General features: G+C 35.2%; 4 protein-coding genes across 5 annotated transcripts in view; 2 read left to right on the top strand and 2 right to left on the bottom strand.

Moving 5' to 3' along the window:
* The first annotated feature begins 10,766 nt into the window (after positions 1-10,766).
* On the top strand, positions 10,767-14,649 carry LOC129256312 (COX assembly mitochondrial protein homolog). The gene is made up of 3 exons (XM_054894555.2): positions 10,767-10,895; positions 12,415-12,505; positions 12,883-14,649. The coding sequence occupies exons 1-3, from the start codon at positions 10,853-10,855 to the stop codon at positions 13,004-13,006; spliced, it is 258 nt and encodes an 85-aa protein (XP_054750530.2). The 5' UTR covers positions 10,767-10,852; the 3' UTR covers positions 13,007-14,649.
* Positions 14,650-20,908: 6,259 nt separating this feature from the next.
* Positions 20,909-51,693, bottom strand: LOC129277571 (signal transducing adapter molecule 1-like). The gene is made up of 9 exons (XM_064113606.1): positions 51,654-51,693; positions 39,820-39,904; positions 38,093-38,168; positions 36,350-36,445; positions 32,081-32,163; positions 30,839-30,908; positions 26,045-26,117; positions 23,156-23,240; positions 20,909-22,614 (listed from the first exon to the last, which is right to left on the bottom strand). Exons 1-9 carry the CDS (start codon positions 51,691-51,693, stop codon positions 22,356-22,358), a joined length of 867 nt encoding a protein of 288 aa, XP_063969676.1. The 3' UTR covers positions 20,909-22,355.
* A 317-nt stretch (positions 51,694-52,010) lies between these two features.
* On the top strand, positions 52,011-64,703 carry LOC129254413 (COX assembly mitochondrial protein homolog). The gene is made up of 4 exons (XM_064111347.1): positions 52,011-52,091; positions 60,847-60,951; positions 62,471-62,561; positions 62,942-64,703. The coding sequence occupies exons 1-4, from the start codon at positions 52,061-52,063 to the stop codon at positions 63,063-63,065; spliced, it is 351 nt and encodes a 116-aa protein (XP_063967417.1). The 5' UTR covers positions 52,011-52,060; the 3' UTR covers positions 63,066-64,703.
* Positions 64,704-69,187: 4,484 nt separating this feature from the next.
* Positions 69,188-72,089, bottom strand: part of LOC129256324 (zinc finger protein ZFP2-like) — a 26,320-nt gene continuing 23,418 nt past the window's right edge. For both annotated transcript variants that reach the window (XM_064111223.1, XM_064111270.1), the window contains exon 3: positions 69,188-72,089. This exon is cut by the window's right edge and continues 5,209 nt beyond it. The gene's annotated coding sequence lies outside the window, so the exon portion shown is untranslated.

Genomic DNA, 72,089 nt, shown 5'->3' with positions numbered 1-72,089 from the left:
GGGCTACTTAAACGAAGGCACTAGCCCCTTGTTTTTCTTTACAAATTGAAAGAAGGGAAACCCCCCTCTACACACCAAAAATATATTTCAGGAGCAATCTTCCAATTGTGTTGTATAGAGAGGACGTTTAGTTGAATTTTACTCCTCAATACACGAAAAAACCTAGAGTATATAGGGGTGTGGGCTACTAAAACTAAAGCACCAGCCCGTTGTTTTTCTTTATACAAATTGAAAGAAGGGAAACCCCCCTCCACACACCCAAAATATATTTCAGGAGCAATCTTCCAATTGTATTTTATAAAGAGGACTTTTAGTTCAAATTTACTCCTCAATATATATAAAAACGTGGAATATATAGGAATGTATATGAGTGTGGGCTACAAAAACTAAGGCACTAGCCCCTTGTTTTTCTTTACAAATTGAAAGAAGGGAAACCCCCCTCCACACACCCAAAATACATTTCAGGAGCAATTTTCCAATTGTATTTAATAAAGAGGACTTTTAGTTCAAATTTACTACTCAATATACGAAAAAACATAGAGTATATAGGGGTGTGGGCTACTAACACTAAAGCACTAGCCGGTTGTTTTTCTTTTCAAATTGAAAGAAGGGAAACCCCCCTACACACACCCAAAATATATTTCAGGAGCAATCTTCCAATTGTATTTTATAAAGAGGACTTTTTGTTGAAATTTACTCCTCAATATACGACAAAACATAGAGTATATAGGGGTGTGGGCTACTAAAATTAAAGCACTAGCCCGTTGTGTTTCTTTACAAATTGAAAGAAGGGAAACCCCCCTATACACACACCCAAAATAAATTTCAGGAGCAATCTTCCAATTGTATTTTATAAAGAGGACTTTTAGTTCAAATTTATTCCTCAATATATATAAAAGCGTGGAATATATAGGAATGTATATGAGTGTGGGCTACTTAAACGAAGGCACTAGCCCCTTGTTTTTCTTTACAAATTGAAAGAAGGGAAACCCCCCTACACACACCCAAAATATATTTCAGGAGCAATCTTCCAATTGTATTTTATAAAGAGGACTTTTAGTTGAAATTTACTCCTCAATATACGAAAAAACATAGAGTATATAGGGGTGTGGGCTACTAAAACTAAAGCACTAGCCCGTTGTTTTTCTTTACAAATTGAAAGAAGGGAAACCCCCCTACACACACCCAAAATAAATTTCAGGAGCAATCTTCCAATTGTATTTTATAAAGAGGTCTTTTAGTTCAAATTTACTCCTCGAATATATAAAAACGTGGAATATATAGGAATGTATATGAGTGTGGGCTACTAAAACGAAGGCACTAGCCCCTTGTTTTTCTTTACAAATTGAAAGAAGGGAAACCCCCCTCTACACACCCAAAATATATTTCAGGAGCAATCTTCCAATTGTATTTAATAAAGAGGACTTTTAGTTCAAATTTACTCCTCAATATACGAAAAAACATAGAGTATATAGGGGTGTGGGCTACTAACACTAAAGCACTAGCCCGTTGTTTTTCTTTACAAATTGAAAGAAGGGAAACCCCCCTACACACACCCAAAATATATTTGAGGAGCAATCTTCCAATTGTATTTTATAAAGAGGACTTTTTGTTGAAATTTACTCCTCAATATACGACAAAACATAGAGTATATAGGGGTGTGGGCTACTAAAATTAAAGCACTAGCCCGTTGTGTTTCTTTACAAATTGAAAGAAGGGAAACCCCCCTACACACACCCAAAATAAATTTCAGGAGCAATCTTCCAATTGTATTTTATAAAGAGGACTTTTAGTTCAAATTTATTCCTCAATATATATAAAAGCGTGGAATATATAGGAATGTATATGAGTGTGGGCTACTTAAACGAAGGCACTAGCCCCTTGTTTTTCTTTACAAATTGAAAGAAGGGAAACCCCCCTCCACACACCCAAAATATATTTCAGGAGCAATCTTCCAATTGTATTTTATAAAGAGGACTTTTAGTTCAAATTTACTCCTCAATATATATAAAAACGTGGAATATATAGGAATGTATATGAGTGTGGGCTACAAAAACTAAGGCACTAGCCCCTTGTTTTTCTTTACAAATTGAAAGAAGGGAAACCCCCCTCCACACACCCAAAATACATTTCAGGAGCAATTTTCCAATTGTATTTAATAAAGAGGACTTTTAGTTCAAATTTACTCCTCAATATACGAAAAAACATAGAGTATATAGGGGTGTGGGCTACTAACACTAAAGCACTAGCCCGTTGTTTTTCTTTTCAAATTGAAAGAAGGGAAACCCCCCTACACACACCCAAAATATATTTCAGGAGCAATCTTCCAATTGTATTTTATAAAGAGGACTTTTTGTTGAAATTTACTCCTCAATATACGACAAAACATAGAGTATATAGGGGTGTGGGCTACTAAAATTAAAGCACTAGCCCGTTGTGTTTCTTTACAAATTGAAAGAAGGGAAACCCCCCTATACACACACCCAAAATAAATTTCAGGAGCAATTCTTCCAATTGTATTTTATAAAGAGGACTTTTAGTTCAAATTTATTCCTCAATATATATAAAAGCGTGGAATATATAGGAATGTATATGAGTGTGGGCTACTTAAACGAAGGCACTAGCCCCTTGTTTTTCTTTACAAATTGAAAGAAGGGAAACCCCCCTCTACACACCAAAAATATATTTCAGGAGCAATCTTCCAATTGTGTTGTATAGAGAGGACGTTTAGTTGAAATTTACTCCTCAATACACGAAAAAACCTAGAGTATATAGGGGTGTGGGCTACTAAAACTAAAGCACCAGCCCGTTGTTTTTCTTTATACAAATTGAAAGAAGGGAAACCCCCCTCCACACACCCAAAATATATTTCAGGAGCAATCTTCCAATTGTATTTTATAAAGAGGACTTTTAGTTCAAATTTACTCCTCAATATATATAAAAACGTGGAATATATAGGAATGTATATGAGTGTGGGCTACAAAAACTAAGGCACTAGCCCCTTGTTTTTCTTTACAAATTGAAAGAAGGGAAACCCCCCTCCACACACCCAAAATACATTTCAGGAGCAATCTTCCAATTGTATTTTATAAAGAGGACTTTTAGTTCAAATTTACTCCTCAATATACGAAAAAACATAGAGTATATAGGGGTGTGGGCTACTAAAACTAAAGCACTAGCCCGTTGTTTTTCTTTACAAATTGAAAGAAGGGAAACCCCCCTACACACACCCAAAATAAATTTCAGGAGCAATCTTCCAATTGTATTTTATAAAGAGGTCTTTTAGTTCAAATTTACTCCTCGAATATATAAAAACGTGGAATATATAGGAATGTATATGAGTGTGGGCTACTAAAACGAAGGCACTAGCCCCTTGTTTTTCTTTACAAATTGAAAGAAGGGAAACCCCCCTCTACACACCCAAAATATATTTCAGGAGCAATCTTCCAATTGTATTTAATAAAGAGGACTTTTAGTTCAAATTTACTCCTCAATATACGAAAAAACATAGAGTATATAGGGGTGTGGGCTACTAACACTAAAGCACTAGCCCGTTGTTTTTCTTTACAAATTGAAAGAAGGGAAACCCCCCTACACACACCCAAAATATATTTGAGGAGCAATCTTCCAATTGTATTTTATAAAGAGGACTTTTTGTTGAAATTTACTCCTCAATATACGACAAAACATAGAGTATATAGGGGTGTGGGCTACTAAAATTAAAGCACTAGCCCGTTGTGTTTCTTTACAAATTGAAAGAAGGGAAACCCCCCTACACACACCCAAAATAAATTTCAGGAGCAATCTTCCAATTGTATTTTATAAAGAGGACTTTTAGTTCAAATTTATTCCTCAATATATATAAAAGCGTGGAATATATAGGAATGTATATGAGTGTGGGCTACTTAAACGAAGGCACTAGCCCCTTGTTTTTCTTTACAAATTGAAAGAAGGGAAACCCCCCTCCACACACCCAAAATATATTTCAGGAGCAATCTTCCAATTGTATTTTATAAAGAGGACTTTTAGTTCAAATTTACTCCTCAATATATATAAAAACGTGGAATATATAGGAATGTATATGAGTGTGGGCTACAAAAACTAAGGCACTAGCCCCTTGTTTTTCTTTACAAATTGAAAGAAGGGAAACCCCCCTCCACACACCCAAAATACATTTCAGGAGCAATTTTCCAATTGTATTTAATAAAGAGGACTTTTAGTTCAAATTTACTCCTCAATATACGAAAAAACATAGAGTATATAGGGGTGTGGGCTACTAACACTAAAGCACTAGCCCGTTGTTTTTCTTTTCAAATTGAAAGAAGGGAAACCCCCCTACACACACCCAAAATATATTTCAGGAGCAATCTTCCAATTGTATTTTATAAAGAGGACTTTTTGTTGAAATTTACTCCTCAATATACGACAAAACATAGAGTATATAGGGGTGTGGGCTACTAAAATTAAAGCACTAGCCCGTTGTGTTTCTTTACAAATTGAAAGAAGGGAAACCCCCCTATACACACACCCAAAATAAATTTCAGGAGCAATTCTTCCAATTGTATTTTATAAAGAGGACTTTTAGTTCAAATTTATTCCTCAATATATATAAAAGCGTGGAATATATAGGAATGTATATGAGTGTGGGCTACTTAAACGAAGGCACTAGCCCCTTGTTTTTCTTTACAAATTGAAAGAAGGGAAACCCCCCTCTACACACCAAAAATATATTTCAGGAGCAATCTTCCAATTGTGTTGTATAGAGAGGACGTTTAGTTGAAATTTACTCCTCAATACACGAAAAAACCTAGAGTATATAGGGGTGTGGGCTACTAAAACTAAAGCACCAGCCCGTTGTTTTTCTTTATACAAATTGAAAGAAGGGAAACCCCCCTCCACACACCCAAAATATATTTCAGGAGCAATCTTCCAATTGTATTTTATAAAGAGGACTTTTAGTTCAAATTTACTCCTCAATATATATAAAAACGTGGAATATATAGGAATGTATATGAGTGTGGGCTACAAAAACTAAGGCACTAGCCCCTTGTTTTTCTTTACAAATTGAAAGAAGGGAAACCCCCCTCCACACACCCAAAATACATTTCAGGAGCAATTTTCCAATTGTATTTAATAAAGAGGACTTTTAGTTCAAATTTACTCCTCAATATACGAAAAAACATAGAGTATATAGGGGTGTGGGCTACTAACACTAAAGCACTAGCCCGTTGTTTTTCTTTTCAAATTGAAAGAAGGGAAACCCCCCTACACACACCCAAAATATATTTCAGGAGCAATCTTCCAATTGTATTTTATAAAGAGGACTTTTTGTTGAAATTTACTCGTCAATATACGACAAAACATAGAGTATATAGGGGTGTGGGCTACTAAAATTAAAGCACTAGCCCGTTGTGTTTCTTTACAAATTGAAAGAAGGGAAACCCCCCTATACACACACCCAAAATAAATTTCAGGAGCAATCTTCCAATTGTATTTTATAAAGAGGACTTTTAGTTCAAATTTATTCCTCAATATATATAAAAGCGTGGAATATATAGGAATGTATATGAGTGTGGGCTACTTAAACGAAGGCACTAGCCCCTTGTTTTTCTTTACAAATTGAAAGAAGGGAAACCCCCCTACACACACCCAAAATATATTTCAGGAGCAATCTTCCAATTGTATTTTATAAAGAGGACTTTTAGTTGAAATTTACTCCTCAATATACGAAAAAACATAGAGTATATAGGGGTGTGGGCTACTAAAACTAAAGCACTAGCCCGTTGTTTTTCTTTACAAATTGAAAGAAGGGAAACCCCCCTACACACACCCAAAATAAATTTCAGGAGCAATCTTCCAATTGTATTTTATAAAGAGGTCTTTTAGTTCAAATTTACTCCTCGAATATATAAAAACGTGGAATATATAGGAATGTATATGAGTGTGGGCTACTAAAACGAAGGCACTAGCCCCTTGTTTTTCTTTACAAATTGAAAGAAGGGAAACCCCCCTCTACACACCCAAAATATATTTCAGGAGCAATCTTCCAATTGTATTTAATAAAGAGGACTTTTAGTTCAAATTTACTCCTCAATATACGAAAAAACATAGAGTATATAGGGGTGTGGGCTACTAACACTAAAGCACTAGCCCGTTGTTTTTCTTTACAAATTGAAAGAAGGGAAACCCCCCTACACACACCCAAAATATATTTGAGGAGCAATCTTCCAATTGTATTTTATAAAGAGGACTTTTTGTTGAAATTTACTCCTCAATATACGACAAAACATAGAGTATATAGGGGTGTGGGCTACTAAAATTAAAGCACTAGCCCGTTGTGTTTCTTTACAAATTGAAAGAAGGGAAACCCCCCTACACACACCCAAAATAAATTTCAGGAGCAATCTTCCAATTGTATTTTATAAAGAGGACTTTTAGTTCAAATTTATTCCTCAATATATATAAAAGCGTGGAATATATAGGAATGTATATGAGTGTGGGCTACTTAAACGAAGGCACTAGCCCCTTGTTTTTCTTTACAAATTGAAAGAAGGGAAACCCCCCTCCACACACCCAAAATATATTTCAGGAGCAATCTTCCAATTGTATTTTATAAAGAGGACTTTTAGTTCAAATTTACTCCTCAATATATATAAAAACGTGGAATATATAGGAATGTATATGAGTGTGGGCTACAAAAACTAAGGCACTAGCCCCTTGTTTTTCTTTACAAATTGAAAGAAGGGAAACCCCCCTCCACACACCCAAAATATATTTCAGGAGCAATCTTCCAATTGTATTTTATAAAGAGGACTTTTAGTTCAAATTTACTCCTCAATATATATAAAAACGTGGAATATATAGGAATGTATATGAGTGTGGGCTACAAAAACTAAGGCACTAGCCCCTTGTTTTTCTTTACAAATTGAAAGAAGGGAAACCCCCCTCCACACACCCAAAATACATTTCAGGAGCAATTTTCCAATTGTATTTAATAAAGAGGACTTTTAGTTCAAATTTACTCCTCGATATACGAAAAAACATAGAGTATATAGGGGTGTGGGCTACTAAAATTAAAGCACTAGCCCGTTGTGTTTCTTTACAAATTGAAAGAAGGGAAACCCCCCTATACACACACCCAAAATAAATTTCAGGAGCAATTCTTCCAATTGTATTTTATAAAGAGGACTTTTAGTTCAAATTTATTCCTCAATATATATAAAAGCGTGGAATATATAGGAATGTATATGAGTGTGGGCTACTTAAACGAAGGCACTAGCCCCTTGTTTTTCTTTACAAATTGAAAGAAGGGAAACCCCCCTCTACACACCAAAAATATATTTCAGGAGCAATCTTCCAATTGTGTTGTATAGAGAGGACGTTTAGTTGAAATTTACTCCTCAATACACGAAAAAACCTAGAGTATATAGGGGTGTGGGCTACTAAAACTAAAGCACCAGCCCGTTGTTTTTCTTTATACAAATTGAAAGAAGGGAAACCCCCCTCCACACACCCAAAATATATTTCAGGAGCAATCTTCCAATTGTATTTTATAAAGAGGACTTTTAGTTGAAATTTACTCCTCAATATACGAAAACACATAGAGTATATAGGGGTGTGGGCTACTAAAATTTAAGCACTAGCCCGTTGTTTTTCTTTACAAATTGAAAGAAGGGAAACCCCACCTGACCCCGTTTGTTTGATTTGTACAAGAATGCATGCACGCTTCTCTTCGTGCGCAAAATCCTGTATCTGATCTATCTTACATCGCGATATTGTTGGCTGGAACTGTTGGCTGGCTTGCTGTTGGCTAGCTTATTGTTGGCTGACTCTACTCCAGCTGCATTTAGACATAGACACGGGACAAGGGTAGATTGTGGTCTCAATCATGCATGTCAATAACTTGGAAAGAAAATTGTGAAAACAGAAATGATGCCCTTATCACGATTATATGGATGAAGGTCTATCGTGTGGCAGTATCCTGACATCGAGGCACAGACTGGAACCTCAAAAAAACGAAAAGTTCTGTCACGATACCTCTCCTACCGTAATTCTTTCAAAATTCATAACAAAATGGCCGATCGAGACTGGGGTAGGAGATAACTTTTTTCGTTTTTTTTGAGGTACCAGTCTGTGCCTTGATGTCGGGATACTGCCACACGATAGACCTTCATCCATATAATCGTAAGTGCATAATTTCTGTTTTCACAATTTTCTTTCCAAGTTATTGAGACCACAATCTACCCTAGTCCCTGGGTTAACTGGAGCCTAGATATACTTTAGACAAACATCATGAATTTCTAGATCTACTACCGTCTAGGACTAGGTAGGCTAGAAATAAGATCAATCAGTTCAACAAATGCTTTCTTTGCAGGAAATTAAAACTAGATCTAGAGTCTATATTTAAAGGTCAAGTCCACCTCAAAAAAATGTTGAATTGAATTAAGAAATAGAGAAAAATCAAACTAGCATAACACCGAAAAATTCATCAAAATCAGATGGAAAATAAGAAAGTTTTTTGATTAAAGTTTAGTCTTTTCCACAAACACTGTTTTAAATTTGATGATGTCCCTCACTCACTACTAGTATTTCTTTTGTTTTTTATTGTTTGAATTGTACATTATTTCATTTTTTACAGATTTGACAATAACAGCCAACTTGACTGAAGCATATAGTATTAAACAAGGCTAATTCCACATAAGGAGAAAATTAGAATATTTCATATAATAAAGTACAAAGGAAATAGTGAGTGGATGACATCATCAGTCTCCTCATTTGCATACCGACCAGAATGTACATATAATTATTTTGTGAAATTAAGCAAAACTTTAAAATGTCATAACTTTCTTATTTTACATTTTGGTGAAATTTTCAGTGTTATGTTTGTTAGATTTTTCTCTTGTCATTCAAATCAACTATGTGTTGGGGTGGACTCGTCCTACTTTAATCAATACAATAGTGTGTGAAAGTAAGGATTATTACTGCCCTTGTGGCTTATGTGTTGGGTTTGTGCAGTTAAACTTGTTTTATTTAACTAGAGTCTACATGTACATGTATTATCAAATGATTTAAATTATTTAATAAATTTCATTTCAAATTAGCATTTTACTAAATTTGGCTTATTTTATTTATATAATTATAAGGGTGGTTATCTCGACAAACTTTGATTATAAGTTTTTATGACCACCCAATTTCAATATCGTATTTTGTTATTGTCATTTGTATCTGTTTATTTACTTATTTTACATGTACCTTACTTTCTTGCCTTATTGATTGTTTAACCAGTTATTGTGTGTCCGGACGATCAATTTTAGAAAGTCATTTGGAAAAAATTACTAGCGAAGTTTCATCAAGGAAATATTATAGAGAACAAATAGAAGATGATTTATAAGTTCCATTGAATTCATATTTTTAGTGTAATCCAAAGACAAAAAAAGAAGGCTTCAAAAATATAAAGTATCCGGACACTTGACCCCCCCCCCCCCCATCCTACATTGTATTTGTTATAACTGTATTCTAATCTATACTCTGTATTGATTTTAATTGGAATTGAATAAACCATAGAATTGAATTGAATTGAGATTTATGCTGTAGACATGTGTCCAAAAAGTCAAATAGGTGAGTTGGCCTCAAAAGTTAAACTTAGCGACATCTTCACATTTTCTGGCAGCAAAGTTGATTATCTATTGATGTGACATGTTTCCACTGCTCCTCTCAGAGGCTCAAGCAGTCCTACTCCTAGGTCAGCATGAAGTAGGAAATGCCTATTTTTAGCCACTAGCCCACACAGTATAGCATATAGGGATGGACCAATATGCTTACATGATTTTATTGAGGAAATTTTGAGGTAAGTTTTTATCAATGTCTGTGATAATAATAATAATGCTAATAAAGAACATATTAAGGTAATGCTTTTTAGTAGAAATGCTGTTTCGTTGTCCTACCTTATTTAGTATCTCACACTAGTGCGAGGTTAGTATCAGTATACTAACCTCGCACAAGGAACCGCGTGTGGCAGTGGATTTTTAACTAAAAAGTTAGTGGGTTGCTCATGCTGCGACGCCACTTCTGGCGTCCACAACATAAACAACACACAACTTCTATGGCTTGATGTTTTTTTTATTTAGCAGACGAGAGTCACACAAGACTCAAAGTCTAAGTCTAACTTTCCAACTTACCATACTACAGTTTGCATGTTTTTTGACAATTCCTGAGAAGTGAACAGGTGAATATGGGAACCGCCACCCTATTTCGAACTAAGTGATAAAAAAAATAAAAGTTAGGAGAAGAGTCGGGTTGGGCTGGGCCTTTTTTATGGTGCTGTCGCAAAAAAAACTCTTTCTATGAATATTAGCTGAAAACGCATTTTGTATCGACTTTGTTATACCCAGTTGTTATTTGTCCGAACAATTGATTTTAAACTGCCATTTAATTCATATTTTTTGTGTAATCCAAAGACAAAAACTGCTTCAAAATTTTAAAGTGTCCAGGCACCCCCCCCCCTACATGAAATCATGTTTTTGAGCAATTTTCGGTCCGACGTGCACTTGCATATCTTGTTGCGTAATTTGTAACTGCGTACCTCGGCATCACAAATTTTATCACAAAAGTTGCACAAGATGTGACAATGAAAAGTTTGCGAGTGGCGCGGTCAAAATAATTTGCGCAGTGGTTAAGAAGCCTGACATTCATTATACGAAGTTAAAAAAACAAGCTGAAAATGCAGATGCATCGCCACATAAAACAGAGATAGTAATAATACAATTTTATTCTTTTTATTTTGTTTTTAGCTTGGCAAGAGGATGAGGAATTCCTTAGAAAAGTAGAAGTTGAGGTGCTTATCCCAAAAAAGATGAGGGAGAAAGCAAAACTACGATGTTCAGAGTATGTTGATGGTAAGAAATAACTATAATAGTTGAAATTTGATTTTTAGCAAATTACAAAAGCAACATATAAAAAGTGAACAGTTATCAATGATGATGGTTCTAACAGCTCCGAACAATTATGAATTTATAATTTGTGATAAGCTACACACAGTTTGCCATTTATCTCTATTTTGTTTGAGTGGTATATTGATCCTTTTCCATGTTTTCTTTAAGTACCCTCAGTCTTCATTATTTAGAGTGATAAACAAATACTCGAAGTAGAAGTTGCATTTTGAAAATAAATCACTTTAGGGAAAATATTGGGGTCTACCGTATAGCGAACAGAACAGTCCTGCAAATGTCCCATGTGTATTATTGATGATATTCATACAGCCTCTAAAATCCGAACTGAATGCATTTCTCCGGCCCAATTATCTGGGGACAAAAGCGGTTGTATTATGTTTATGCATGGGCCGGATACTTTCATTGTATGACATTGGTCTGCGTCCGCCACTGCTCTAAAGTATTATCTGGAATTTCAAAGACCAAAAATATGTAAGATCTTCTATGAGTTTTTTTTAACTGTGACTCGGCATGAGATCACAGACATTGTGTATAATTTACATGCATTTGGGATATATGCATGAGAAAGAGATTTGAGGGGATGAGCAATAGTCCCTTATGCAGGTGTCTCATGCATAAACACATAATGGGTTAGACTTGGCACACGTGGACTGCAAGTGCGCCTAGGCCCCTTGAAAACCAATGACAAGACAGTCGTAACATCGGACAACTACAGAGATTTATAAAATCTTCCTAAACCTTTTTCACAAAAGACAAAATCCTCCCTAGCTATTACATCTCTTCATTTCAGCATTACTAACAAGAGAAAAAGTGGACAATATTTTTTAAATGAAAGTAAGGGGAAGTAGACTAATAGAGGAATAGGGTTGATGATTTCCCTTTCATGAAAAAAATATGAAAGTAATGAAATTGGGTATGATAACAACCAAAGATATGCAATTGTCTTTTACCATTGTTATCAATGTTCAAATAATTGATATCATAGATTTTCAGCATCTATAACTTTGAAATGTTTTTATTTTTTATAATCAGCACATCTTTTTTGTTTACTTTCTGAAAGAAGTGATGATAAAGTAGTTATGTGATTTGTTTTATTGTTTGCTATGACTTTGTAATGATAATGGTAACTTATAAAGCAATCATACCCACCCTGCAGACTATTTATTATTTCCAGTATTATACTTGTCATAAAACAATTGAAAATGTACTGTGAGATGTGGGATAACATTATTATTGCTATTGGATCCTAACCAAGAAACCAGAAGATTTGTAAGTTTGCTTTCATGTGACAAAGAATGAAGTGGAATATATTTTTATGAGAATAATGGGCATTTGTATTAAGCGCTATAGATATAAAAGCGGATTATTATTAGTAGTAGTAGTAGTAACAGTCATATTTTGTCATAATCATGTAGTTCTACATAATGAATATTTCAAAATATATTATTTTATCTTATTTCACCAGAATTCACTAGATGCTGTAAGGAGAAAGGACTGACCATGGCATTTTCATGTCGAAAGGAAAATAGAGCACTAAAGGACTGTATTAGTGGATAGTATGTATTTTCATTATTTATCCAGGCTCTAAGTAGGGAAGGGTTAGGCAGCAACAACACTGTTGTGGGGGGGGGGTGAGAAAGGCTTTGCCTGAAACTCCGCCCCTCTTGATATGAAATCATAATGGTACATACATGTATCTGCTAGCTTGCCTGCTCTTTCAATTTTCTTGGGACACACTCAAGTAAAGTGCATGGTATGGTATCTGGAGAATAATGCAATATTTATGTTCTATAAACATGTTTCTCTACAGTTTTTGGTAATGTGTAATAATAGTCTTGTGTCTGGAGCATTTATAACTTGGTCCTCATCCTTGGATTTTCAAGTGATATGAACCTTGATGTGCTTTTATGTTATAATTGTTAATATCTTGCAGCTACCAGGATAAGGAGTTCTTTGAAATGTGCAAGAAAGAGTATTTAGCTGAAAGGAAGGAATTCAGGGAGACGGGAGTGAGACAGAAGGACAAACAAAAGGCAAAGACAGAAACATCGAGATGATGAGGACAAATCATCCTGCCTTTGTTCGCTTTCTCAAACATTCTTCATGAACTATTCTGTGAGATTTTGGTGGAGTGAATCTTTGCATAGCATTGATGCTTTTAGATGAGCTACAATTATCAAAGCAAAACTGCAATTTGCTTTATTATTCCCAATATGATGATAATGTGAAAAAGATTGAAAGCAGGAAGACTAAATTATATTGTAAGGAAAATAATGATTGCAGATTGCAGCACAAATTTTTCTCTTCTATTTGTATAAAAAAAAGTTTGTTTAAATTCTTTGGTAGTTTATATTTAGATGTCCAAAATACAAGAAAGTTATATATCAGTGTGAGAATAATAAGTACTGATAGTAATAACCAATTGAAGAAAAAAAAAGCAAAAGAAGAAAAGGCATTCCCTCTTCTTTTTTTTTTTTTTTTTTTGGGGGGGGGCATGTCGGTGATGGAAATGAACAAAGTGATCTCTCCCTAACAATTATCCCAAAACCAATTGCATAAAAAGGTTGCTGAAAAGGTTGTATATGAACAGTCTTATGAAGAAAAATAGAGAGCAATAGATTTAATGGAAATTTTGTTTTTCTTTAAATGAGAATGGAGACTTGTGTACTCTGTTAACTGGATTTTAGAATAAATTGTGTGAGGTGTTGGCTAAACTCCCTTATCAATTGCTCTACATGATATTTCTAAAGCGCCATCATGTGGTTAAGTGTAGATAACAACATTTAAGGGCTACAGGATCATCACCATAATGGAAGAAAAGGTTCCTTTAGGCGGGATAAAGTTGCGTTTATATTTTAACATTTTTCCTGACCGCTTTCCTTGCAAATCCAGGGTGTATCGTATGTACAGTATAGTTTTATAGGGTAATTTCAATCAACCGCGATTATTCTATTGAAATTAGATCAGGGAATCGTATCATAACCCTCATTGGAAAAAGGAATTCTATTATCCATCAAATCAGAATCTGAGCATTTATGTATTTTGCAATATTATCTGGAATCTTTTTTATAAAGTTTCCTTCAATTTATTTGTCTGTGGCATTTATTGTACTATGTGATAACTCTGTTTGCCATCACACATCCAATCATGTGATCACTTAAATGATCATTTATTATGAGCGGGCAATAAGGAGCATCCATGACAGTATTTCATCTTTTCTTACAAAGTCAGTCTGCAAAGCAGGCACATTATTGCCCGTTTCTGAAGTCGAGTTTAACTTAGACCACGATCTAAATCTGTGCTAAAATTATGGGGAGCCAAAAATTCAAAATTTCTGTTTTACTGTTTTGTTTCCTTTTGCTTTCACAAGGCGGAAAAATACTTCAAAATACTTCAGCTATCATTCTCAGACAATTATGAACGATTTGGGTGTCATATGAGTCAATAAATTGGATGTGTATTGTTAGGGATTTGTGCCCCAAATGGCTCTCCATACTTAAACCACAACTATTAACCAGGGTTTGATTTAATCCCGAGTTCAGAATACGGGCCTATGTATTTTTATGTATTCGTACTCTAATTTTTTACTAAAAAAAAGAAAATTGAATATGTTGAAAGTCTTTGATAAAAGAAGAATACATCTGTAAATAATTCTGTGAAAAAAACAATGAATTAAAATGCATAATGTAATGACTAATTATGATTGGATTACAAGAGTGACAATCCATTTGAATTCATTGATCAAGGTTCATGTGAGTTGAAGGGGGAAATTTACCATAGCATTTACTTGGTTTTAATGAAAGCAGAAAAAGAAAATGAAAATATTGATGCAGGTTTATAGAAAATCTGTCAAAGAGTTATGGATATTTTAAGTTTTAATTTTGTGATATCACATGAGTGAACCTGTCCCATATGAATTAAACAAACTTCAAGTTCGTTGAAAATTGCTAAATGATTTTATCAGTGCATTTAATATCAGACTTCTCATTTCATATATGCCTTTCTTCTATGGCAAAAGTACTTGCAGTCACCAGGAACTGTTCAAATATTAGAATTTTTTTTTAATTATTATATTACTCTTAATTAAAAAAATAGAAATTCATAATTATTGTATTCAGATTTTTGTTAAACCTTCATATTTTTTTCTTTCATTAAAACCAACTTATCAGGAGGATGAACTTCCCCTTCAAAATGGAGCATGGAAGGGAGAGAAAGAGAGAGGCACACACACAAATGTGACAGAATGAATAGATACTTGTAGAATTACAGTTTATCTGTGAACATCGTAACTTGGCTGCTTTTAGCACCATTGCAAATCTCTTGAGTGAGAGATTGCACAAGGATAGCTCTCACCATTTGGTGTGACAGCTATAATAATAGACCATCACCAGTTCGTGAAAGTTGTCAGCACTGAACAGTTGTCTCGGACAGTTACCATAGTAACAGTCAGTTGCCTATCAAACCAAGGATTTCCCTGAAAATATCAGCACTGACAACTTGTGTAATTGGTGGTTCAATGATTATTTTCCATAGTGATACACATGGCAGATATTTTAAGTTGAAAAATCACCAATACATGCAATTTTAAGAGGTGTAAGATTTTCTGTTAAATATCCCTACTGAAAGAGGAGAATCTCGGCTTTAAGATGTTACATGACATACTTGAATGTTCCAAACCCTCATCAAAATAACATTGACTACTGTAGAATGTCACTTGAGAGAAAATAAGATTTAAAGTCTATTGAAGCAAACTTACCCTTGTACTATTGTGCAAGGTGACAAAAAGTGGATTAGCACTCATTCCAATTTTTCTACAAGGGGTCATCAAATGGGCTCCAAATTTGCCACACTCATTAGGCACGTCCTGTTCTTGATTACAGAGAAGTTTCAACAATAGACATCATTTACTTTCAATTTATTGGAGTTCAAAATAAGGGGAATTATTTGGTTTGCAAGAAGTAGAATAAATTGCAACATTAAAAAGGCAAAATTATTAACTGTCAAAACAGTGATTAGGGTGTGTTAGGTACATTAATTATTATAGCCCATAGAAAAAAAGACAGTCTAACTAGTAAAATAGAAATAGAGAAACAAAATAGTAAAAATTGAAATTTGACCATTCTAACCAAAGTAACTTTTAAAGCCCCTCTACTGAAAATCACACAGTGCGGCATATTTGTCAGTTTTCACATGCCTGGTCACATTTGCCTCAATAAAATTAAAAAAAACATCAAATGAATAAAATATCTGAACTGCTTTTCTATCTGAAGCTCTCTACCAGTGGCATTTTTTTTGTAGGACATCTACTAATATGCTGTGTAATGTGATCCTGGGAATGTGATGTTTTGATTACACCACAGCCCAGAGAGAAAAGTGTTGAACTTGAGGAAATGGTAAATACATGACAGTTGCCCGTCCTGGTGACAGTCCTACGTCAAAATATACTAAAATTGGAAATTTGGAATTTAATCTTATATTAGTGATCCAAGAATGCCACTTCAGATTAAAGTCTGAATTCAGACTTTTTCAACATATTTTCAGCCATTGAAAACCTTTATTTCATGTAGGAAATGGTTCATTCTAGATGATTTCCATACATGTACTTCTCTACAGTGCGTATCAAAAAAAAGTTTACACTTTGAAAAAATCCTGTAAAATTATACATTTGTAATATCCTGAAGATTTTTCCACATTTTAACATTGGTACAGATCCATTTAAGCAAATGACGATATAACTGTCGAAAAACATTTCCACTTGAGTGAGCACCACTTGAAAAGTTAGTGAAAAATGATTTGCGCAGAACTTTGAAATAGTTATGCGAATAAAAGTAGACTTTAATCATGAAGAACACATGGAATTTAGCTAGTAAAATTGATTTGAAGATATATTTTACCTTTTTTGACTTGTTTACTGCCCAAAACACTTCGAATAGTGCATTTCGCCCCACCACACACTGAGGCCATCGTGACGATATTTGCTTTACACTGAGCTGTGATTTACATGAAATGGCTTAGGCTTGATTTTCATTTTGTTAATCATTGTCCAGCTTGAGAAGTGTGGAGAAACAAGTATTAAATGAAAAATTGAAATGTAAACCCACTTTAAATGATAACTTAGTGAAAAAATGCTGGAGATGTCTGATATAAACTTTTGTTCAGATTCAGTTATGTCCTCAGATCCAGCTGGCACAAAAAGGGTAAAGGTTGTGCTTACTAAGTGTTGAAACTTCAATTTGGGTGGCAAAATTGTTACAAAATGCTTGAACGTATCCGTTTTACTTCAATTGACTAAAGTGCAAGGGAAATTTATGAGAAATGTTTCGCAGGGTAAGTTTGATTTCGCCCTTTCCCCTTGACACGGCGTGAAAACAAGCATTTCTGCGCAAACAGATTTTTGCGAGCTTTACAAAAATGGACAGTGCTCACTCAAGTGTAACATTCTGTCAAAACTTTTACTTTCATTGGATTATAGATGAGACCCAAACCCAAGATTATATGTGACAAAATTACCCACATGTTATATATTTTTTAATTGCCAGTGCTTTTTCAAAGTGTAAACTTTTTTTTATACGCACTGTAGTACAGTCAGTGGCACACCTGATAATTTCAATTTTTCTTCTCCAATATCTTTCGAACTTTAACGATCCCTGTGTTCTCATTTTCTGCTCTAAAACAAATCATTTTCTAATCAAAGGGTGGATCTGCTTATCTCTTCAGCTTAAAGTTAAAGGGAAAGTTCACCCTGACAAAAAGTACATTGTAAAAATAGCAGAAAAAAATAATTAAAAATATTGGTTAGGTCTGAGGGGAAATCCCCAATTTAAGGGGAAAATATGTCATCAACACTCCCAAATAATTTATGTAGTGTGTGTTTACACTTGGATAATCAGGAGGTATTCTTTACTGTGATGTAAAATTTTATTCGCGCGAAAGGGGCCATTGCAATGAATGAATCCAGACGGTCCCTTACTTTCGCGCCAATAAAGTTTAAAATCATCCTACACGACTTGCAGTAAGCATTGCAAACCCATTTTCAATGAAATTAACTTTTTTTTTTTTATGCTAAAAAGTGTTTATTAAACAATTCTAATGTGAATTATTGAAAGAGGGTTTTTGTAATGGATGTCACTGCAACCCTTGTAGGATTATGACTTCATTGACATCTTGATTCATTAAATGCAGTCATGACTTACGTTGGCGCAAATCAAAATTTACATTAAAGCAAAGAATACCTTCTGTTTATCCAAATTTAAAGCTATACTGAGTTTAAAGCTATACTACATAAATATGGTATCAAATTATTTAGGAGAAAATACTATATCAGGTCACACATATTGTGTTCATGGTACATTTTTTTCCTCAAATTGGAGATTTATGAGGTGTCAAAGTTTTTTTCTTTTAATCACACAGTATTTTGCACCTTTCAACACTGCCTGTAACAATTCAATAGCAATTTAACCTGCAGTTGAATTGTATAAAACAAAGAATTAAATCAATGAAGTTTGAAAAAGAACATTTTGAATCACAGATCAATATTTAAGCCTATGGATCAATATCATAGCCTCATAGGCAATGTGACCAAGACATGGGATGTCACATGTAAACAACTGTCCCATTAAGTGTATGTTTGATTTAGTTTTTTTATCAATTTACGAAAATCAGGCATTTTTTATGAGAGGATAATTCATATATTAATATATTATTTTTATTATTTTTTTATATTTATATTTCCAGCTAGCAGGGTTTCACGCAGCTACATTTTATTATATATTAGGGCTTAATAAATGAAAGTGATTGCAGTTAACACTGACTTTACGAGAAAGTCTGCATACCAAACTTAATTGTCACTATAACATTGTGGATCTAGGTCTGGTACAGTTACATAAACTAAAGTTTGTGACATCCTGAATCTAAGCTGAAAAATGAAAAATCACACTCAAGATCAGCAACTCAGATAAGCACATGTGGGAAAGTATATTATTATTGTTTTGAAAAATGCCCAACATTTGACCCAAATCCCGTTCTCATTTTGCTAATTTCTTTGCAATTACACAATTTCTTCCAGAATCCTTCGGCACATATTTTTATGCCCCCGCAGACGAAGTCCGCAGGGAGCATTAAGCGTTGCCCCTGTCCGTCCGTCCGACCCCTCACTTGGTTTCTGCGCAATAACTTGAAAAATATTTAATAGATTTTTAAAAATGTGGGTGTGCAGGTAGATGACACCAAAATACAGACTAAATTCGAATTTGAAGTCCGCAGGTCAAAGCTTATTAAATGAGCAAGTTGGTTTCACCATGATAACTTATGAAATATTCAACAGATTTTTATAAATTGTGGGGTGTAGGTAGACGACACCAAAATGCAGGCTAAGTTTGATTGCGGAGTCCGCAGGTCAAAGGTCACAGCTCATATATACAAGTTGGTTTTTGCGTAGTAACTTGGCGTTAAGTGGGGGCATCTGTGTCCTTTGGACACGTCAAATTTTTAGTTTATTCATACAAACGTACACCATGGTGTTCATTTTATCTGATTCTGTAAAAACTCATTTTGAGGTTGTTACCACAGCTGGCATTTATCTTTAAATCTTATTTTGTTTTATCTCAATCTGTAAATATCAAATCCTTCATCCGATACTATTTCATAATCTATAATCAACCAAGTAGGTAATAGTTCAGTGGAATATGATCTTTATCTAGTTTTTCCTTTGTCAGCTGCATCATGGTCATGATGAGCATATATCCAGTAATAATACTCAAATTTACATGGAATGTGATAAGATAGTAGCTGCATGAAACCCTGCTCGCGAACAGCTTATACACTAATTGGCATTTATTGTTTCCCACCATTCACTCCTGATGTAAACATATCTCATATGTACACCAAGCACACCTGGTTAGCCGTAGCATTCATAGAATTGTTGGTTTTTTCAGTGTTCTTTCAATGTTGTAAACTCTTGAATGTAACTTTCCTTTTTGCTTTAGTTTCAAAACCATCTTGAATGACTCGAGCAAACGGTGACTGATAATTTTGCCTTGTCACCATTGCATACAATAGCCTTTTTCTATACGCGCAGCAGCGTCGTCAACATTGAATTTTTAAAAAGGTTATTTTTTAAAATGACATAATTTTGAAAGTATATAGATATGTATAGATATATATTACATGAAACTAGGACATAAGGGTACTAAAGTTTTGATATATGGATGAATGTAATTTTTGGAGATAACAAAGGTCAACGGGTATGTAGAGGTCAAATAATTGGTATTAAAAGGTTAATAAGATTTTGAAATTTTCAAGATAATTTGGAAATTATCGGTTTGTATTATTGAAATCATGGATATCATTGTATCAGGAATTATATTAGGATAACTTCATGTCATTGGATGAAGTCAAAGGTCATTTGAGATTAATTATCTTTGATGAGAATTTGTTTTTTATTGTTAAAAAAAAGAATACTATATCATATTAAATGAAACTGGAGATGATCATTGTACATCCAAAATTTGTATCAAGTAATAAAAAAAATCAAGCTTCTTATGTCTTTTTAAGTTAAGCAATGTAGTATTTTTATCAGATGAATTTTTATTTCTCTCTTTTTGGAAAATTATTCATACATATGCACTAGTAATTGTTTTCAAAGTCAGCACTGCTGCTATATTAAATTGCGTAATGCAGGCAATACTTCACGAGGCCTTTGACTAGTTTACGACAGGTAGTGGATCAATCTATTGTGTGTTTCTCCTGATTTCTTCAAGCATGTTGATGAAGCATATTCCATAACATGATAATTGCTCAAGTTGAATTTTTTTCCAGAATAAAACATGCAAAAGATGTATTGTTTGCATCTTTTGTACATTTTTTACTATTAAAGAGATTTTTGGTCAAATTATTGAATTTAGCAGATTTATTTGTAATCACCAATATATGAAATTTAAAGAATGGAAACGCAGCTTGCATAACTATGTGAACAAAGTTGTTTATTTTGTCATATAGAATATAAACTTAATTCCTTCAATCTGATATATACATATATTTCATTCTTCCAATACTGTATATACAAATTCAATACAAATATAGATAAATATAGATTATTTCTGGTCATACTCATGTTCAAATTGCAAAGAGTAACTATGTGAACAAAAAGTGTATATCATATTCCATTTCTCCGATGTGCAAATTCAATACACAAACATTTATCATTTGAAAAACATTATTTCTACTCATATGATAAACTGTAGAGTTCAATTTGCAATGAGTAATTATGAACAAAGTAGTGTATTTTATTTTTGTATAGAATATATTATATTTCATTCTTCCAATGCGGTATATACAAATTCAATACAAATATTTATCATTCAATAAATATATATTATTTCTGCTCATACTTTTGTGTTCAAATTGCAAAGAGTAACCATGTGAACAAAAAAGTAGATGAGAAGGGAAAAAATAATTATACTCTAGTTAACTTCAATCAAAGGATTTTTTTAACAAAGATTTAATGAACAGTAGTAGTAGACAAGTAGATAAGCTAAGAATGTTATGGCATGCATAGTTAAATACACATATTTATACTATTCCAAATTATTATTAATTTGTAATATATGAAATAGTTAAATTATTATTACAAGATAGTTTAACCCTAAAATGGCCGGGGGGGGGTTGAATCAACCCCCCCCCTCAACATTTTCTGCGTTCATTCCGCCGCGCGAAATTTTTTGACCACGCCACTCGCAGAGTTTATACTTTTAAGTCTCGCGCATCTTTTGAGACCAAATTTACGACGCCTGGGTACGCGGTTAAAAAATTACGCAACATTTCATAAGTGCATGTCAGACCAAAAATTGTTCAAAAACGTGATTTTGTGTACAAAGTCAATGCAAATTGAGTTTTCTCATCTTATTCATAAAGATATGATTATTTTTACTTTGAACAGCTGAAATCAATTGATTTTAGCATAATTATTCTTCAAAAAGGTTGTGCAATAAATTTGGTGAAAAAAACAAAGAAAAACAAAAGGTTGAAAAACAAAGAAATACATAAGAAATTCATAAAACAATAAAATACATAAGAAATTGATTTCCAAACCGAAGTTTTTTTCAATTGTGATTGTTAAGAATGCTACAAAGAATATTTTTACCAAAAATTAGCATACTAGGAGCTTTATTTAGTGAATTAGAGCAAAAAGTATGATTTATGCATAAATTAGCATAATTAATTCATATAAAATAAAATCTCATTATTTTGGAAAATTTTACCATACAGCCTTGTAGATTACATCGCACACTACCAGCGTGCAAATTTTTGCGGCGCTCGCGCGATCGGCGGCCAAGATCTCAGGGGGGGGTTGAATCAACCCCCCCCCCCCGGCCACAGAACAGCCAAAAAAGCCCGGCCTAGTTAGGGTTAAGGATCTGAATTCATATTAGCGTTGACCTTGTTAAGTGATCTACGAGCTTCCTCTCCCTTGTATTGTGCAGTTCTTATTTCTAGCTGAAGGATTTCAACTCTTAATTCATGCTCACGTTTGAGCCATGCGTGCTCCTCTCTTGCCAATTCAATCATTACTTCTTGTGCTGGACTGAGAATTTTTGTCTTTGTATTTGGTTCCAGCTGTTCTAGATAGTGCAAACTTCTCTTGGCAGATGGTCTGGTTTCTGTATTCCTATAATTTAATGAGAATAAAAACAGTAAATGTGTTTTTCCTACAATGTTTTGGGCTTTCAAGTTTTCATCCCAATATATCCTGGACTATTCAAATAATATGTAACCCAAGATCTCTAATGTATTTTGTGCTATTGAGCATGCATTTCAATCACAACCCAATTTACAAAATTAGTTTCCCATACTATTTCATTGTTGAAGAAAGAAGATGCTTGCTTTTGAAGTACAGTGGTGCATTGTTCAATTTCAGGTTATACAGTTATATTTTATATATGTATTTAATTATTTGTTTATTATATATATTTCATATTGTTTATTGTATTCATGTGTAATCCATTGTACGGTATAACAATTTTTCTTAGAATTGGGCTGATGAATATCTTTATGTGTTTATAAATGTACACGTATTTTCCACTATCTAAATTGTCACATGAATTTTGTCATATTTGCAACAAGGCAAATTCACATGAAAATGTTTTCAAAATCAATTCATTTACCCGGTATATGATGGACTTTATAGCATTTGAATAAAATTACAATACCTTGAGGGGTTTGTTGGTTGCAGAGTAGATCCAGGTTCAGTAGGCTTGGTAATTTTTCTTGGAAGAATAGGTGGAATAAGTCTCACTATTTGAATTGAGAGTCCAATATAAGTTGTTTAAAGAGTCAATAGGGTAAATTCAAGAATATAATTCCTGCAATTTATTTTTATGTTTATGTAGATAAATTCAAGATAAATTAAAATATCATTAAATGATGTTTTGTTTATGCATATGTTAACATCTTGTGGTCTACAACCATGGAACTGTTGAATGGTAAGTACCATGGTAAAAACCTACAGCCAATCAAATCAAGGGATTCCAAGATACTATTGGTTGATGATTTTATTTACATACCAACTACTGTTTGAATTCTGGTCTGTAAATGTTGAATTCATATTAAAATTTCTGAATATTACAAGCTTTGTAGCAATTGTTTTTTTTTTCATAAATGTGGTGATATGAGTTTCCTTCAACATTATTTAATTAAAGTGTTATTACTCTGGTGAACTATTGTTTGATCAACATAAATTGGTTATGAAGATTGTGAGAGGATGTCATTTCTTTCATTAACTATCCTTTATTCATATTTGCTTCAGGTAGTTAGCAGATGAAAAAGATGACAGTTGATGAATGGTGCATGAGTCAGGCTTAGGAATCTCCATCCCTCCCCATTCACTTTTTTATGCTCAGCTATTGAAATAACTTGAAGCTCAATTAACATTTTAATTCTAACTTGAGTTTATCTCATTGTTTGATTTTTCTGCTTTCAGACAAAGGTTATATTTTCCTTTAATTGCCATCACAGCTGATTTAATATAATTTATAAAATATATGAAGCAATGAATTTGAATTGTTACTAATATTTTTAAATAAGTTAAGTCAGTTACGGAAGATGGGACGTTCTGTTGCTGGTTACTGAGTAAGGAATAGTAATGTATGGCTGATAGTTATAAATTAATCATTTATTATCATGCTTCCCCCACCCACGACTTTTATTCAGTGGCGGCACCAAGGGGGCATTTGCCTCCCCAGTCCGGACCGTAGCCCCCCTCCCCCAAATAAAATATTTAAAAACTGTAAAAAAAAAAAAATGCATGGTAAATACAAGCAAAAAAAAAATGTATGCAAGGGGGGGGGGCACGTTAGCCGAAATTTAGACAACTTCCTGTTTTTACTGAAAATTTTCAAAAATTCACAAAAAGTGTGCACGATTGGATCTAGCTTCGAACAGTTTCTCAAATGCCCCATGACTATAGCTTTGTTGCTTTGTTCCCTCACTTTCGAGATTCTTCGAAATATTTACGCATGTATATAACCCCGACCCCAGAAAATAAATGCTTATGGTGCTTTCTGCCCCCCCCCAAAAAAAAAAAAAATTATTTTGCACCCCCCCCCCATTTAAAAAATCATGGTGCTGCCACTGATTTTAAGAAATTTTGCTCGAAACCATGTTTGTTTCCCTCAAAATTGTGGGCTTATCATGCCTCGCGGCCTATGCTACTTTTAATCAATAAAATCAAATCCACATCTATAGTTTTTTCAAAGTTTCTGGAAGGGTATGAGAGGGAGTACCGTATATTGAGGGAGGGGTGTAGATCTGTTTAATCGAGTCAACTTAGTAAATCCAGTACAGCTATATATATGCCTTCCATCCAGTTGGTTATACGCCGATAAAAATAATGGCAACAATTTATCATGAACAAACATCAAATAAATTGATCAATCATACCAAAATTTAAGCATTTCATATCTAACGTAGATGTGGCATTTTCAGATTTTGTTTCCCCCCACAGTCCATTTTAACAATGTAGAAGACCAAATAAATGGGAAATTCTTTGTGAAAGAAAATAAAGGAAAAGTCTTGACTTTCGTGTGCGGAGAAAGTCTGATTGATGACTCTTGAACTCTCTCAATAACAAAATTAAAGCAGTCTGCGCCAGGTCATCGGTCATCCCATATTTATAGCGCCCATTTTGAACTCGATTTTAAACGAGATCGAATTAGATCTAAAGTCTACCCCACTTCTTGACGGAAATTGGGTAAACGAAATCATCACTTCCTATGTGAATTGCTAAGGATTAATGCCACAACTACGTGTTCTGAAATACGATTGAGTTTGTACCAATTAAGGTAATGAAAATCTTTAAACCTTGATGTAGATCTAGATTACCATTTTGTCAAGTTCAACTAACTTCCAAGTTTTGGCAACGTAATCGTCAGGACACAAGTTTGCTTGTATGGGACTATTCACTTCAGCGCTGCGGATCTGTTTGAACTTGGGAAACATGATTTTTGGTTAAGATTTCTCAATGCTTCTGTGTTATGTACTGTCTATCCTGTGCTTTTTTTAATATTGGGTAGAGTTTTTTTGTATCACTTTATATGCTTCATAGATTTTAAGGCAGGAAAAGTGGTACTTTTCAGTTTCTAAAAGTGAACTTCAGAAATTTAAATTATCGATCGTCTGCTCACCCGCGATTATTAATTCCTGTATCCTCCATGATTATTAATTAATTAATTAATATGCAACAAAAGTTTGCACTGAGCATGCTCAGAAATCATCCTGTAACTGAGCATGCTCAGTGACCATGGTTTAGTTAGTCCACCGTTGGTGAATACCGCCGAGGTTTAAACCATGGACTAAAATTTAGCCCGGGCTAATTAGTCCATGGTTTAAATTTTAACCCGGGCTAACTAAACCTCCTTTGAGAATACCGGCCTATGAGCTGTGACCTTTGACTGAGTTTTATATCTTAAACTTGACCTGTATTTAAGTGAAATGATCATCCACTTCTCTTCATCCAATGTGACGAATGACAGACATTAGAATGTCATCACACCACCAGCATGTATTATTTTAGTTTTGCGTGAATGCCCTTCCTTTCTTACCTTTAGCGATATCATCTTCTTCTTGTTGTGAAGAGACTACATTGGGATCTTTGCTGAATGTTTGTGTGGGCTTCTGTAAAATACAAAAATAATGAAAAGAAGTAGATGCATTTAGTAAAATAATATATCTAGGAAGCATGAAATGTGCTGCTATAATGACACAAGCATTGCAAGTATACAGCTTAATGAAAATATAAATGAACAAAAATAAATAATCTAACACTTTCAGGCCTGCAACTGTGTTCATTGTATGAATAAATTTCTTGCTGTAATAAAGAAAACAAAAAACACAGTAAACATAAATCAGTAAATTTTCCCAAGACATCAATTTGTAAATTGCATTAATCCAAGCCAAACAATTTAGATGATCATGGATGTTCAAAATTTGATGTAATATATAAAAACAGACCTCCACACTTTTTTTTTATCACTTGCCCGAATTTCCTTGCCCAATAGAAAAAACTGTTAGCTCAATTTTTATATAATTATTCTTTTATGACGGTAATACACAATGAAAATCATGTAGTAAACACACATACATGTAGCCTCTGTCTATAAGTTTATTTTCAGCAAATTCATGACATCAGTTCTTATTGCCATCATAGACATGGATCTGCTAATTCTTACTAAGTTTCGCTAGTAGCTTCACTCACACTACCTTTGGAGCTATATTTTAGTCTGATGACTCATTCTTTAATTGGTTGGGAATGATCACAAACCTTGAGGCCGAGTCACAAAGTTTGCAGCGAGCTCGAGAATCAGCTGGCTCGCTCATAATGTAGTGCAGAACATGGCGAAATAATGGGTTTCCTCAGCCTTCGTCAGCAGCAAATTGCGCAAGATAGTAGCGCATGCGCAGTGTTTTTTAGAGCGTAAGATGGCAGCCCCCATAGCCGTTCTTCGAACAAGTTACCTTACGATAATTTCTTGGTAAATTGGCACTGATTACTGATTACATGTTATTTTGACTGGTTTGACATTATACACTACTCAAAAAAAGTTAAGGACCACTTTTTAAAACGTACATAAAGATTTTATACAAGGTGTTTTATTTCTGGAAATACCTCAGTACAACTGTCCTAAATGTCCTTAAACACGCTGTAATCAATTTCACGCATGGGTGGTTTCAGTTGTTGCACAATGTCTCTCGCATCACTGCACATCCTGAAAAGTGGGCCCCGAGGGGTATCAGCTACCGACATGAAGTGGTAAAAACGAATGTCTGAGTGTCTTTCAGGCAGTTCAGTAACGAGTGTGACCACCTCCTGCAGCAATAACGGCTTCACAGCGCTGTCTCATGGAGCTGATGAGGCGATTGATGTCTCTGACGTCCAGTGCATCCCATGCAGCCTCCAGAGCCACACCCAGCTGCTGCAGTCCAAGTGGATGGGCTTCGAGCTGCTCGAGACTCCTCCCCATCATGTCCCAGACGTGCTCTATCGGGTTTAAGTCCGGGGACCTCGCTGGCCACTCCATACGCTCAATCCCCTGGCCCTCAAGGAACTCGGTCACCACCCTAGCTCGGTGGGCACGGGCATTGTCATCCATGAAAATGATGTTTTGTCCCACATTTTCTGCAAATGGCACCACTATAGGTTCAAGGACCTCATCCCTGTACCTCACTCCTGTCATTGCTCCCCCTGGGACCACGTAGAGACGAGTACGGTTGGCGTAGGTGATGCCTCCCCACACCATGACGCTGCCTCCCCCATAACGGTCATGTTCTGCAATACAGGGGTCTGCAAATCTCTCTCCTGGTCGCCTCCAGACTCTCGAACGTCCATCATTGTGGTCAAGGGAAAATCTGCTCTCATCTGTGAACAGAACTCTACGCCATTGCTGTCTGGTCCATCTGACATGCTCCCAGGCCCAGTTGAGACGAATTCTTCTGTGAGCAGGGGTGAGTGGGACACACTGAGCTGGCCGTCTGGCATGCATATTGGCTCTGTGAAGTCGGTTACGGATTGTTTGAGTGGAAACAATCACTCCAGTTGCTGCAGCGAAGTCATTGTTGAGGCGGCGTGCACTGTGAAAGCGGTTGCGGAGGCTGAGATTCGTCAAGTAGCGATCATCTCTAGGGGTTGTCGAAACTGGTCGGCCACTGCGGGGTCTCTCGGAGTATAGCCCTGTCTCTCGGTGTCTTTGATTTGCTCTGCTAATGACACTGTGTGACATGCCCATCATTCTGGCTACTCTTCGCTGACTGAGGCCAGCTTCCAGCATCCCTAGGGCTCTGGCTACATCTGTTTCACTTAGGTGGTGTCTTGGCATTGCTGTTGTAGGCAAGTTGTTGATTGTACAGACTAAAGACAGAAAATGCTTTGGAAGACACTTGTCTTATGGCCCACTGCAATGATGCCAGAGACATCATGAAAGAACTGCATGTGTGAAATTGATGTCATTGTGTTTGATGGCATTCTGGACAGCTGTATCTTGGCATTGCTATTGTCAGCAAGTTGTTGATTGTAGAGACTAAAGACAGAAAATGCTTTGGAAGCCACTTTTGTACGGGCACATTGCAATGATGCAAGAGACATGAAAGAACTGCATGTGTGAAATTGATTTCATTGTGTTTGATGGCATCCTGGACAGCTGGATAGCAATGCCAAGACACCACCTAAGTGAAACAGATGTAGCCAGAGCCCTAGGGATGCTGGAAGCTGGCCTCAGTCAGCGAAGAGTAGCCAGAATGATGGGCGTGTCACACAGTGTCATTAGCAGAGCAAATCAAAGACACCGAGAGACAGGGCTATACTCCGAGAGACCCCGCAGTGGCCGACCAGTTTCGACAACCCCTAGAGATGATCGCTACTTGACGAATCTCAGCCTCCGCAACCGCTTTCACAGTGCACGCCGCCTCAACAATGACTTCGCTGCAGCAACTGGAGTGATTGTTTCCACTCAAACAATCCGTAACCGACTTCACAGAGCCAATATGCATGCCAGACGGCCAGCTCAGTGTGTCCCACTCACCCCTGCTCACAGAAGAATTCGTCTCAACTGGGCCCGGGAGCATGTCAGATGGACCAGACAGCAATGGCGTAGAGTTCTGTTCACAGATGAGAGCAGATTTTCCCTTGACCACAATGATGGACGTTCGAGAGTCTGGAGGCGACCAGGAGAGAGATTTGCAGACCCCTGTATTGCAGAACATGACCGTTATGGGGGAGGCAGCGTCATGGTGTGGGGAGGCATCACCTACGCCAACCGTACTCGTCTCTACGTGGTCCCAGGGGGAGCAATGACAGGAGTGAGGTACAGGGATGAGGTCCTTGAACCTATAGTGGTGCCATTTGCAGAAAATGTGGGACAAAACATCATTTTCATGGATGACAATGCCCGTGCCCACCGAGCTAGGGTGGTGACCGAGTTCCTTGAGGGCCAGGGGATTGAGCGTATGGAGTGGCCAGCGAGGTCCCCGGACTTAAACCCGATAGAGCACGTCTGGGACATGATGGGGAGGAGTCTCGAGCAGCTCGAAGCCCATCCACTTGGACTGCAGCAGCTGGGTGTGGCTCTGGAGGCTGCATGGGATGCACTGGACGTCAGAGACATCAATCGCCTCATCAGCTCCATGAGACAGCGCTGTGAAGCCGTTATTGCTGCAGGAGGTGGTCACACTCGTTACTGAACTGCCTGAAAGACACTCAGACATTCGTTTTTACCACTTCATGTCGGTAGCTGATACCCCTCGGGGCCCACTTTTCAGGATGTGCAGTGATGCGAGAGACATTGTGCAACAACTGAAACCACCCATGCGTGAAATTGATTACAGCGTGTTTAAGGACATTTAGGACAGTTGTACTGAGGTATTTCCAGAAATAAAACACCTTGTATAAAATCTTTATGTACGTTTTAAAAAGTGGTCCTTAACTTTTTTTGAGTAGTGTATGAGAGATATTTGGTCAATAATTGTGATCTATCCAAAATTTATTGAAATTTACTGTCATTTGATATTTTTCATTTCCAAAAAAACCACTTGCCCGATCGGGCAATTGACTTTGAGAAATGCTCGCCTGATGCCTGCACTTCATCTTCACTTGCCCCGGGCAAGCGGGTTTGTATCATAGTATCATAGTTTCTTCCATTCATCATATAGTACAATTGTAAAACTATTATATTTCTCTAGAGTGTTTGAGTGCCTGTAGTGCAACATGGGAAACACATGGGGGCATCCAACTATTTCACCTGTATGACAGCCCTAAGTGCCCCTAAAATTAGCCAAATGAGATGCATTGGGGCAACCAGATTTTCTTGAATCGCCCCTAATTTCTGCCTAAAACAATTAAGAAAATTAGTATTCTATATAATGCAGAATGATATTTGCATACTGCAAAATAGCTTGCTGCAGGAAAAAGTACTTAATTCAGACTGTGGCTTCCACTGTCCTATACCATTCATTTTGGTGCAAGGTCATTTGTCACACTAAAAAGTGTTTGCTCAAGAATGAATTATTTTTGTGTGTGTGTGCATCACCTGATAGAAGAGACTTTCAAACATCTATCAACACTACAAGATCTTTTTCATATTTGGAATAATATGTTTGACAGACTTTTTTTTTAAAGCATGTATTTTGAAAACATTTTATGCACATTAGGCTTTGGGTCTAGATAAGATTGTTGTATATATGTTCAGATGGCATTTCTGATATCTTTCTTACAAAACAAATCATGCACTGATCTGTTTTGGTACATGTCCTTTCACTTGCAATGATGAAACATTGTACACTGTTTCTGCTATAACACACTTCATACAACAGTGCATTATTTGTATAATAACACGAGGAATACTCACAGGTGTATCATCTGATGAAGAGAAACCAAACCCTTCTGTTTTAAGACTGTTATACAGCTGTGTAATTAGACTAGATATAAGAAATAAAAAGAAAAACGATAAATTGTGATAACATGAGGATTGATAATTAATAATTGTCACATGTTCTAGTCTATGTATGACTAAACTGGGCACTTGAAAATAGTAAGTGAATTGTGAAAGTACAACTTTATCAGTAGTCAGGCCATATGATGATAAAACTGATATTATATTGTAAATACAATTCATAGCTTTCAACCCAGTAAATAAGATCATATTTTTCGATCTGATGAGTCAGAACAATTCTTGGAACCAGCAGGATTTGAACCTCTCATCTACTGATTGCCAATCAACAACTCTACCACCAGGCCATCACTGAAATTGAATGATAAAGGGTTGCTGAGTAAAGTTACATTACATTGTAAATTCAATTGATGTATTTTATGTTGGTAGAGTCACTGACCGGTGGATGAGAGGTTCAAATCCTGCTGGTTCCAAGATTTACAATGTATCAGATCAAAATATGCAATCTCATTTACTGGGTTGAAAGCCATAAATTATTTACAATATAATGTAACTTCCCCATCAAGCCTTTAAAGGGGGAGTGAACTGACCAACATGCAATGTAATATCTAACTGACTGTGTGTTATATATAACTAGTCTTAAAAAATGTACATTTTGAGATAACCATCAATAATATACACAGAATTAATTAGCCTATAATCTTTTCATACAGAGAAACTAAAATGTTTTTTTATAGGATAGTTCTTATTTTGCGACTTGATATATACATTTAATTAGTATGATATGAATGTATTGAGAAGTGAATCAGTGTGTTACTCAAGTGGCATATATTACAAGACTACACAGCCGAGAATGCTGCCTTATGTTGGCCAGATCTGAGGAGCTAGGACTTGAGGTGGCGCTGTTAATGCTGGTGGTTCATTTCTGCTTTAACATTCCAATACTGTAATGCTTTTGAAGGGGCTCTCAAAGTCATTTTATATAGATGTGCATAATCTGTCATATAACAAGGACTTTGAATGAGAATCATAGGGTAAAGTGGTTTGGAGATATTTCTTATAAAACCAAATAATGTACATGTACACATACATGTAATGCACCACAAAATGTATTACAACTTGGGAACCATAAATAAATATATTAAAAAAACAATAGATTTATCAAACAAGCGACCTTGTCACACAGTCACCTGACCATACCTGCATGAGGGATCATTCTTCATTTCTTTCTCTGACCAGTCCTTCAGTAATAGTCTCATCTTCTCAGAAACCTTAGGATGGCCCTGAAAAGAACAATTTTATTATGTCTAGAGAGTCAAAGAATCAAGCACCCAGATGGAGCATTTAACCGAAATCTTATGCAAAACTAGGCTAAATGCAGTACACTTATCAATGTAATGTGTATCTTTCCTTTAACTTGATATAGTCAGTGAATAGTCTCTATGTCTCTTGTTACAAAAATATCAAAATGAATATATTTTCACTATAGCCGATGAGTCAAGAACACCTCCTCTAGGTACAAAGAATACCCACTAATAATTGTGTAATTTTCAATGTTGTTTCAATCTAGATAGTTTTCAAGGCATTCAAAATCATAGCTTAAATCAACAAAATTATGGAAGCGGAATTGATATAGTAATCTTTAATTTTCTCGTCTGGATTTGATGTCTTCCATGAAAGGCGGTTGCCAAGCATGCAATCTCTATGCCGTCAATCCTCAATCGTGATGTGAATTTTCAAGAATCTCACCCTCTAAAGCAACAAAGAGTGTATAATACAAGTATGCTGGCCTCCTTTATAGAAGACAACATAGATATATCTGTGATTACGAACCGGAAAGTAGGAGTTGCAATTGTGTCATGTGAATGGACAGACTTTTTATAAGAGAGCCAAAGACTGGTAAAAATCCATACTATTTGATAAATTTTGATAACCCAGTTATCTGAATAAATCTCGGGAAACATACACGTACATGTACCTGGGCATAGAAATAACCTAATTTCATAATATTCAAAATTAAAACCTAAAAGATAAATTCAGCTCACGGAATAAAGCCAATCCATCTTGGTGAATTTGAATAAAAGAATATAGTATGAACATTTTTTAATTATAGGAATGATGAAATTTTGCAAATTGAACTTGAGCACTGAACCCATATTGTTTGAAAGTGTCAGAAGAGCTAGTTACAGTAAGGATACAATAATGATTCAGGACAAAGTGAGTCACTGACCAAATTCTGTGGTTTGGCCTCAGGGGCAATAACTTTTTTTTTTATATATACATGTACAGAGGGCATATTAAAATGCACGGTGCATTACAGGTATACTTATTGTTTGCCTAAACCTTGGCTGGTCTAAAAAACGCGACTTTACAATAATCTGTTTATAGTTTGGATGTTTTTCTGTCTGACGCTCATTACTTCATGTTTTGAAGAAAATCAATTATTCATACCAGTTTAAAGCATCTATTTTATCATTTTATACATGTGCAAGATTTGTTCTCAATTCAAATTTATTTTGTTCAATATTTGAAATGAAGTGCAGTTTATAGGCATTTCAGAAATTGTTTATGTTTACAAAAAAAAACATGTATTATGCAGATAGTTTATGTCAGTTCATAGAATTTTTCAATGTATACCCACAATATTTAGGTCATGGTTTTGACCTTTGCTTGCCATTCAGGAGACTGCTATGGTGTGCAAAGTATGGTTTGTAAAATCAAAGGAGGGGGATACTGGGGTTGTCCAGTTCTAACGAAATTTTAATCTTCTTTTATTCTTTAAATAATAACATTTGAAATTGGGTGAGTCAATGCAGTTGAAGACATGCTGTTAGAATATGTAAAAAAAAGTTTTGAAAATTTGACCTTAATTACTGTAGGTTCAGACTGGTTCGTAAAATCAATAGTACAGTGTAATACATGTATGTAATGTACTGTGCTCACTTTTTTTTATATTGCATCTGATCAGTGCCTAATCTTTCACGCTACAATATAAATGATTAAAAAAATCCCTCATTTGGTAGTGAATTGGAAACATGATCTACATGTAAGTAAGTTGCTGATTTGCATGTGAATTGGCTATTTTTTTTAAATTTCTATACTCTATCAATCTAGAGCTTTTTCTGATTACCGGTAATTAACATTAAAACTGTTCAATGAAGCAAGAGAGAAAATTTAAGTTTGGAAGGCTTTAGAAATGTTTATATTTCTTACCAGTAGCACTAATAATCAAGGTACATTTAACATAATTGTACATTATTTAGCAGAAAGTACAGTATGACAAATTCATGCATATCTTAAAAATGAATGATAAATTATTTTAATCAGGTTTAAATACACTGGCAGGTAAAGTCTGCCTTGACTTCTTTTAGATTCAGCATAACCCATGTAAAATGTGCAATCACATAAAAAAAAAAAATCTTTTTTTTTTAGATTTTACTTGTGCCAGTTACAGGGAATTTGTGTCGAGGCAGAAAAGAAATATCAAAATATTCAATTCAATACAAAATTACAAGTACACGTATGTATACCTGTACGTTTAATGAACTTTGTAGTCTTCCCATTACACAGAATGTAAAAAAGCCATGCATGTTGTATTATTTCACACTATGAACACACTGCAGAGGCACACTGCATGTTACTGTGTAGACCACACTGAGGTACTACATGTACACGTACATGTAGTCATACTACAAAGGCATCACGCGTGAGTAAATAGATGTTGTCATCCCGGGGGGGGCACTCAGTATATAATGCATAGTGGGTATGTGCCGCGGAGGGGACCCCCATTTTTACACTCAAATTTCCGTTCCAAGGCATAGCATTTTTGTCTTATTGAGAAAAAGAACAAAGAAAGCCGCTCCAAGGCATAGCATTTCCTTCTTATCGAGAAAAAAGAAGAAAGAAATCCGCTCCAAAGCTTCGCATATTTTTCGTTACGCCGTTCCGATCTGCTACAATTTTGGTGAAAAGCGGCCGTAGAGCGCTTTTCGACCATCGCCTAAGCGCGAGCGCACCCGGCGGAGGCCGCGCTAGCTGCGTAATGCACGATTGCCCGTTCCATAGGGATACATATGCACTCACAGAGATACGGAGATCCGTTCCGAGGACCCCCGTTTTCACAAGCATTTGTAGTTCCGAAGCCCGTTCCGAGGACCCTCCTTTTTAAAATAAGCCCGCTCCAAGGCCCCCGTTTTTTGCCTCGCCCGCGGCACACCCCTACCACTTTTTTGGTCGAGTGCCCCCCCCGGGGTTGTCATACATGTATCAGTCTTGGGAATTCCCACACGACTGCAAAGAGTCTGATCCTTTGTATAAAAAAATGTATATTCAAAACACTATTTTTCTCTGATAAATGTAGTCCTCTATGAATATTATTAGCACTAGGAGAGCACAATAGATCTTTAATACCGTATGTTATTGCAAAGTGCTTTGAGCATTTGATTATGGAAAGGCACTACATAACTTCCAAAATGTATGTAATGTATTATACATGTAGGACTGACATTATAAGGTGGTCCATGACCAATGAGCCTCACCTGATTTTTCTATCAATAAAATATTTAATATGATCTTTTGACCCCTAGATGACCTTGTCATCCTCAAGGTACATGTACTACCCAATGATTGCATAAACATAATTGATGCAGAAATAAAAAATGAGAGCAAGTTGCACAAAAACTTGAAAAAAGGATGGACACTACCTCATATCATTTGACCTTTTGAGTTTTGACCCCTAGATGACCTTTGACCCCATCATTCTCATAAGCTCACATGTGGTCCTACTCAAGAATCATTTGTACCAAGTATGAAAACAATCGATGCAGAAATAAATAAATGAGACCATGTTGAACAAAAACTATAACACTTTTTGTAACAGACCACTAGACCAACGGACCAACAGGAAAAGTGATAACTACATGTACATGTAGGTCTCTACCAAACTTCGTTCAGGCTAGACAAAAAGGTAAATCTTCCAAGGAATATAAGCATAATACCAATGAGGGAAAGAAATTTACTATGATGAAATACTAAATAATATTCTTATGTGGTACTACTTTATTTTATGAATTACAATAGTGGACCATACATGTACTGTGTACAGTTAGTCATCAGCCCACTTCAAACAATTTCTTTCTTCATGAAAGGTCAGGTTCTGCTGGTAAAGTTGTTTGTTTTTTAGTGAAAGGTCATATTAGTTGTTACGCTATTTATTTGTGTAGGTGTTGAATTGGTAAAACATCCTAGTTTCTAATTGTTTCCATTTATAGGATTTGGGTTTAATTTTGTCAGAACCGGTACACTGAACAAGTAAAATGATAAGGCTATCAACCGAATTAGCCCATTATCAGCAGGTAAATGATGTATCTTCTTTCATATGTCCAACTCATTACCGGTATATACAGTATTATTTGTCTCTTAGACCATTTTTCATGTATATCCCATACCCGTTTCTTTTGCCACACTCACCTTACTGACAATATTCCTGGCATCGGCACAGAAGTCTCTTGAGCTTACCTCCTGATGGAATGGCTTGCCACAATTACTCACACAAGCACCTAAGAGCTGCAAGGGAAATGGGATATAAACATTCAACAAATGGAACACCTAAGGAAGTCTTGCCTGCATTACGCAATTAAATATAGCAGCAATGCAGACATTGAAAACAACGCATTTCTGATGACCAATTTCTTAAAAAGATAGGGAAAAAACAAACATTCATTTGATAATGAAAGCCTTAGTTTGTTCACCGCAAATGATCTTTGATCTTTGTCAAGTGACCTAAAATTATGTCCACTTAAGAGGGACTTACGGTATACTTGCAAAATTATCCAAAAAATTCAAAATCTTAACCTTGTTTATATTGTCTATACTGATACCACAACATGGTCAAAGATTATTGACCTTAATGGCCCTTGACCTCAATCATGTGACCCAAAACTCATACCAGATGGTCAGTGATACTTGATTACGTCAGAGAAATAGGCCCTTATACATTAAAAGTTGTGAATTTATTTAAAACAAGAGTGTCGTTAAGGCAAGCACATAATACGCCCGTCTGTAACGCAGAAAATGGAGTCATTCGTCAAGCAAGAGAAGTGGAAGATGGCAACTTCATCTTTGACCTTCTCACCTCAAAATCAATCTAGACTTGCGAGGATCTATGCTAGTATCATACACACCATATTATATGAGCCTAGGTCAAGTTCAACTAAAGTTATCGCGTTTACAAGGACTGCAGAAGGGTAAGATGAAAATATGTCAGTGTGAACTTGACCTTTGACCTTTTGATCTCAAAATCAAAAGGCTTCCTGGGATCCATACTAGTATCATACACACTAAATTATATGAGCCTAGGTTAAGTTCAAATGAAGTTATCGCGTTTACAAGGACTTCAGAAGGGTAAGATGTAAACATGTCAGTGTGAACTTGACCTTTGACCTTTTGATCTCAAAATCAAAAGGCTTCCTGGGATCCATACTAGTATCATACACACTAAATTATATGAGCCTAGGTTAAGTTCAAATGAAGTTATCGCGTTTACAAGGACTTCAGAAGGGTAAGATGAAAACATGTCACTGTGACCTTGACCTTTGATATTTTGACTTCAAAATCAATAGGCTTCCTGGTATTCATGCTAGTATCATAAACACTAAATTATAATTATGTTTTTCTATTCTTTCTTTCTTATACTCTCTAGTATTTATCCCTTGACCCCTCCCCCCCCCCCCCCCCCTCTCTGTCTTTTTGTTTGTTTTCCATTTTCATTTTATCTTACTATTTTTATCTTTATTCTTTTTCTACTCCATCATTTTCTGGTAACTTGATGCCTTTTGATATATTTTGTGTAAACACGTAACAATCTATGTAATAAATATGTATTCCGTTTCCACATTTTTTGCTCAAAGTAACAACTTATATTTTCTACCAATGGGAGCCTAATTTTGTGTCCCCATTTTGCTAAGGGGACCTGAGAGAATCTTCCTAGCCACATACCAAAATAGCTTACCATAACTGGGGATGTAAGAGGAAGAATTTACATGAATGTATAATTATGATGAATTTCATAAATTTTTCGAACATATTTTCACCCTGTGGAATTATAATCAAAAGATTATTTTCACATTCAGTTGTTAAGTAGATATTTGTTTGTTTCTAATTTTGACATTTTCAACTTCAATCATAAAGGTGCTGAATAGAACACTGACTCACCACTAAACTTTGCAACTGGACATGTGGATTAGGGGTCTTTAATCTCCTCATAATCGACTTGAAAGCATCTTTTGGCCTGAGAATAAAAGATTTATGTTTAAATTCTTTTTAACAGCATAAACGTGAACATAAATCAATACTCTCCATGGTTTCATACATGTAATGCACTGATATTTAATGCTTATTTTATTGCAATCTGAAATACGTCTTTAGTGGAGTCTAAATACCAGTACTGCTCTCCCTCCTACACTTGCTTATCTCCCCCACCCCCCTCCCCTCATTCTGCAGAAACAAAATACTGTACTGTGAAACCAGGATGCTATGCATGTTCCTCCTGAATACACATGAAGCACAGACTTTTGCTTTGCTCAATACAAATTAAGGTCAGTCTTCTTGTATTCTTGTCAATTTATCAAACTTTTTCTACTTTATGGATTTGCAGACATGATCTCTAGCCTAAATGTATGTCTATGTAAAACCACTGTATAACTGCATTTACATGTAGTTTACGAAAAATAAAGTGGCTTACATGTATATCATATGTGAACTCACAGGCCTTAATTTTCAATATTTTGGGGGCAAGGCCACTTAAGTATAGTATGACATATCAGCACAATAGAAAGAAAAAAAAGGGGAAAAAAAGACACAACAATCTTTAACCCTATCTAGGCCGGGGGGAGGGGCCTCAGAGGCCCCCCCTCAATGAATCGCGCGATATTTTTTTAACGTGCCGCTCACTGACTTTTTACTTTCAAGTCTTGCGCAACTTTTGAGACCAATTTTGCTTCACCCGGGTACGTGGTTCCGAAATTACGCAACATTATGTAAGTGCATGTCAGACCAAAAATTGCTCAAAAACGTGGTTTTGTGTACAAAATAAATGCAAATTGTGTTTTCAACCAAAATTCATAAATGTATGATTGTTATTAGTTTTGCTGGTCTAAATGTATTTATTTTATGCTTTTATGATCTCAGAAGAGTCCCCAACAAATTTCATTGAAAAAACAATGAAAAACAAAAGGTCAAAAAAACAGAGAAATACATAAGAAATTGCAAAAAACAATATAATACATAAGAAAATGATTTGATATCGCAATTTTTTTCAAGTACACTTGCTCAGAACACCACAAAGAGTTTCTATACCAAAAAGTAGAACATTTGGAGCTTTATTTGGGGAGTTAGAGGGAAAAGTATGATTTTGCATACTAATTACGCATAAATTAGCATAATCACTTAATAGCGATTCGCATGAAATAAATTACTATACAATTTTGTAGATTATGTCCTAGACAACCCGCATGCCAATTTTCGGTGCGATCGCGCGGTCGACAGCCGAGATCTCAAGGGGGGGCCTGGGAGGCCCCCCCCGGCCATATGAACTCCCAAAATACCCCGGCCTAGATAGGGTTAAGGCCAATAAGAGGGGCATTGAGGTCAATCAAAATTGGATTACTTTCAGCCTTTAACATCAATTTCTACAAATGTCTTGAACCAGGTGTGCCGCGAGTACTTAATCGCTACACCATTGAAGACAATTTTCCACCTCAGCTGCAGGTATTTTCATCTTTGGAGAGCTTTGGGAAAAGGAATAAATATAACGTTTGTTTGGTTTCACCTGGGTGGAATAAGCCACTATAATATCAAATTCAACATTTAAATTTCATTAATGTGCTATAAGCAATCCAGTCATTACATTTGTTAATACTTTGATTTTAAATAATACTTACGCATTAGAATTTGCCTTAATTCTGTCACAGATGTCAAGAATAAGTCCCCAGTCCTCAGCAATATTAGATTCACTTGTCACTTTATCTGAAATAAGACAATAAACAAATATAATATGCTTATTAGGGCTGTTATCATTAGGAAAATTCTCTGTCGATATCGCACTAAAAATATCTTACCGATATCGATAACTATCGACAAAAGAAAATAATCAATACGTATTTTTTATCCATTATAGCGATGTCACATACTCGCGTTGGTCAAAATTTGTATCTGCCACTGTACCAAGAACACTTTAAAATCCGCATTCTTCGGATGTAAATGGTTACATAACATTTTTACACAAACATATTTAGCATAAATACATCCTCACCTTTCACGTTATTTGCATTATTTTAGGGTTGGATGAAGTTTTATCGATAAGTTTTGGGCTTTTTGGACATCGTTTTGAGCAGTCAACATCTTTCGCCTATCCGACATTTTGATATCGTGCTGTACATCTTCGAATGTAGAGGGCAGCAACACACAGTCGTGTGCTGCCTTCTACGTTAGTTGGTACTTCGCTAAAATAAAGCTTGCGCTAGTGGCGTTCTTGATTCGATCAAATGAAGTCAAGTGAAGTCATGCAGTTTGTATTGTCATGATTATAGCGAAGTGGGGGTGAGATCGTGTTTTGTGGCTAGTAAGTAGCCTGGAGGCTTCTGGGGCCCGTTTCTCAACACATGGACAAGTTAGTCATATCTTTATCCACCAACCACGGAGTTAGTTCCAATCTTACTAAACCTGTTTCTCGAAAGGCTTCTTAACTAGAATACCTTGATATCGATACTATCGGTAAAAAGAGCAGACGAGACGTAGCCTTAGTCACAAAATAGCATAATTTTCAAAAAGAAAAATTATGACAAAATTGCAAATATTATGATGAATTGGACAAATTATATGCATGAATTAGAGATAGAATTCATCCAATTGTTAATAGGGGTCTGAAAACAACAAATACGAGTTCAGTTATGGATGGCCTGACGTGGTAGAATCTTTATCGATTAAATCGTTTTACTATTTCAAAATGAATGGTTTTGTGGCGTTTACCAACAGTTTTTATAGTTTCTTTGTATTACAATTATCATTGAATGCATTAACCCACTTGTTTTGTGATGTTATTTCAACCACTATCATAGTGGTTGAAATAACATCACAAAACAAGTGGGTTAATGCATTCAATGACTATGATTGATTACGTAAGATTATAATTTCAAAATTTCCAGGCACTTTCGCATGTCATAGTCTACCCACGTAATGCCACTACGTCATTGAGAAAGAAGTTAAGACAAGTTCGGAGGTGTTTAGTGAGGTTGTTGTACCCGATCTTGGTAAAGAGGGCTTCGTGAAACGGTTAGCGGACAAGTAGCTCACTATCTCCGATTTAGTCAAGAAGTTAGACTTATGACGGTGTTGAGAAACGAGCCCCAGGAGAGCAAAAGTCATTTTACTGACGAAGGCTTACTCTCCATGAAGCCTGGGACGGCATGCCATTGCTCTACACGCACCGACGAATTCGGCAACAATAATGTTGCGCCAAAATACGAGTTATCCTTAGGGGTTTGAGCCCAACTTATGTAAATTGGCAACAATATTGGTTGGCAACTTTTGACAAAAAATTGTCAGTTTTTGTCATAAGACAACCGCGTAGCCAGGATTTAAATTTTGAGGGGGTGGTAAGTGCATGCCAAGTGGTGCGCTCTCTAGGGGGGAGGGTGCAGGGAGGGGGAGTTTCCCCCCTCCCGCGCGGAGCGTGAAGTTTTTGATATCTCATCAAATTCAAATCAAAAGAAGGCGTCTCTTGCATCTCTAGTACCCTTATCAACTCAAATAGAGTTGCTGTGATTAAAAAAAATTGTTTTCGAAAGAAATTATGAGCTCCCCCCAAAATGGGGAAAGATTGGAGAATTTGAAATAATTCCTCTTTGAAGCTTAAAACGTTTTATAAAAATAGAGAACATAAATGATATGCCTATCTTGGTCACATCAGATTTGAGTGTAAAAGGTTTATCAACATTAAATTTTGTTAACTCAAGTCGCAAAACAGAGTAGAAAATGGGTATATACAGAAGAAAATAGGCCCTATTCCTTCCTGCTAAAGGCAAACGCTTTGATTTTTAGAAATTTATCTGAAACTTTAACCTGTTCTAATTTTGATATTTCTTAGATTATATATATAGCTCATTTATGAAGAAAAACGAGCTCAAAATGTGAAAGGGATGATGCAAGCTAGAGGAGGGACATTTCCTTTCCCATGCTCGCGAAGCACGGAAACCTCTGTGATTTATTTTGGAAGAAAAAAATTTCGCTCGTATTAAGCGCCTCCTTTTTTTTATTAAGAAAGTTCAGTGATATTCAAAATTTCAATTCAATGACGCAAAACAAGGCAGGAGACGGATGTGCAGCGATATAGAATAAAGCTTAATATCGTACATACTATGGCAACTAGCACGGCACGAATTTATTTCCTCTCCCTTGGAGCAGACACTTTGCCAAAAATTACTTGCTGAAAAGCGGAAGAAAAAATCATTTGGGGACTCGGTAGTGACAGTAATGTTTACCCGCTCCGAACAGAAGAGCCAAAATTTTGTATCAATGCAATATATAAAAAAAATACTTTTCATACTCTACACCCATGTATACTTATAATTTCTGGCAATAATATACGATTTCCACGGCCGGGAAGGGGGAAAACGGAGTAGAGAAAAGGTGTGGGAAACAAAAGGGAATGGCAATTTTGATATTTTTCCCGCGAGGAGCGCGGAAGCAAATTTATAGCATGAAGAGAGAACGTCTCGTTTAGGTTATTCTTTTGACCAAAAAAGAAGGAAAAAACAACAAAAGCTATACCTTTCTTCCCTTTTCTCCTTTTGCTTTTTCTTTTTTTCCTTTTCCTCTTCTTTTTTTTTTTTTTGGGGGGGGGGCGACCGCCCCCACTGCCCCCCTGGCTACGCGCCTGTCATAAGATAACGCTTGAATACATCAAAATATTAAAAGTAGAGGAGCGTTTACTTACATATATGTTATTGTCGCCATCTTGCCATCTTTGCTATCGTAGCCAAAGATACTAGACGCGTATAGAGGGTGACAATATCATGAGCAGTGCCAACTTAGATTTAAAAGAATACTTGCGTCGGCCGATAAATATCGTGAAATCACTTCATAGTATTTTACGACTCATGATATCAGCTGACGCAAGTATTTTTTTTCAAGGCCAAGCCCATAGTTATAACCTTGTTCATTAACGAGTCACATCGGCAAATTGTGTAAAACGGATAGCGGAGCGTTCAACGCTAGCGGGCGCGTACATTTTGCTTATTAATAAAATGACGTCATCCAACCACTGCCGAGAGACAATTTATGAATGAAAATATAGTAAGCATGCGCAGTGCAATCCTTCCATTCCCCCACACAGTATTCCACCAAAACAAGTGTGCAATTCTCTATCACTTCGTACCAAAATCGACCTAGAATTTCACTTTCCTATATTCTATATGAATTATGAAAGGTATTCTCGGAGGATCTATTTTCTCACCGATACCGCACAGGTAAGCAAATTTCGATTACTTCTTGCGTTTCCGTCAAAATCTTACGAATCAGCGTCGATATGGCATCGTGTTCGTTGGAGTCTGTACAGTCTATCGCAACGTGCACAAAGTCAATGGATTTCCGGGTTTCAGAGCGTCGCGTGAATATGCATGAAATTGCAGAGTTTCGATAATTTTCAATCGATACTGGAGTGATCCGATCACGAACCAAGACCATTTCCCGCGTAGACAATGTGACCGGATATCGTTATCGCTATCGATACCAGGCCTTAAATTTTGTCATTTTTAGGGCAAGGCCAGTTTGGCCTTGAAATACCTCATATTTTTTAGGGCACCAAGGCCACTTCAAAGGGCACCAAGGCCAAAATCTTTTTCCAAGAAGGGCATCAAAGGCCTTTTTTTTTCGGTATCCTTTTTTTTAGATGTCAAATGTATTAAAACTTGTACAGGGTGCTACATAACATCTTTTTATTTCTAAATAGTTGGACAATACTTGCCCGAATATATATTTCACTTGCCCCCCAAAAAATATTTCAAAACAGGATATTACCGTTTAAAGGAAAGAATTGCTCTTCTATGGACATGTACCATTGCCTTTTTCCTGTTTTTAACATGAACTGATGTACCTTGTATTTGTAAAATTATATATTTTTTTTCAAAGTGATTTTATCTTGCCGGCCATGACCAAAATTAGTGTGTTGATATGCCATTTGAATGATTTCCTCTCTCATATATTTTCATGTACTTTTGTGACCGTGGCACAAAATAAAAAAGGAATCACTGAAATTAATTATAAAAGAAATGAAGAGAGAAATAAAAATATAAAGAAAGAAAAGGAAAGGAAGGGAGGGTGAACAAATGGGTGAAATAAAGAATGAAGGAGAGAAAGAAAAGAGATGAATGGAGAAGAAAGAAAAAATGTAGGGGAATAATGAAGTAAAGAAAATGAAGGGAAAAAAAACAGTGAAAAGAAAGTTAGAATAAAAGAAGGATGAAAGAAATAATAAAGGAAAGGAAAAAAAAGGTTCCTTCATTCTTAAAAAGAAAAAGAAAGGAAGGGATGATGAATGAATGTTTGAAAGAAATAAAGAGAAAGAAAAAAAGAAGGTAAGAAAAAGACTGAGGATGAATGAAGGAATGAAGGAAGGAAAGAAAAATGTTTCCTTCATTCTTTGAGAAAAAGAAAGAAGACAGGAAGGAAGGGAAAAGCAAAAAGGAAAAAAAAGAAAATAAAGAAAGAATAAATGATAAAAGAGAGGAAGGAGAGAATGAAAAGAGAAGAAAAGAATGGAAGGAGAGAAAGAACAAAAAGAAAAGGGAGAGGAAGGGAAAAGGAAGCAAAGAAAATTTTAAAAGAATGAAGGAAATTTATAAAAAATGAAATTAAAAAGAGAAGGAAAGTATCAAAGAGAAAAAAGTAAAGAAAGAAAGAAGAAAGAAAGAAAGAAAGATAGAAAGAAAAAAACAATGAGGGACATGTAAAGGAAAGAATGAAGAAAATAAATGAACACAGAAAAAAGGGAAGGAAAGCTAGGAAATAATGATAAAGATAGATGGAATGGAAAAGGGAATTCAGAAAAGATAGGACGAAGAGAGAAGGAATGGACAAAAGAAAGAGAAAAAGAAAAAATCAGGAAGATAAGAAAGAATAAGGGAAAGGAAAAGAAAAGGAATGAAAGGAAGGAAAGAATGAAGCGAAGAGAGAGTGAAAGCAAGAAATGAATGAAAGTAGGAAAGAAGAAAGAGTGAGCTAGTGAAAGAAAGAATGAAAAGAAAAAAGGAGAAGGGAGCAAAAAAATTAGGGAAAGAAGAAAGGAAATAAAAGAAGGAAAGTAAAAAAAGGAAGGAAAGAACAAAAAATGAACAGAAAGGATCAGGAAAGAAAGCTAGGAAAGATTTGCAATAAGATAGAACCAAAAAAAAGCAAGCAGGAAGGATAGAAGAAAGGATGAAGAAAAAAGGATAGAAAAGAAAGAAAAATGAAAAGAAAGCAATAAAGAAAGAAATGAAGAAAGAATTAGAGGGAAAAAAATTCAAACTTCAAGCAAAGAAAACAAATGTAATCATCTAACAAAAATCTTACTGATATTTGTTTTTTTTTATAATATATTATTTAAAAATTGTTAGAAAACTGAAATGTATTAGAAACGAATAAAATTTCAAAGTGAAACATTGTCAAACTTAAAAATTAGGTGAAACATCGCGGCATCACCCCTATACAGGCTAGGCATCTCTCTTCCCATTGCCGTGTCTTCTTGTTATCGGCGCGAAGAAGACTCAAAACAAAAGCTGAACTAGACCGCTCCAGTAATGAAAACTCAATAACTTGCTCCTCTGATTACATCACCAAATCATTAATCTGAGAATCCATTGTATGTAATTATAAATATTTCCTGCCGATTTTGTGATTATTTTGTTGGAAAAACTGCTAATCATGTGAGATTGTTCACTTTGCTCAGAGTTTGCAAATCTCCTCCGATAATGCAAGCCTGCCACACACCACACAGGCAGGCAGGCCAGGCCATGTGCAGCAGCTAGTACATGTACACTGCATGCTGACTTTGCGTGTGTGTGTCTGTGTAGATCCAAGAAAATCACGGAAAATGGCTTGCAGTTTGAATTGAGGAAAGTTGTTAACTTTTTTTTTTCTCTCTCTCTTCTGTATTTTTGCTTGTGAAATATGGGAGAACTTTGTAAACCTTAATCTTACACTGAGTAAGGTCATGACCAGTTTTGAAAAAAGGGCACGGCCTTTTTAGCCGTGAATTGATTTTTTTTTGTATGGGCATCACGGCCAGTTATAGGGCTAGGGGTATCGACGGCCTGGCCGTCGATTAATTTATGCCCTGCGATACTTCCACACGCAGTCCGAAGGAATTATTTTGGCGACCACGTAGTCATGTGATCTGCGCGATTGACCAATCAGCGGTCTCCGAATCGCTGTGCGGAGATGGTCTATCCATTGTACAGTCTATGGACGATTTACCACTGTGTGAATGGGCATGACTTGGGTCTGGATTAGACAGCTGGCAGCCGTCTGTTTCGAGGAGTTTTTTTAACATTTTTTTTTAAATTTCTCTTTGTACATGTACACAGACGGCTCGCTATCGTGCAGCCACCATTAGGGAGTTAACAATGCAAAATCCCCCCAACGGGGCTCATCGATTTTTGTCTTTATTTCATAAAATATATAAAAAGAACTGTACCAAAATAAAGATTATTATTCCGTTTTGGCCTGAAATGCACCAGAACGGGGAAAAATAAACTAAAACTTTTAATAAAAGGGGAAAAAACAGTGACTTACTTCGGCTGTCGCGCAACTTCACTTCCCTGTTTCATCCGAACTTAATACATAAACATATGGCCATTGATTCTAGTCTTGAGGACGCAATGATGATGACTTTTAAAATATCATATACTTCTTCATCATTGACGTCTTGAACAGGCCTTCATAAACATGTAAGAGAACGAAGTAAACAAAGATGGATTTCCCTAGGAAATCCATCTTTTCATAACAGAATCGCGTGAAATACGTTTATTTTATTAATTTCTACACCTTCCTACGCCTAATGCGTAGGAAGGTTTAAAAAAATGTTAGATAATAATAATAATAATAATTAGACTTATATCGCGCCAAATCCACTCTGTAGAGTGCTCAAGGCGCTTTTTAATTTTTAATTTTTAATTTCTACACCTTCCTACGCCTAATGCGTAGGAAGGTTTTAAAAAATGTTAGATAATAATAATAATAATAATTAGACTTATATCGCGCCAAATCCACTCTGTAGAGTGCTCAAGGCGCTTTTTAAAAATTATAAAAGAAATTAAGAAGAATTGAACAGAAATGTTTTGAGGTAATGTTTGAAAGTTTCAGAAGTCAAGCACTGTTTCATGTTTTGAGGGAGGCTATTCCATAGCTTAGAGGATGAGTAAACAAATGATCTTTCACCCCAGGTTTTGGAAATTTTGGGGGTAACAAGAGAATTGGAAAAGGAGGAACGTAAGGATCTTGAAAGGGTATAACTTTTGATAAGTGAAATAAGGTACTGGGGAGATGATAAAAATGTAAAAAATAAAGGTTTCTTACCTAACTGATGCTGCGTAGACCCCTCGATCCACATGTAAACAACGGAAATACAATAGCGTCGACCCTTGAACCGCTTATGTATGACGTGCTTCCGGCTAGCAATGTTGTTTTGAAGAAATATAGATAAATATTATTATTTCACAAATACTAAAATTTATTACGTAATTATAATACCAATTATTTATAATTACGTAATAAATTTTAGTATTTGTGAAATAATAATTTTCATCTATAAATTGTTCTTCAAAACGGCATTGCTAGCCGGAAGTACGTCTTACACAAGCGGTTCAAGGGTCGACGCTATTGTATTTCCGTTGTTACATGTGGATCGAGGGATCTACGCAGCATCAGTTAGGTAAGAAACCTTTATTTTTTACATTTTTATCTAACATTTTTTAAAACCTTCCTACGCATTAGGCGTAGGAAGGTGTAGAAATTAATAAAATAAACATATTTCACGCGATTCTGTTATGTAAAGATTGATTTCCTAGGGAAATCCATCTTTGTTTACTTCGTTCTCTTACATGTCTATGAAGGCCTGTTCAAGACGTCACTGATGAAGTATATGACAGGATTTTAAAAGTCATCATCATTGCGTCCTCAAGACTGCATTGATTCCCTGTACAGATCGAGCTAGAACTTTGGTCTCTGTATTTGGTGAGTGGAGCCAACGGAGTTCAGCGGAACAGCCAACATAACAGAGACCGAAGCTTTTGGTCTAGGGTCTGGATATGTTTTGTGAAGTTAGCATTCACTTATGGATGCAAATAATTAAGTCCCCGAGAACCCACCCATAGGTGCATTACCGTCGCCGTGCACAGGATAACCGCTGGCACGGCACTTGCAATAATTTTTTTATTCTTTTGTAAAAATTAGAAATTTATCTACATTTTACATGAAGTAAGCTTTGGATATGAAACTTACCAAACGATATGAAGCCAATTTCAATTCCTCTCTGTCTTTCTGGTACTTTATATCGATGATTTTACTTGATGTCGAAGCAGGCATGCGGCCAATTCGCTGGTTTTCTCTATACGCACAGAGAGGGCGCGCGATATTATTTAATAAACTTGCTTGTTTACGTCAGATCAGCTGTACTGCTGGTTGCGTTCTAGGCGCTCCGCATTTTTTTCGCTGTTCAGCGTTATTTTATGATGTAGCGCCATCAGCGATTATACGTGAGATGCCTGTTGATTTTTTTGGTACAATTTCCTATTATGCGCCGGCGACTTGAATCTAGACTGTTCGATAAGAAAAATTCGCATTTTGATTGTTGTTTGCGTAATTTCCACCGCAGTATTAATTTAAGGATCAGATGGAGTATCTTGGCTGAGATTTGAAGGTAAGCGTTTAAAATCCCTTTTTATGAATATTTTGGAGCATATTTTAAAAATTAATTCAATGAACAGATTTAGATGAATAAATTTAGTATATTGTGAAGATTTTGGCGTGTGTTATATGGTAGTGGATCGTAATACCAAACACTTTTCATGAATTCAATCATATCAAATACATTATTCTCATGAAATTCACCAAACTTTCACCATAAATACACAATTACCTACAAAATATAAATATATGAAAATTTTGCCGAAATCGTTTTTCCTTTTTACAATATAAGCTTCCAATTGGACCCCTCTCCGCATATGAAATATTTTGGTCACTTGAAAAAGGTATCGTATTACCGAACGTGTGTTTTCTATGGAAACGTTGAGAAAACTACAAAATCACTGATGATGAGCTATTTTGACCATATTTTATTATTTTTAGAATATTAAGACTTTGAAAATGTGTTTTTGACCATTTTTCATCATCTTTCTATTCAAGTTCTCTTTGGAAGGATGTCGCAAAATTTTTAGCGTATGAAATTATTTTCTGATGCGTATGATGCACGCGTTCGGTAATACAAGGCCGGTCGGTAATAATACAATCACTCACTATACTTACCGTAAGTGCACTAGTATTCAACCCGTTTGGTGAGTTTCCTCAAATATATAGAAATATAGAATTTACCTGAATTTCAGACCCGTCTATTTCCAAGAGCAAATGCTGGTTATTCTTTTTCCGTTATTTTTTTCTTCAACCAGTTAACTGTGTGCGCGGGCGATCGAATTATACGGCGACGGATTTTGGTACTAGTAGTCTAGTATTGAACCCTTCGGTACTAGTATTCAACCTGGCGATGAAAGATGGCCCTGTTTCTCAATCTGCCCTTGTCCCATCCGACTATGGACTAGACCATTTGAGATGGGACCAAACAGGGAATTAATCAAAGCCAGAGACTTACATAGATCTAGATCTAATTTAGCAATCTAAACCCTTTTGAGATTTGCTATCAATCCTCACTAGGTTGAATACTAGTACCATTCAGTGCAAAAGGCCATCGCCGCATAATTCGATCCTCCGCGCATACAGTCGACAGATTGACAAAGAAAATATCGACAACAGATTACCCTGGAAATAACAAAGGTATGAAATTAAGATAAATTCCCTATTTCTAAATATTTTGGGGAATATGTCAAAATCTTTGAATTATGCCGGGTTGAATACTAGTACCCATAGACAGTAATACGGTATTCTCTCACATTCATGTGATGAATGAAAACGTCAAAATTCATTATGAAATGACATGCGTTGTGCTAACCCAGGGAGCTCCCGCCCGCGCAGCGGGCAGGAGCCCAGGGGCTTACCATGTATTTGACCATAGTCACCGGACTAGGGTGATTTATGGTCTAAATATTTCTCCAAATGAATTGTGAAAACAGAAAGTATACAATTACCACGATTATATGGATGAAGGTCTAACGAGTGGCAGTTTTCTGAGATCTGGGCACAGACTGGAACCTCAAAAAAACGAAAAGTTATCTCCTCTACCCCAGTCTCGATCGGCCATTTTGTTACGATTTTTAACAAAAATGGCCGATCGAAACGGGGGTAGAAGGAGATAACGTTTCGGTTTTTTGAGGTTCCAGTCTGTGCCCAGATCTCAGGAAACTGCCACTCGTTGGACCTTCATCCACATAATCGTGGTAATTGTATACTTTCTGTTTTCACAATTCATTTGGAGAAATATTTAGACCATAAATCACCCTAGTCCGGTGACTATGGTCAAATACACGGTAAGCTCCTGGGCTCCCGCCCGCTGTGCGGGCGGAAGCTCCCTGGGTTAGCGTTGTGCGAGGTTAGTAAGTATTAATAGGGAGTTCGGTGAAAATGCCACTTTCAGAATTTGTATCTGTCTGTGCACCCATGTATAAAACAAATGTGAAGCCATTAAAGGAGGAGGAAAAACCCTATAGAAACCTATACCATGAGAAACTTTGAAGTTTTATGAATAAAATGATGTATAATTCAAGGGCATGCCTTGCCCCGCATACATAGCAGCGCATTGCACTTTTAGAAAAAGTATTATACAGTCCCATTCATTGCATTTTGTGTAAGCTATGAAAACCTACTTTTTTGCTGTAAAAAAATCTGCACATTCTCCCATTTAAACAGAAATATCTCTGTCAATATTTGACATCATGAGTTGATTTATGCACCATTCTTTTTCTTATTTCACAAGCTTTCCAATGGTACCAAATTTGTTGGGATTCCTTCAAGATTTCATAAAGTAACTGTCTCCCCAACTCAAACAAGAGTTTAATTTTCTTTTTGACAGACTTAAAATCTGCATATTTCCCCCTGTAAATTGGAATATCTCCGTCAATATATCAGACAATGAGTTGATTGAGGCATCATTATTTTTCTTATTTCACAAGCTTTCCAATGATATCAAATTTGTTGGGATTCTTCAAGATTTCAAAAAGTCACCGAACTCCCTAGTATTAACCTCGCATGCTTGTGACGTTGTGTGAGTGCCGAGAACCCAGGATTAGACCCTGCCTAGCTATGACTCTAACTCAGTCACTTAGTACTGTGAGTGTTGTTAGTTTGAAGTCACACAGTGCACAGACAGTGCAGACTGCAGTGTCGGTGCACTGCATTGCACTGTCATCAATATAAATACAAACCAAATAAATAGGTACAATGCACAACACACTCTGGCTCTGGGGCCACTCTCTCATCTCAGTCTCAGCTCAGTCACACTCGCATTCGCAAGATTTATTTATGGCTGCCGAACGCGATTCCCACACTCTCCCTTAAACTAAATGACCCTCACCAACATCTGTATCGAACGGTGTTCCTCCAAACAACGGCATCGTGAAAATGATCGAATCTTTATCATAAAAATTTGATTTTTATACACGTTCGACTAGTATGACTGTGACACAACATCAGATGATTAAGGGTATACTGTTTGAAATGCGCATGCGCAAAAGGTCTGACAATGACGTAATCACTGACTTTCTCACTCAATGGAATTGAGGAAGGGCCCAAGGCCATATAATTTTAATTCTTATAATTATTGATTACATTATCATTAGTTTAAAATAATATTGCTACATGTAATATATTATTAGTTATTTTTCAATTATATTGTAGTGGTAATCTCAATACAAAAACACATCGTATATAGTTGATATTTAAAATGATATGAAACTCCTTTCTAACTTTTAATCAAGAAAAATGGCAGAGCCAGAGGGTCGTCGAGGGTTCGGTAATGACTAATTTTAATATATTTGCTGCACCCTTAATCTCATTTCTCTCAGAATGGTGAAAATGTGGATGACGGACAAAAGTTTGGAAACTGTGTGTCGAGTTTCAATGCTTTAGTGTTATACCCATTTCATTTGCAGTATTATCATTACCGTACTTAGGCCAGCTCACTCGACGCGAAGCTAATTGTTGCTTCGATCATGTCGATCCAACAGGCAACACCGAGTCGCCCGACCGGCGCTCCGGCTGAGCTTGTTGAGGAACGGTACCGTACTCGGGAGTTGGTATGCAAAGCGTTATCTTGCACATGATCATAACATAAGCGAGGGGGCCTTGCCCTGGAGGCCGGAGGATGGGCGGGACATGTTCGGGAAGGGGGCCGGGGGGCGCGTTTCCGTTTTACACCCTGGCGAAGGCAATCTCCGCAAATATAGCTAAAAAGCGACTAGTGAAGAGTCTACGTTTGTGTACATTATCAGCTGGGCGCGCACGCGATGCAAAACTTAAAAGTCCGCACCGAAGAAATATGCAGAACATATACAAATGCATGTTCAACACGAACGTTTGCCTTGATCATTTGCCTTTGCCGAATTGCTGGTAATTTGCCCTCTCACTGTCATGGAAGAAGAATAACTTATTCCGTCACCATTGTTGCATGTTGTGGTATGACACTGCATTATTATATGAGTAGGATGTAAAATAGACCTTTTTTTGTTTATTTTTATATGAAAGAAAAGCAATCATTATTATAGGTATATAAGAGTAAGACAATGTTTGTTGATGCATTGTAATGTAAGATTAAGATTCTTACAAGTTTGATGAATATGTGTTCAAATAAAATTTATGTTTTCAGTTGTTGGCAAGAAATTAAACTTTGTTTGATGTAAAGTACTGTAGTTTGAAGATGGTATATTCGGGGCATGCAGGTATAGTGAAAGTCCTAAAAAATGACAAAACTTATCAAAACAGTTAATATGAAAAATATATAAATTTAAGAATCTATTTTCTTTTTATGCCTCCAGTCTACACCATTAATTCAATTCAATTCAATTTATTTTATTGCATTATCAACAGAACAAAGTAATGCATGTGGTCAAAATAGTTACAATGAACTTATCATACAGGCAAAATAAATTGAGGCATGTACAATATATGATATTTATCTATAAGTAACAGTAAGTAACAGAGTATTATATATAAGAAAAATATCATAACCATTATAAAACAAAATTCTGAGAAAATGGAGGGATCCACTAAAAAGCAGTGCTTTTTATCAGGAACACCTGATAACCATGGTATCAGGTGTTCCATAATAAAATCTGTCTGTCTTACCGTAAATGTTACTGCAATAACAGTGATTGGATTTTTTTACTACAGTGAAGTTGCTGGAAGCATCATGTTTTCCATCTGTTTGTGCACCGTTTGTCTGTCCATCTGTTACCAGTTCTCATTATCGCGACAACAGAACAGCTATCATATTGATGAAACTGGAACTTCATTATTTGTTATCCGATTTTGATAAAATTTTCAGCATTTTGCTCTGTGAATTTTACTCTATTTATTAAAATAGAAATATTTTCAGCCTGGACGATCCCTTTAAGGGGAAACTAACTGGACAACACTTTTTATGATTTTGTTGATTATAAATTGCTATACAAGTAGTTTTTACTTTGTTTTCATATTATAATTATAATTAGTTGTAGTGGTGATTATTTTAGTAGTATTATTCAATTAGTATTATTAGTAGTCGTCGTGGTAGTAGTAGTAATAGTACAATAGAGTAGTTAATGTAGTTATATATTATCGATATTATTATAATTTATTATTATTGTTATTATTATTATGATTATAATTATTATTATTATTGTTATGTTTTTATCATGTCGTAGAAGTAGTATACTTTATTATCATTAGCATCATTTTGAAACTGTTATTAATTATTAATTACATAGTTTGTCAATATTATCATGATTACTATTATTATTATTATCACTATTATTATTATTATTGTTAGCGCCATTGTTTTTATGAACAGAATTAGTAGTATAGAAATAGTATAGTAGTAGTACATGTAAGATTATTATTATTATTATTGGTAGTAGTAGTAGTATATTATTAATTATTTATAAGTATTAAATTTTTTTGTTCTTGTTCTTCTTCGCCTTTGACCTTCTTCTTCCAAGTTTTCTTCTTCTTATCATCATCAATATTATCTTTACATGTAAGAATTGTAGTAGTAGTAGTAGTAGTAGTACTAGTAGTAGTAGTATAGTAGTGAGTAGTACTATGATCGAGTGAGTAGTAGTAGTAGTAGTAGTAGTCTATTATCATCATTGTTATAATTAGTCGTAGTAGTAGTAGTAGTAGTAGTAGTAGTAGTAGTAGTAGATAGTCGTTGCAGAAGCAGTATATTGGGATTTTAATTCATCGCTTAGAATCATTTTGAAACAATTTAAAACAACTGGACTTGTATGATGCTGTAGATTCTCCTTCGTTTTGTACTATTGTTATTATTCTTGTCTTAACATTATTATTACTGCTTTCTAAATTAATTTTGGCTACTTTTTTTGCCCGAATTGTAGGTTTTTCACCTCCTTGTGCATCGGGATACAAACGCCACGGCAAAATATGTTCGGATTTAATCCATATGACTGCTCTCTGTACATTAAGTGCCGTGGCCGCGTAGCCACTGAACACTGTGCTATTTTCAGTGGCTGTGTAGATTGCATGCGGTGCAGTGTTATGTGCATATCTAACCAGCGACGTGTGTAGACTCTTCACTAGTCGCTTTGTAGCTATTTTTACGGAAATTGCCTTCGCCAGGGTGTAAAACGGAAACGCGCGGCCGGGGGAGGGGCGGGGAATGGTCATGTTTGCACGTCTGAAGACTGAAATTTGAACTTCACTTTTAGAAATTTAGGCTAGGCTACCGTACTATTAGTATAGTCACGTATATCGTATTGTATTACCGGACACTATTATGATTCCGGACGCGCATATTACTGCGTTCTAAAACAAATTCGTACCGTAAGACTTAAGCAATTCAATTTCTCAGAGCAATACATAGAACAAGATTGCAAAAACAAGGCGAAAAATCCAGCTTTTACCTAATTATCTCTAAAAATGACAGAAAATGCTTAAAATATCATATAACATAGTTTTGTATTAACAATTGATATATTTTCTAACGGAAATATGGGCCTGATTTGCCGAATTTCAATCTCGTCCACTCCTTTGATCGAATGATGAGGTGTGGTGTATTGTGGGTGATCGTCGACGGCTAGTTCTCAAGGTACCAGTGCGCGAGGTTTACCGTGAGTAGAGCCGTCGATCGGCAGCGCATCGATAGAACTTGATGAGCGTCACGTTACGAACGCGAGCATATTATTATTGGAAAGTGCCATGGAACATGCAGCTAACAAGACAAAATAAAATAAGTTATCAAACACGAATTTATTACCAACATCTGCTCAGATTCGATATAAAAAAAAGCAAATAATACTTAGAATTTACTCATGATATGATATAAGAAGAAAAAAATCACAAAAATTTGTTCTTACATCATTATAATCAAGGATATCTTTACCCGTCCGGCGCGCGTCCAGAATCATGATGTAATTTGTCGCGCACGAAAATAATTGTTTTTCGTGGAGGGGTATGCGGCAAGTGCGATGCAAAGAAAATGGTTGGCAAATATAAAATAATTTTATCATATTCATAATTTTCATAATATTTGGAATAGCAAGTGTGAATTTTTCTTGATTGTATTTCCTCTAGTTGTCATTTTAAAAGCACTGAAATAAAGGTGTCCGGCAATAGGATACACTGCCATACGTATTACTTAGTACAGCCCGGTACTAGATAGAGCCGAGACCAAAAGCTTCACACTTCAGACAGTCTCTGTATTTCGGTTGTTCCGCTGAACTACGTTGGCTCCACTCACCAATAGTAATACAATAGTAAAATGTCAGAAATTGTTAAATAAATCCCCAGAAACGACGGTTATTCCTGTCTACTGGAGCCTAACCCAGGGAGCTCCGGCCAGGAGTCCACCGTGCATTTAGACATAGACACGGGACAAGGGTAGATTGTGGTCTCAATCATGCATGTCAATAACTTGGAAAGAAAATTGTGAAAACAGAAATGATGCCCTTATCACGATTATATGGATGAAGGTCTATCGTGTGGCAGTATCCTGACATCGAGGCACAGACTGGAACCTCAAAAAAACGAAAAGTTCTGTCACGATACCTCTCCTACCGTAATTCTTTCAAAATTCATAACAAAATGGCCGATCGAGACTGGGGTAGGAGAGAACTTTTTTCGTTTTTTTTGAGGTACCAGTCTGTGCCTTGATGTCGGGATACTGCCACACGATAGACCTTCATCCATATAATCGTAAGTGCATAATTTCTGTTTTCACAATTTTCTTTCCAAGTTATTGAGACCACAATCTACCCTAGTCCCTGGGTTAACTGGAGCCTAGATATACTTTAGACAAACATCATGAATTTCTAGATCTACTACCGTCTAGGACTAGGTAGGCTAGAAATAAGATCAATCAGTTCAACAAATGCTTTCTTTGCAGGAAATTAAAACTAGATCTAGAGTCTATATTTAAAGGTCAAGTCCACCTCAAAAAAATGTTGAATTGAAGAAATAGAGAAAAATCAAACTAGCATAACACCGAAAAATTCATCAAAATCAGATGGAAAATAAGAAAGTTATGACATTTTGATTAAAGTTTAGTCTTTTCCACAAACACTGTTTTAAATTTGATGATGTCCCTCACTCACTACTAGTAGGAGTGGGCTATAAATGGGTGATTTTTGGTTTTACTGTGGGAACAGTTTTTTTGTGTTCCTTTTACCTTATCTCAACATGAAATGACAATATTTTTTGTCTCGGGTCCGAGAAAAAAGTGTGCCGGGCCAAAATCCAAAATGGCCGCCAAAACCCCCCAAAATCACAGTTTTGGCCACAACTTTTTTATTTGGTGGTCATTTTCTCTGGTTTTGGTGTCTATTCATATGTTTTGGGGGGCAGGCAATTTGTTTTTCCTATAATTAGTACTTTTAAACCGTTATTTGTAGAGTTAAAAGGTAATTATACCTAAATTTTCCCATTTTTGTAGCGTTTTTTTCAGCCAAAAAGTGGGTTTTATCATCCTGGGGTTCTGGGATATAAGATGGTACGAGGTCAACAATAGCAAGCAGCTTCATGTAGCTATATTGCTTTTATTCCTCCACTTTGGGTTTTACGGATATTTGTGAAAAAATCAAATATATCTTATCAAATAAAAGAAAATGTCATTTATCCATAGGGGCTATACGGTGTACAATGCACTGTACATACTACACTGCATATATCCATGCATTGACCACCATGGCATATGACAAGGCCTGTATATAAACAATAGTGTCATAGAAATGAGCTTCAAAGGTTTAGAATTAGATTGTGAATTTGATTCCTTGTCAGCTGATGTACATGGTGAAACCAGCAACGTAAATTACACTTACATGTAAATATCACATACATGTATATATACGTACATCACATTTTTAGCCATATCTTCTTCATTTGGAGGCTTTTTTTTAACCTGGTTCTGGTGTCTAACCGGCCTATGTTTATGGGGTCAGGTAACTACTAGTATCATGGTAACGCTGATCAACAGCCAATCAGAATAAAGGATTGCATGCAAGTTACCATTAAGTTAAGTTAACATAATGGTAAATTTTTATGCAACGGGGCCCAGAATAGCTACAGTGTAAATTACCTCTCTCCGCCCCCTGAATTAGCATATTTGACAAAACATGTCCTCAATTTCTGAGACAAAACATATCTTCAATTTCTGAGGCATCTAATTCTAAACCTGAGAGCTCATTTCTATGACACTATAGTTTATACAAGCCTTGTTATCTGTCATGGGGGCCAATGCATTTATGCAGTGCAGTATGTATATACAGTACATTGTACATATGTATACTGTATAGCCCCAATGGATAATTGACATTTTTTTATTTAATAAGATATATTTCACAAATATCCGTAAAACCCAAAGTGGAGGAATAAAAGCAATATAGCTACATGAAGCTGCTTGCTATTGTTGACCTCGTACCATCTAATATCCCAGAACCCGAGGATGATAAAACCTACTTTTTGGCTGAAAAAAGGCTACAAAAATGGGAAAATTTAGGTATAATTACCTTTTAACTCTACAAATAACGGTTTAAAAGTACTAATTATAGGAAAAACAAATTGCCTGCCCCTCAAAACATATGAATAGACACCAAAACCAGAGAAATTGACCACCAAATAAAAAAGTTGTGGCCAAAACTGTGATTTTGGGGGGTTTTGGCAGCCATTTTGGATTTTGGCCCGGCACACTTTTTTCTCGGACCCGAGACAAAAAATATTGTCATTTCATGTTGAGATACATTACAAGGAATAAAAAAAAACTGTTGTCATATTGAAATTACAAAAAAAGTATTTTTGACCCATGTATAGCCCACTCCTACTACTAGTATTTCTTTTGTTTTTTATTGTTTGAATTGTACATTATTTCATTTTTTACAGATTTGACAATAACAGCCAACTTGACTGAAGCATATAGTATTAAACAAGGCTAATTCCACATAAGGAGAAAATTAGAATATTTCATATGATAAAATACAAAGGAAATAGTGAGTGGATGACATCATCAGTCTCCTCATTTGCATACCGACCAGAATGTACATATAATTATTTTGTGAAATTAAGCAAAACTTTAAAATGTCATAACTTTCTTATTTTACATTTTGGTGAAATTTTCAGTGTTATGTTTGTTAGATTTTTCTCTTGTCATGCAAATCAACTATGTGTTGGGGTGGACTCGTCCTACTTTAATCAATACAATAGTGTGTGAAAGTAAGGATTATTACTGCCCTTGTGGCTTATGTGTTGGGTTTGTGCAGTTAAACTTGTTTTATTTAACTAGAGTCTACATGTACATGTATTATCAAATGATTTAAATTATTTAATAAATTTCATTTCAAATTAGCATTTTACTAAATTTGGCTTATTTTATTTATATAATTATAAGGGTGGTTATCTCGACAAACTTTGATTATAAGTTTTTATGACCACCCAATTTCAATATCGTATTTTGTTATTGTCATTTGTATCTGTTTATTTACTTATTTTACATGTACCTTACTTTCTTGCCTTATTAATTGTTTAACCAGTTATTGTGTGTCCGGACGATCAATTTTAGAAAGTCATTTGGAAAAAATTACTAGCGAAGTTTCATCAAGGAAATATTATAGAGAACAAATAGAAGATGATTTATAAGTTCCATTGAATTCATATTTTTAGTGTAATCCAAAGACAAAAAAAGAAGGCTTCAAAAATATAAAGTATCCGGATACTTGACCCCCCCCCCCCCCATCCTACATTGTATTTGTTATAACTGTATTCTAATCTATACTCTGTATTGATTTTAATTGGAATTGAATAAACCATAGAATTGAATTGAATTGAGATTTATGCTGTAGACATGTGTCCAAAAAGTCAAATAGGTGAGTTGGCCTCAAAAGTTAAACTTAGCGACATCTTCACATTTTCTGGCAGCAAAGTTGATTATCTATTGATGTGACATGTTTCCACTGCTCCTCTCAGAGGCTCAAGCAGTCCTACTCCTAGGTCAGCATGAAGTAGGAAATGCCTATTTTTAGCCACTAGCCCACACAGTATAGCATATAGGGATGGACCAATATGCTTACATGATTTTATTGAGTATTTAAGCCTTATTTTTCACTATTAAGGAAATTTTGAGGTAAGTTTTTATCAATGTCTGTGATAATAATAATAATGCTAATAAAGAACATATTAAGGTAATGCTTTTTAGTAGAAATGCTGTTTCGTTGTCCTACCTTATTTAGTATCTCACACTAGTGCGAGGTTAGTATCAGTATACTAACCTCGCACAAGGAACCGCGTGTGGCAGTGGATTTTTAACTAAAAAGTTAGTGGGTTGCTCATGCTGCGACGCCACTTCTGGCGTCCACAACATAAACAACACACAACTTCTATGGCTTGATGTTTTTTTTATTTAGCAGACGAGAGTCACACAAGACTCAAAGTCTAAGTCTAACTTTCCAACTTACCATACTACAGTTTGCATGTTTTTTGACAATTCCTGAGAAGTGAACAGGTGAATATGGGAACCGCCACCCTATTTCGAACTAAGTGATAAAAAAAATAAAAGTTAGGAGAAGAGTCGGGTTGGGCTGGGCCTTTTTTATGGTGCTGTCGCAAAAAAAACTCTTTCTATGAATATTAGCTGAAAACGCATTTTGTATCGACTTTGTTATACCCAGTTGTTATTTGTCCGAACAATTGATTTTAAACTGCCATTTAATTCATATTTTTTGTGTAATCCAAAGACAAAAACTGCTTCAAAATTTTAAAGTGTCCAGGCACCCCCCCCCCTACATGAAATCATGTTTTTAAGCAATTTTCGGTCCGACGTGCACTTGCATATCTTGTTGCGTAATTTGTAACTGCGTACCTCGGCATCACAAATTTTATCACAAAAGTTGCACAAGATGTGACAATGAAAAGTTTGCGAGTGGCGCGGTCAAAATAATTTGCGCAGTGGTTAAGAAGCCTGACATTCATTATACGAAGTTAAAAAAACAAGCTGAAAATGCAGATGCATCGCCACATAAAACAGAGATAGTAATAATACAATTTTATTCTTTTTATTTTGTTTTTAGCTTGGCAAGAGGATGAGGAATTCCTTAGAAAAGTAGAAGTTGAGGTGCTTATCCCAAAAAAGATGAGGGAGAAAGCAAAACTACGATGTTCAGAGTATGTTGATGGTAAGAAATAACTGTAATAGTTGAAATTTGATTTTTAGCAAATTACAAAAGCAACATATAAAAAGTGAACAGTTATCAATGATGATGGTTCTAACAGCTCCGAACAATTATGAATTTATAATTTGTGATAAGCTACACACAGTTTGCCATTTATCTCTATTTTGTTTGAGTGGTATATTGATCCTTTTCCATGTTTTCTTTAAGTACCCTCAGTCTTCATTATTTAGAGTGATAAACAAATACTCGAAGTAGAAGTTGCATTTTGAAAATAAATCACTTTAGGGAAAATATTGGGGTCTACCGTATAGCGAACAGAACAGTCCTGCAAATGTCCCATGTGTATTATTGATGATATTCATACAGCCTCTAAAATCCGAACTGAATGCATTTCTCCGGCCCAATTATCTGGGGACAAAAGCGGTTGTATTATGTTTATGCATGGGCCGGATACTTTCATTGTATGACATTGGTCTGCGTCCGCCACTGCTCTAAAGTATTATCTGGAATTTCAAAGACCAAAAATATGTAAGATCTTCTATGAGTTTTTTTTAACTGTGACTCGGCATGAGATCACAGACATTGTGTATAATTTACATGCATTTGGGATATATGCATGAGAAAGAGATTTGAGGGGATGAGCAATAGTCCCTTATGCAGGTGTCTCATGCATAAACACATAATGGGTTAGACTTGGCACACGTGGACTGCAAGTGCGCCTAGGCCCCTTGAAAACCAATGACAAGACAGTCGTAACATCGGACAACTACAGAGATTTATAAAATCTTCCTAAACCTTTTTCACAAAAGACAAAATCCTCCCTAGCTATTACATCTCTTCATTTCAGCATTACTAACAAGAGAAAAAGTGGACAATATTTTTTAAATGAAAGTAAGGGGAAGTAGACTAATAGAGGAATAGGGTTGATGATTTCCCTTTCATGAAAAAAATATGAAAGTAATGAAATTGGGTATGATAACAACCAAAGATATGCAATTGTCTTTTACCATTGTTATCAATGTTCAAATAATTGATATCATAGATTTTCAGCATCTATAACTTTGAAATGTTTTTATTTTTTATAATCAGCACATCTTTTTTGTTTACTTTCTGAAAGAAGTGATGATAAAGTAGTTATGTGATTTGTTTTATTGTTTGCTATGACTTTGTAATGATAATGGTAACTTATAAAGCAATCATACCCACCCTGCAGACTATTTATTATTTCCAGTATTATACTTGTCATAAAACAATTGAAAATGTACTGTGAGATGTGGGATAACATTATTATTGCTATTGGATCCTAACCAAGAAACCAGAAGATTTGTAAGTTTGCTTTCATGTGACAAAGAATGAAGTGGAATATATTTTTATGAGAATAATGGGCATTTGTATTAAGCGCTATAGATATAAAAGCGGATTATTATTAGTAGTAGTAGTAGTAACAGTCATATTTTGTCATAATCATGTAGTTCTACATAATGAATATTTCAAAATATATTATTTTATCTTATTTCACCAGAATTCACTAGATGCTGTAAGGAGAAAGGACTGACCATGGCATTTTCATGTCGAAAGGAAAATAGAGCACTAAAGGACTGTATTAGTGGATAGTATGTATTTTCATTATTTATCCAGGCTCTAAGTAGGGAAGGGTTAGGCAGCAACAACACTGTTGTGGGGGGGGGGGGGTGAGAAAGGCTTTGCCTGAAACTCCGCCCCTCTTGATATGAAATCATAATGGTACATACATGTATCTGCTAGCTTGCCTGCTCTTTCAATTTTCTTGGGACACACTCAAGTAAAGTGCATGGTATGGTATCTGGAGAATAATGCAATATTTATGTTCTATAAACATGTTTCTCTACAGTTTTTGGTAATGTGTAATAATAGTCTTGTGTCTGGAGCATTTATAACTTGGTCCTCATCCTTGGATTTTCAAGTGATATGAACCTTGATGTGCTTTTATGTTATAATTGTTAATATCTTGCAGCTACCAGGATAAGGAGTTCTTTGAAATGTGCAAGAAAGAGTATTTAGCTGAAAGGAAGGAATTCAGGGAGACGGGAGTGAGACAGAAGGACAAACAAAAGGCAAAGACAGAAACATCGAGATGATGAGGACAAATCATCCTGCCTTTGTTCGCTTTCTCAAACATTCTTCATGAACTATTCTGTGAGATTTTGGTGGAGTGAATCTTTGCATAGCATTGATGCTTTTAGATGAGCTACAATTATCAAAGCAAAACTGCAATTTGCTTTATTATTCCCAATATGATGATAATGTGAAAAAGATTGAAAGCAGGAAGACTAAATTATATTGTAAGGAAAATAATGATTGCAGATTGCAGCACAAATTTTTCTCTTCTATTTGTATAAAAAAAAGTTTGTTTAAATTCTTTGGTAGTTTATATTTAGATGTCCAAAATACAAGAAAGTTATATATCAGTGTGAGAATAATAAGTACTGATAGTAATAACCAATTGAAGAAAAAAAAAGCAAAAGAAGAAAAGGCATTCCCTCTTCTTTTTTTTTTTTTGGGGGGGGGGCATGTCGGTGATGGAAATGAACAAAGTGATCTCTCCCTAACAATTATCCCAAAACCAATTGCATAAAAAGGTTGCTGAAAAGGTTGTATATGAACAGTCTTATGAAGAAAAATAGAGAGCAATAGATTTAATGGAAATTTTGTTTTTCTTTAAATGAGAATGGAGACTTGTGTACTCTGTTAACTGGATTTTAGAATAAATTGTGTGAGGTGTTGGCTAAACTCCCTTATCAATTGCTCTACATGATATTTCTAAAGCGCCATCATGTGGTTAAGTGTAGATAACAACATTTAAGGGCTACAGGATCATCACCATAATGGAAGAAAAGGTTCCTTTAGGCGGGATAAAGTTGCGTTTATATTTTAACATTTTTCCTGACCGCTTTCCTTGCAAATCCAGGGTGTATCGTATGTACAGTATAGTTTTATAGGGTAATTTCAATCAACCGCGATTATTCTATTGAAATTAGATCAGGGAATCGTATCATAACCCTCATTGGAAAAAGGAATTCTATTATCCATCAAATCAGAATCTGAGCATTTATGTATTTTGCAATATTATCTGGAATCTTTTTTATAAAGTTTCCTTCAATTTATTTGTCTGTGGCATTTATTGTACTATGTGATAACTCTGTTTGCCATCACACATCCAATCATGTGATCACTTAAATGATCATTTATTATGAGCGGGCAATAAGGAGCATCCATGACAGTATTTCATCTTTTCTTACAAAGTCAGTCTGCAAAGCAGGCACATTATTGCCCGTTTCTGAAGTCGAGTTTAACTTAGACCACGATCTAAATCTGTGCTAAAATTATGGGGAGCCAAAAATTCAAAATTTCTGTTTTACTGTTTTGTTTCCTTTTGCTTTCACAAGGCGGAAAAATACTTCAAAATACTTCAGCTATCATTCTCAGACAATTATGAACGATTTGGGTGTCATATGAGTCAATAAATTGGATGTGTATTGTTAGGGATTTGTGCCCCAAATGGCTCTCCATACTTAAACCACAACTATTAACCAGGGTTTGATTTAATCCCGAGTTCAGAATACGGGCCTATGTATTTTTATGTATTCGTACTCTAATTTTTTACTAAAAAAAAGAAAATTGAATATGTTGAAAGTCTTTGATAAAAGAAGAATACATCTGTAAATAATTCTGTGAAAAAAACAATGAATTAAAATGCATAATGTAATGACTAATTATGATTGGATTACAAGAGTGACAATCCATTTGAATTCATTGATCAAGGTTCATGTGAGTTGAAGGGGGAAATTTACCATAGCATTTACTTGGTTTTAATGAAAGCAGAAAAAGAAAATGAAAATATTGATGCAGGTTTATAGAAAATCTGTCAAAGAGTTATGGATATTTTAAGTTTTAATTTTGTGATATCACATGAGTGAACCTGTCCCATATGAATTAAACAAACTTCAAGTTCGTTGAAAATTGCTAAATGATTTTATCAGTGCATTTAATATCAGACTTCTCATTTCATATATGCCTTTCTTCTATGGCAAAAGTACTTGCAGTCACCAGGAACTGTTCAAATATTAGAATTTTTTTTTAATTATTATATTACTCTTAATTAAAAAAATAGAAATTCATAATTATTGTATTCAGATTTTTGTTAAACCTTCATATTTTTTTCTTTCATTAAAACCAACTTATCAGGAGGATGAACTTCCCCTTCAAAATGGAGCATGGAAGGGAGAGAAAGAGAGAGGCACACACACAAATGTGACAGAATGAATAGATACTTGTAGAATTACAGTTTATCTGTGAACATCGTAACTTGGCTGCTTTTAGCACCATTGCAAATCTCTTGAGTGAGAGATTGCACAAGGATAGCTCTCACCATTTGGTGTGACAGCTATAATAATAGACCATCACCAGTTCGTGAAAGTTGTCAGCACTGAACAGTTGTCTCGGACAGTTACCATAGTAACAGTCAGTTGCCTATCAAACCAAGGATTTCCCTGAAAATATCAGCACTGACAACTTGTGTAATTGGTGGTTCAATGATTATTTTCCATAGTGATACACATGGCAGATATTTTAAGTTGAAAAATCACCAATACATGCAATTTTAAGAGGTGTAAGATTTTCTGTTAAATATCCCTACTGAAAGAGGAGAATCTCGGCTTTAAGATGTTACATGACATACTTGAATGTTCCAAACCCTCATCAAAATAACATTGACTACTGTAGAATGTCACTTGAGAGAAAATAAGATTTAAAGTCTATTGAAGCAAACTTACCCTTGTACTATTGTGCAAGGTGACAAAAAGTGGATTAGCACTCATTCCAATTTTTCTACAAGGGGTCATCAAATGGGCTCCAAATTTGCCACACTCATTAGGCACGTCCTGTTCTTGATTACAGAGAAGTTTCAACAATAGACATCATTTACTTTCAATTTATTGGAGTTCAAAATAAGGGGAATTATTTGGTTTGCAAGAAGTAGAATAAATTGCAACATTAAAAAGGCAAAATTATTAACTGTCAAAACAGTGATTAGGGTGTGTTAGGTACATTAATTATTATAGCCCATAGAAAAAAAGACAGTCTAACTAGTAAAATAGAAATAGAGAAACAAAATAGTAAAAATTGAAATTTGACCATTCTAACCAAAGTAACTTTTAAAGCCCCTCTACTGAAAATCACACAGTGCGGCATATTTGTCAGTTTTCACATGCCTGGTCACATTTGCCTCAATAAAATTAAAAAAAACATCAAATGAATAAAATATCTGAACTGCTTTTCTATCTGAAGCTCTCTACCAGTGGCATTTTTTTTGTAGGACATCTACTAATATGCTGTGTAATGTGATCCTGGGAATGTGATGTTTTGATTACACCACAGCCCAGAGAGAAAAGTGTTGAACTTGAGGAAATGGTAAATACATGACAGTTGCCCGTCCTGGTGACAGTCCTACGTCAAAATATACTAAAATTGGAAATTTGGAATTTAATCTTATATTAGTGATCCAAGAATGCCACTTCAGATTAAAGTCTGAATTCAGACTTTTTCAACATATTTTCAGCCATTGAAAACCTTTATTTCATGTAGGAAATGGTTCATTCTAGATGATTTCCATACATGTACTTCTCTACAGTGCGTATCAAAAAAAAGTTTACACTTTGAAAAAATCCTGTAAAATTATACATTTGTAATATCCTGAAGATTTTTCCACATTTTAACATTGGTACAGATCCATTTAAGCAAATGACGATATAACTGTCGAAAAACATTTCCACTTGAGTGAGCACCACTTGAAAAGTTAGTGAAAAATGATTTGCGCAGAACTTTGAAATAGTTATGCGAATAAAAGTAGACTTTAATCATGAAGAACACATGGAATTTAGCTAGTAAAATTGATTTGAAGATATATTTTACCTTTTTTGACTTGTTTACTGCCCAAAACACTTCGAATAGTGCATTTCGCCCCACCACACACCGAGGCCATCGTGACGATATTTGCTTTACACTGAGCTGTGATTTACATGAAATGGCTTAGGCTTGATTTTCATTTTGTTAATCATTGTCCAGCTTGAGAAGTGTGGAGAAACAAGTATTAAATGAAAAATTGAAATGTAAACCCACTTTAAATGATAACTTAGTGAAAAAATGCTGGAGATGTCTGATATAAACTTTTGTTCAGATTCAGTTATGTCCTCAGATCCAGCTGGCACAAAAAGGGTAAAGGTTGTGCTTACTAAGTGTTGAAACTTCAATTTGGGTGGCAAAATTGTTACAAAATGCTTGAACGTATCCGTTTTACTTCAATTGACTAAAGTGCAAGGGAAATTTATGAGAAATGTTTCGCAGGGTAAGTTTGATTTCGCCCTTTCCCCTTGACACGGCGTGAAAACAAGCATTTCTGCGCAAACAGATTTTTGCGAGCTTTACAAAAATGGACAGTGCTCACTCAAGTGTAACATTCTGTCAAAACTTTTACTTTCATTGGATTATAGATGAGACCCAAACCCAAGATTATATGTGACAAAATTACCCACATGTTATATATTTTTTAATTGCCAGTGCTTTTTCAAAGTGTAAACTTTTTTTTATACGCACTGTAGTACAGTCAGTGGCACACCTGATAATTTCAATTTTTCTTCTCCAATATCTTTCGAACTTTAACGATCCCTGTGTTCACATTTTCTGCTCTAAAACAAATCATTTTCTAATCAAAGGGTGGATCTGCTTATCTCTTCAGCTTAAAGTTAAAGGGAAAGTTCACCCTGACAAAAAGTACATTGTAAAAATAGCAGAAAAAAATAATTAAAAATATTGGTTAGGTCTGAGGGGAAATCCCCAATTTAAGGGGAAAATATGTCATCAACACTCCCAAATAATTTATGTAGTGTGTGTTTACACTTGGATAATCAGGAGGTATTCTTTACTGTGATGTAAAATTTTATTCGCGCGAAAGGGGCCATTGCAATGAATGAATCCAGACGGTCCCTTACTTTCGCGCAAATAAAGTTTAAAATCATCCTACACGACTTGCAGTAAGCATTGCAAACCCATTTTCAATGAAATTAACTTTTTTTTTTTAATGCTAAAAAGTGTTTATTAAACAATTCTAATGTGAATTATTGAAAGAGGGTTTTTGTAATGGATGTCACTGCAACCCTTGTAGGATTATGACTTCATTGACATCTTGATTCATTAAATGCAGTCATGACTTACGTTGGCGCAAATCAAAATTTACATTAAAGCAAAGAATACCTTCTGTTTATCCAAATTTAAAGCTATACTGAGTTTAAAGCTATACTACATAAATATGGTATCAAATTATTTAGGAGAAAATACTATATCAGGTCACACATATTGTGTTCATGGTACATTTTTTTCCTCAAATTGGAGATTTATGAGGTGTCAAAGTTTTTTTCTTTTAATCACACAGTATTTTGCACCTTTCAACACTGCCTGTAACAATTCAATAGCAATTTAACCTGCAGTTGAATTGTATAAAACAAAGAATTAAATCAATGAAGTTTGAAAAAGAACATTTTGAATCACAGATCAATATTTAAGCCTATGGATCAATATCATAGCCTCATAGGCAATGTGACCAAGACATGGGATGTCACATGTAAACAACTGTCCCATTAAGTGTATGTTTGATTTAGTTTTTTTATCAATTTACGAAAATCAGGCATTTTTTATGAGAGGATAATTCATATATTAAAGGTTTTACAAAAAATATCCAGTCAGAGTTTGTACATTACATTCAGAAGAATAAGCAAAAAGGTGCTTTTTCTAGATGCTCTTTTTGTCGATCAAAGGGGAATTTTTAATTTGTGATGTCACACATCCTGGTTTGAATTCCAATGGGAGGATCTCCATTACATCACTGCTCTTGACAATCAAACTAAGAAGTTTGTTCATTCAATTATTAAAAAAAAAATCATTGATCTTCTTGTTTTCACAAAAGAAAACTTTGCTCCAAGATTTTCATTCTCCATTCATGTATATGTAGTTTAATATTCTTTCCATTTATTTTATGTCTCCCATCTTTCTGTCTACTCCTGTCTACATCTCTTCATCTTCTATTCTATTTCTTTTCTCTCTCTCTCTCTCACCCGTACTTGAAAGTCTCTCTTCCTCAACATATCTGACTCTCTCATGAATATCATTACCATCTAAAAACAAACGAGGAAAATAAAGTACAGCACGATTAAGCAGCATCAATTTATTATCAAATTATGCATCCATGATCCAGACTTCACAATTATATCTGCTAGATTTGCTTTCCCCTATTGTTAAAAGTAAACAGTGTTCTCCTTTTCTTGGATTTTCTACAAAACATTGTTTCTTTCATCAATCTAGAATTTCTACTTGCCATGCATGCATGCACACTACAAACTATTTACATCAATGTTGAGAAGACATTTTTCTTGAAAAAAAAGGCCTGCATGTAGCTGAGACATATAGGTATCAATAAGGCACAGACATTGATAAATTAACCTTAGTTGCACTGCACCACAGGAAGATCTATAACTTGCCAAATTAAATGCCCAACATTCTAAACTCCGGTTTGATTTAAATTCTTGTAAAAGCTGTGGTAGAACTATTTAAAGCCTGATGTTGCACAAGTCTTTAACATTACAGACTCGACCAACTTATCAGCTCATTTACACTCAAATTATTCACAACTGTCTGGGAATAATAATAAAAAGTTTTCTATGTAAACAAAATTTTGACATTTTTAGCTATAATTTTAGTATAGTTGGACCATAGTCTAAGTTAACTCAGCTTCAGAATATGAGTCTACATGTATCTACATGTTGAAGCATACAGCAGGAGTTGTGCAAGAAGATACATGTAAGCCATGTTGGTCCAAACTTACCTTACAACTATAATCTACACAATTCATACTCTGACCATCAAGATACAGGTCTTCATTGTTTAAATGCACACAAACACATCTCCTTTGATATAACGTTTGCATCAGTATGGTTGTTGGCATGACTGAGGTTATAAGTTTAATACATTCACACAATAAAAGCTTCAATGTAAAAAATATGTCCTTTGATATAAGACATGATTTCCGCTCCAGTAATAAAGGAATGTGGAAGAAGGTATAAAAATAATGTGCAATTCTCTCAATTATTTCCAAGCATGATTAATATAAAAAACCAACACAGAAAGGACTAATAGTGAACATAATGGATATAATGACTTATTTGGTACGTTATGAAACACAAGATAAATGAATAATGAAATATTATACAATGTATCTGATAATGGAGATGAAATACAATGAAATAACACATGCAATTCATTTTAATATTAGAATGACAAACATACATTTCATTGTCAATGCCGGTAGATTACTCAATCAAAATTCAGACTGACAAAACAGACCAAAATATTAAACAAGTACAGCTAGAAATCTTTGAAAATTAAGGCTCTGGAAATCAAGCAAAGGTAAATTCATAATAAATCCCATTGAGACTATTAAAGTGATTATTTCAAATATAAACAATTCTCAAGTCCCTGAGACAGAAAATTCAATCTAAAAAATAATAATTTGCATGTTATTGAAAAATGGGAAAACTAAAATGAAAATTATACCACTGAACAATGATGACTGGGTGGATGCTAGTATTGAAAATTACTTTTGCTACTGCATCAGTTAAAAGTTAAGGCTCTGGAAATCAAGCAAAGGTAAATTCATAATAAATCCCATTGAGACTATTAAAGTGATTATTTCAAATATAAACAATTCTCAAGTCCCTGAGACAGAAAATTCAATCTAAAAAATAATAATTTGCATGTTATTGAAAAATGGGAAAACTAAAATGAAAATTATACCACTGAACAATGATGACTGGGTGGATGCTAGTATTGAAAATTACTTTTGCTACTGCATCAGTTAAAAAAAGGTAATATATATACATCATAGAATGTAAATTTAGTCTGCATAAGTTTACCTACAGTCCAGTCAAATAATCAAAGTTAAATAAATCTTAAGACAAAGTCTTATTTTCTGCTTTCAACTCAAATTCGCAGTGGACCGATTTCCATGGTCTCAAGAGATTACAGAGATGTACTTGTACCTGTAGTTTGCAATAATCATTGCTGGTTGCAACAATACTTTCCGAAAAAGAAATGCAAATTTTTGCTCCATAAATAATAACATTTTCATTATTCATTGGCTCTAAGTTGTACACATTTCCTCAACCTGGGCTCTGCCTTACTATTTTAAGCACACTGTGTTTCACAAAAGAGTTAAGTGTGACTTAACTGTGTGAGTCATGCTTAAAGGGCAATGCACATATTATATTAAAAGGGAAGTTCACCCTGAAGAAAAGTTTGTTGTAAAAATAGCAGTTAATTTTGTTAAACTCATTGGTGAAGGTTTGAGGAAATTCCATTTAAGAATAAGAAAGTTATTAGAATTTAAAGTTTGGGATTTATGACGTCATAAACGAGCAGCTGCCCCATATGTTATGTAATATAAAATGCACATATTTCAATTTTGTTAATGGTTCGTGACTCAGTTTTGTTTTGTCTTTAGAAACGGGTGTGAAATGATTTGACTACTGAAGGTACAGTGAAAACCATTTTCAATTTTCTGAGAAAATGACATTTCATTCATTCTTTTACCATACGATATGTAGAAAAGCTGCTTGCATACGACTTCACAAATCAAATAAATAAAATTCTTATAACTTTTTTTATTCTTTGATGGATTTTTCTCAAACTTTTGGCACTACTTTCTATTATTTTATCCTACTATTTTTAAAATAAACTTTTTTTGTCAGGGTGAACTTCCCCTTTACACATGATCTGTTTGATTGATAAGCAACAGTGCACGTCCCCTGCACATGATCTGACCGATGCACTGATGCGTTTTACAACATATGCAACTGAAATTTAAGGGAGACTCCAAGTCACACTTAATTCTTTGTGAAATACCCCCAGATTTAACTCATGGAGCATTCATTTAAATAATCGTAATCATAACGCTTTCAGCCAAGATATAATTCACTTCAATTATGTTCTAATTTTCAATACATTTCATTTCAACAAATAAATGCTTGCATGTATGTACATATAAGGCTACACTATTA

This window comes from Lytechinus pictus, chromosome 1 (assembly GCF_037042905.1).
Source record: "Lytechinus pictus isolate F3 Inbred chromosome 1, Lp3.0, whole genome shotgun sequence".
NCBI classification, from domain to species: Eukaryota; Metazoa; Echinodermata; class Echinoidea; order Temnopleuroida; family Toxopneustidae; genus Lytechinus; species Lytechinus pictus.
This window is presented reverse-complemented; position numbering and strand designations above follow the sequence as displayed.

Bases quoted from the DNA above. Each gene is read 5' to 3' on its own strand.
- LOC129254413 (XM_064111347.1), top strand. From the start codon at position 52,061: ATGGCAGAGCCAGAGGGTCGTCGAGGGTTCG. The intron at 52,092-60,846 runs GTAATGACTAAT...TTTTGTTTTTAG, and splicing joins AGAGGGTCGTCGAGGGTTCG to CTTGGCAAGAGGATGAGGAA. The intron at 60,952-62,470 runs GTAAGAAATAAC...TTATTTCACCAG, and splicing joins ATGTTCAGAGTATGTTGATG to AATTCACTAGATGCTGTAAG.
- LOC129277571 (XM_064113606.1), bottom strand. From the start codon at position 51,693: ATGCCGTTGTTTGGAGGAACACCGTTCGATACAGATGTTG. The intron at 38,169-39,819 runs GTAAGTATTATT...TTTTATTCTCAG, and splicing joins ATTAAGGCAAATTCTAATGC to GCCAAAAGATGCTTTCAAGT. The intron at 22,615-23,155 runs GTATTGTAATTT...ATTAAATTATAG, and splicing joins CAACCAACAAACCCCTCAAG to GAATACAGAAACCAGACCAT.
- LOC129256312 (XM_054894555.2), top strand. From the start codon at position 10,853: ATGAGGGAGAAAGCAAAACTACGATGTTCAGAGTATGTTGATG. The intron at 10,896-12,414 runs GTAAGAAATAAC...TTATTTCACCAG, and splicing joins ATGTTCAGAGTATGTTGATG to AATTCACTAGATGCTGTAAG. The intron at 12,506-12,882 runs GTATGTATTTTC...AATATCTTGCAG, and splicing joins AAGGACTGTATTAGTGGATA to CTACCAGGATAAGGAGTTCT.